A 71,783-nucleotide genomic window follows, 5' to 3' on the forward strand; every position below is an offset into this window, starting at 1 on the left:
TGTCTCAATCCACAGAATGTACGACACCAAGGGTGACCCTAACAGAAATCAGAAACTTTGGGTGATAATGATATGTCAGTGTAGGTTCATCAGTTGTAACAGATGTGCCCACTCTGGTGGGAGATGTTGATAACAGGACAAGTTGTGCAAGGGGGAGGGGGCAGAACTTAAATCTGCTCTAAAAAATCAAGTCTTTTTTTTTTAATTTAGAGATATAGACTCTACAATAAAACATGCCATAGAAAAACCAAATTGTGTCTTCCTATAGTAATGGGCCTTGTGAAAATAAGGGCATCACATCCCCAAGCTGCAGGTACTCAATGTGACCTATTTTGTTTCAGGCACTGAAACCAAAGCTCACCAGAGACCAGCAGCCCTCACTCCGAGGTTAGAAAGACGTATAGGCAAATAAATTAATTAGTGGCACAGAAATGTAGCAATTAAAAACATATTAATGAGAAGGATGTGAAATATTCACACCCATCATTTTCCTATACCAAGTTCCTGGATTTTTATATTTTATTTGCAGAGTAGTTTAGGAAGTGGGAACTGAGAAGTAGTGAAGCAAAATGATAATGAATCATTCTTTATGGTAGGTGGCCTAAGAGGCCTGTAAAACTTTCCTTCTAATCTTATATAAAAAGCATGCAATTATATTTTAATTATACACATAGAGAACGGATAGAGCCTTATTATACGGGCATTATCATAGGCTACTGCAGCTGAAGGAGCTATTACCATCTGGCCCAACTCTTTCATTTTGCAGATGAGGACCAGAGAGATTAAGTGATATATCCAAGGTCGCACAAGATCTTCCAACCAGTTAGTGACCCCAGGACTTGCGCCCAGGCCTCTGGACATACTGACCCATCCATTATGTGCTCAATGGTTAAAATAGACGAGAGCAAATAAATTATTTTATTATATTAACAGATAAAAATTTATCCTTGCATTGGAATTCACTATAAGGTAATTTTGTGCTTTTCAAATTTGGTGTTTAGAAACTTGCTGATCTTAAAAACAAGAGTTACAGAGGCTAAGGTGGAAATTCAAGATAGCATCAATAAAGATTTCAATCAAAGTCAAAATCAGCAAAAATCATCTCTTCAAAGTAGGAAGCTGGATCAGATGGAGCATGACAGTAGGAATCCAAGGACATTTGTTGAATGAGTGCTCTTGGCAACTTGAGCTCGCTGGAACACCACGAGGCTTAGAACCTCATGTTTCAATCTGTGTAAAGGAAGTTTTCCTACCACAGCGAGTAAGAGGCTCAGGGTGTGGTTCATTCCACATCTACAACACTCTTCTCTCCTGGCTGCTCTTCCCAGTATGATTCCCCTTTCAGTCTCATTAATCATGACCCCCTTAATATGTAATTAACCCAGATTTCACCCATATCATGAGCTTGACAGGAAATATGAAAGGAAGTCACGCATGACAATTTGCCCTTAGACACTGGACGCCACCTAAAGATTGTGAAATGACCACAGTGTTTCATTGTTATGGATATACGCTAGGCCACGGACATGATCACTGGAAGTGCTGCAGAATAAGCAAGAACCAAAGGAAGTTGCTAGCGCTTGGGTATTACCAGTTTCCAGGGTGGTGGTGTTTTTTTAGTCTTGGACCAAGGCAGCTGAAGCTTGATCATCGCCTTGAGTCCTCCGCCCTTCCTGCTGGGGTCAAGGACTCTCAATGTTAAAAGCACTTATAGAAAGCAGCACCGTTCAAGCCTCGAGCTACAGAAAGAATGCAATATAGATATCCACAATTATTTTCATTAAAATTTGCACGTGAATTTATTCCACACTTTACACAGATACAATCAGAGAAAGTGAGAGAGGATATGCTGTGATATTTCTCTTAGCTGGTTGCATTAGGCTCAAAATACAAATCTCAGGGATACATATTTGTCACCTGTCAACCCAAGCTAAAGGCCAAGGACATATTTTCATTATTCAGTGCACAGCCAGAATCTACTTCCACAAACTCATATACTGATAAGAACAAACATCCCCAGTACTATTGTCCATTTCTTCTTTTTAAACCACTTCTTCCTTTAAAGGCAGCCACACATGGGCCGGTATGACAGTAATGGAGAGCCCAGAAATCCACAGTGCCTCTTTCTGTAACTCTGGGCTTTATGAGGTTTCAGCAGGGCACTGCTTTCTGTGAGCCCTTTCAACATCTAGTCTTTGGCAAGAGCTGAAATTCACACGGGCTCAAGGCTACGCACATGTTTCTCCTGCCTTGAGCTAAAGACTAAAACATCACCAGCATGATCTTGATCTGCATTTTTTCTTCTCACAGAGGAGTTTCTGATTACAGTGGACATGGACTGGGCTTTGTGTCCTCTCAGCAGTAGTGCTGGTGGCTCTGCCCAGAGGTCCCACTTACTATGGAAAGCAAAACACCACGACCACCACAAGTAAATAAGAACATGAGCCAAGAGCCTCTTAAAGCAGCCATGGCAACAGGAACCTGGAATTCTAAAGTGTTACCTCATATCCAGGCCTTCATGAGAGAGCTCACGTGTCTCCCATAGTAATGTTGCTTTTACAAGACAAGGCCAGAGAAATGCGGGAACTTGGAAGTACTCCTGAATTTGACAAATGTATTGGGGAGTCCAGATTGTAAATATGGTATCTGGCTGGGGAGCCTTGATGAAACTTCCTTCCTTCCCATGAAAATACTGGGATAGTTCAGACATTCTATAAATCACTCACCTTCCTGACAGATAACTAGTTTATTTTCCAGCTGTTCACTTTCCTGAACAAGCCCAGGATGTGCATTTTTGAGTTTCCTTTAGGTAGCTTTTGGAATATTATATCAGGTACATTAGGAATGGCTCTTGGGCAGAAAACAGCTGGACTTGATGAAGGTGGGATTTAAAAAAGAATCTGAAAAGGCAAGAGTAAGGAGAAGGGGAAAAAAAACAGGGACAAAGAAGACAAGAGCAAGGAGAGACAATCTGAGAACTTTTTTTTTTTTTAGTTACTGAAATATGTATTTATTGGCCAAAATTTGGTTTTATTAAACTGATGGACGTATAAAGTAATTCTATTCAAAATTTATTTTCAAAATAAAAATTTCTATAATATTTTTAAATGACACATAACTATGAACATTAAAACAAATACTTTAAAAACCTCAATGATTATTTGAACATTTAACAATAGCACAAGTAAATAATTATTCTTGATATATATTCACATACTTTAATTGGTTACTTAGCCATTGCTGTCTCTAACATTGTGATATGGAAATTTTTCTGAAAAATGTGGGTTTTTTTCAATATGGTGGCATTATTTTCATAGAATTGAATTGCTGATGCTTTTAATTGATGCTTCTCTGTAGACGATTGTATGTATCATTTTTAATTGAGAAAATACTCCCTCTATAGCTACTGATGAACCTATAATTTCAGAGAAAATTCTGCTAAATGGAAGATATTCTCAATTCTATTTTTTATATTAAAATGTGTAAATATTTCAGGCCAATATTTTCACAGGTACTGTCTTTCTGCCTCCATTCAGAGCACCTTTCTTTAATAATATTACAAGACAAAATTTACAACTTGTCTCTATTTTTGATTCTTTTTAACATTTCACCAAATATAGACACTGCAAATCACAGACTTACATAATTTTATTACATTCTGGTGGAGAATATAAATTTATCCAATTAAAATTAGGAGTCAAAATCCATCTAAGTCAAGATTTTCCAAACCACGATTTTCAAGTTAGGTAATTAAATCATATGGGCTCTCATATTTTGATTTGTTCAATTTCTCTCCAGCTTTTGTAGGGAGAAATTTGAGCTTCTTCCTTTTTGCAAGCTTTATTTTTACATAATTGTAACTTGCTAAAAGCTTCAAAAGCCAAATTTTTCATGCTACATTCATTTAATAATTTGATTAAAGATTTCCAACTGATTTTGCACATAATGCAACCTAAATGTGGGTTGCTTTACAAAGTGGTTTTTCAGAAGCCCAGGAATTTTCAAAATTCAATTAATGATAGGCAACACAGAGACAAAATACATACAGCCATGCTGAAACCTTTCTTTGTATTGTACTGTTTTTTCCTACACATACATACCTATGAATAAATTTAATTTATAAATTAGACTCAGTAAGAGATTAACAATAACTAACAATAAAGTAAAACAATTATAACAACAACACTACTCTTGTGCTTTGGGGTCATTAAGTTAAAATAAGGGTTACGTGAATATAAGCACTGTGATACCATGACAGTCAATCTGATAACTGGGAAGGCTGCTAAGTGACTAACAGTTGGGTAGCATGCACAGTGTGGATACACTGGACAAAGGGATGATTCACATCCAAGGCAGCACAAAGCAGGATGGTGTGAGATTTCATCATGCCACTCAGAACAGCATGCAATTGAAAACTTATGAATTGTTTTTTTCTGGAATTTTTCATTTCATAGTTTCAGACCGCAGTTGACCACAGGTAACTGAAACCGTGAAAAGTGAAACCGCGGATAAAGGGAGACTACTGTTTTTGATATCATCTTCTGTCACAAAAGTTTTGTAGATCAGTTACTTATATACTCTGTGTATATATATATGGCATTTATAAATTTTGACAATTACAGTTTACTATGCCACCATGGAGCTCTTCCTGATTCTCATATCGAATGTGATCTCTCTGTGTATATATATAGTATTTATAAATTTTGACAATTACAGTTTACTGGGGTAAATTTTGACAATTACTGTTAGAAGCTGGGAACTTTTTAAATGGCATTAGTTGCTTTTACTTTACACTTAAGTGTGTAGAACTGGCGACAACCCATCCTTCGTAAAAGCCTCACCTCTTGGCTACCTCCATAATTCTCTGACCGCTCCAGTCTCTCCTGGTTCCTATTTCTCTCTTCACTACGAAATGTCCGCATTCCATAGGGTTCTTTCTCTCTTGGGACTCCCACCTGCGCCCATGGCTTTAGCCACCACACCCCTTCAGACAGCTGCCAAGTCCTTAGCTCCAGTTCCGGCCTCTCTCCTGAGCACCACATTGTATTTCCTTCAAGGGGTCTCCACCTGGATGTCCCACAGGTGTTTCAAACTCAACAGGACTTCAGATGTTTGCTAATTGCAATTACAATGACTGTTGCTCTTATGCAAAATGGAGGAAATATTGGGCTGGAGGGCTGTGGAGAAAACAAGAGTGAGGACAATGCAGTGTCTGTCCTCACCGGGCACACATTCTGGACAAAACGCAGAAAAATGCCAAATGAGGAGGGGGGGAGGCCAGCCTCAGCAGGAGACAGGCCAGGTACTGACAGAGGAGAGATCACATTCGACATGAGAATCAGGAAGAGCTCCATGGTGGCATAGTAAATGCCATCTTCGGGGCGGCCTTAAAGATAGGACTTTGATGGGCAGAGCAGGGAGGTGGGGAGGAGGAGGGAGAGGGAGGAAGACATTCCAGTGGGAGCAAAGGCCTGGAAAGAATGTGGCACTAGCCTGTTCGGGAGACTGAGACCTAAAGGTCCTATGCCTTCAACCTGCTGTCCTGTTCTGTTTCTCTCTATTCCCATACACATGAAGCCAAATTGGGCGCTACCTTTTATATAGGGGAGCCTATTCTTAAATCTAATAAGCAACGAGGAGTTCTTGCAGGTTCTGAGCAAGTGAGGAACATGCTAAGCCTCTGGCAGCAAGGAGGGGTAGTCTCTTGAGAGAGGATAAGTTGAAATTTGGGAGATCTCCTGCCGGACATCAAAATCTGGGGTTCAAGAGAAGCATTGAGGTGCTACAGCCCCACATCTGAGGATCGTCTTCCCAGAGGAGGACAGATCAGCACCAAGTGAATGTGGAGAGACAGGAGGCCCAGAAGCAGAACCTTTCCAAGCAGGCACATTTAGACAGCCTGGAAAGGAGCTGCAGCTGGGGGGCGGCGGGGGGAGGCAAAGAAGACAGTCATGAAGGTGGGTGACCTGGAAGAGGGAGAGAAATGGAAGCCAGGAGAGGGGAGCTCAAGAGGGAGCCATTGAGTGTTCTGCACAGCCAAGGAGGACTAGGGAGAGAGCTACAGATTTGGAGATAAGCATTTTCTCTGCCGACACCTGCTAGCCCTCTCAGCCAAATCTTCCCCCTTCTTTCAGCTTGCCCTACAGTCCTGTGCCCCCAGCCTCCAGTGACTCCGCTCCACACTCTTGTCAGTCCAGTGTTCATTATGTTCCAGTCTCTCTGGCCTTTATCTTAGTTATTGCTCTTCTGGACAATTCTACTATAACACCAGACCATCTCCTGGCCTCCTGTCTTCCTTCTCCACTTGGTCCTGTGCATTTCTGCCAGCTGACTTCCTAGATCCGAGCTCAGTCATTGCATCCCCTGCTCGAAGACCCTTGTTGACTCTCCATTACCTACTGATTCAAGGTCAAACTCCTTACTATGGCAGCCAAAGCTCTCCCTTGCAGTTTATCTCCTACAGAGTGCTTATGGCTACCATCCAAGCTCTGTCCTACCAAATTGCACTCATTATTCTTACGCCACTCCCTGCATTCTGCCTTAGACCAGAGACAAGGCTTTATTCCCCTGTAAGCAATAGAAACTCACCTCCTCTCCCTCCTGGTGCTGTGTCTCTCTCCAGAGCAACATTGGGATTATTGTACTATTCTCTGAGATGTTTGCCTCATTAAGGCCACTCCTGTGGGTGGGAGTGAAGTCTCTCCTAGGAGGGTGGCTGATCGACTAGAGGCAACACCTTCCTTTGATGGCCTTTCTGAGAATTCGAGGAATGTGGACATGCTGGAGAAAGCTCTCGAATATTGAAAGAAGATGGCTTCTGGCACAAGGAGACAGGCCAGGAACTGGGAGGGGCAGGACTAAAGAGACCCCAGGTTGAAGATGAGCTCTATCTACCATATTTTTACTCTCAACAAAACTTTACGGAGCACCTAGCACACACCAAGCATTGTGTTACAAGCCACCAGTGGTGTTCTGGTAAGCCAGCTCTTGGAAAAGCAAAAGCCCTGATTTGTAGCACTTGCCTATTTCTGTGGTGTAATTATTCTGTTACCGATTTCAAGCTACCAACATGCTATTACTGAATGTGAGGCTGGGGGAAAGTGCACATCATCTGCTCTAGGGAGCAGGTGCAGGGCTGGCTCCAGTGCACCACTGGCTGGGGATAAAGCAGTGAATCAGACAGACAAGGTGGCTGCCTCGTGGAGCTACTGGGCATGATGCTGCTGTTTCCTTCCCTGAAAGCCTTCACTGCCATCTTGGTGGGTCAAGATTGGATTGTATCAAGGAAGTCTGTCTCTCCTTGTATCCTGTTAGGCTGTAAGGCCTGCAAGGACAGGAACCACATCTTACACTTCAAGCCTCTTTGCCCCCCAGCACCAGCATGAGGCTCTGCAGATTCACTGGCTGACTGACTTCATGGGGCAGGGAGAGGAGAAATATCTGTTGAATGTACTGAAACAAGTCCTCCCTTAGCCGCCACTCACCAGATAAGTGGAAGAAAATGCAGGCCACAGGTGAATTTTCAGTAGCTCGGTGTTGGCAATTGGTAAAATGACAAAGCAGGAAGTTTCTCTCCAGTCCTCTCCACCCTCTAACCAGTGCTGCCTTCCCACCTCTCCTGGCACAGTTGCCCTTGGCCGGGTCTCAGACCTGACCTCAGTTCCAACTCTGCACCCTCGCTACAGGCTTCAATGGTCTTGCTGAAAGGCACTGTGACCTTCAACATTGTGGGAATCAAGCTGCCCTTAGCTTCTCAAAGGAGTCCAAGACCATCCCCCCTCCAGAAAAGGTTACGTTCTCTGGCTTAAGCTGTAACCTTCAGGGAGTGGAGACTCTGGTCACCCTCAGGAACTTCCACATACAGAGGGATCCAGACTAAACCTCCACAGAGGGATGTGAGAGAGAAAATAGGCAGCAGCACACCCTTTTCCAGGGCACCGCTGCAGCCCACCACACCCAGAAAGAAAGGCTGCCACCCTCCCTGGCATGGTAGACATCACCAGCAGGAGGCTCCCAGCCCCTGCCCTGGCAAGACCAGGCGAATGCCTCTGTGCTGAGCCAGGAACGATCTGCTTCCACTTTGGGAGGAGGGATGAGGGAGAGCAGGTGCTACCAAAGCTGTAGACCGTGGTCCTTAATGTGCAAAACTGGACTAGGAACAGGCTCTGTGAATGAGGTCTCTTGCCATCCGCTCTCCTCTCGTGCCAATACTCCCACCACAGAGCCCACAACACTTCAGAAATCAATGTTTTATTTTCTCTAGCTCCAGTGTTACAACTGTAGCAGCATATCAGAAATATTCCCACACGCAAACAAACATTTCTCCCCTTCTTCAAAGAGCTGGCAACAATTGAGAGGCGGAAACAATATTTACTACAGGCATTTAAGAAATGTAAGAAACAACACTTGCTCACCATTATACATTGTGCGTCTTGCAGGTGGGAAGCAGCAGTACATTTGTATTTCACAGACACAATCATCCTTAAATAAAGTTAAATAAAACCTTATAAGCATAACAATGTGTTGGAGATGTAGCCTTAGGGGGATTTTGGAGGCTGGCACTTAGCAAATAAGACATTAGCATTAAAAAACAAAAGAAAAGAAAGATAGAAAAGAGAAAAACACGAACTACACACAAGCCAATAAATTGCTAGATTCAATCCAGAGTTAAGAAAAAATAGTCATGAATTGAAGATGTATCCCATTTGAGAAAAATCTATTTTTTATTCTAAAATAAAAAAGTACAACAGATCTACAAGTGGTTGAACCTCAAATCAGTTTCAGCAGAAGAGCTCACACACACTCCATGTTAAAGTATGAGTACTGCGCTCAAGAGACATTGCCCTGGCTGTAGATGTCACTCCAAAGACACTAATGACCAAGATGTGCCATGGTTCATTAAGTCGGTCACTGGGGAGGAGGTGGGAAGACATTTTCCTATTCAGCACTTTGCAATGTCAGTCACAATCAAAAACCAGACTGCAGTTTGCATGGGCAACAATTCCCACAAAATTAACAAACACATCTGTTTACTGCTCCCCACTTTCAAAGCTTTTGCCCTACATCACTCACTCGACCTCCGGACTGCAGGATAGGCAGCTACCAGCCCCACCATCCATCACCACGCCAAGAGGGCTCCCACTCCACACCCACGGGGCTCTGAAATCCAGTACCTATTTCTCCTTCTTACAACCCCTTACCCAAAGGAGCTTTCCCAGCAACGTCAATAGTTTCTTTTCTAAATGCCACCAAAAAACAGAAATCTACAGAAAATTAGGAATATTTTGCAGCAGTCTGGCATAATCTTAAGTGGACAAAAGGGGCAGGGGTAGGGTAATGTTTTTAGAATTTGATTTAAATTCTACTTTAGCATTTAGAATTTGATATCTTTCCTCCGTTAGCAGAATTTGAAACTATCCAACACTAACCCAAGGCAGGTTTAGAGAGCAGATGTAAACATTTCCAGCAGCAGCATAGTCTCTGCGGACTTTCTGTACCCTCGTGTGGGCCAGAAGGTTACTATAACTGGTTTCCGTGGGGGGTGGGGTGGGGTGGTAAGGGGAGGGGGTGGGAGGTTTTAACTCTAAGGTGGGACAGGCCATCAGCAAGGCCCTGCTCATGGGGCCCACGTGGGAGGTACCCAACGTAGCTCTCTCCTATCCTTGATCTGAAAAAGGAAGTCAATTGTTTTATAAAACTGCTCATAGTTATTAAGACAAAAACTCAGGCGTAATAGCATCCAAAGGAGCCCAGGCCTGACTCTCGGGCTGAGATAGCTGAGAAGCACACATGGGCCATGGCCTGTGGCGGCAGGTTAGGACCAGGCCCACCAAAATGAAAACATACATGTTCTTTCTGCCCGTTTTCAAAGACAGGTTCAAGGGAGGGGCTCAAAAAAGGGAATGGTGAAGCCATTCAGCCTTCCCTTGGATAACGGTCTGGCAGCACATCAAATGGAGTAGCTACAGGAAACAGGCTTGTATTCTCTTTTAGCGATACTCTGACTCCGTAGGAACCACTGCAGAAAGCAAGAGGTCTCGTGTTCTCAGGTGGCTCCAGAGAGGCATCCTCTGGCTCAGTCAGGTATGAGGGTCCAGGTCAGGTTTCAGCAGTGGGGCCCTGGCTGGAGGGCCTAGCTTCTGATGCTATGCCGGGAGAGGCTGTGACAGGACAATGAATGGCCGGGACAGAACAGGGGGATAGACAAATGCTTGAGACATGCTTGCTGTGTTTTTAAAAATCCCTAGACTGCAGAGTGAAACAGGAGGAGATTAAGTCAAAACACACATAGACCAAGTTACCTGAAGTGCCTGAGTTAAAAGGTTGATGCAGAAATAGCTCCTAGGATAAAAGTAGCATTTATCCCAACTGCCTGCCAACAAGTAGCCAAATGTTGGCATGTTAAGGGCTTCTAAGTGCTGACCCAGGGAGGCAGATATTCACATCACTCACAAGGAGAGGAAACAGTCTCAGTAGGTTAAAGACTAGACATCCTCATTCTACTGGGGCCCACCTTCCCACAGTGTAAGAGACCCTGCCACCCCGCACGTGTGCATGTGTGTACACAGCAGGAGAAAAAGTGCCAGGGCCAGACCTTTGGTCCTGGAATTTTTAGGAAAGACACAGGGAAAAGGCACATGAAAGTGACTGAATTAGGAAAAAAAAAAAAAAAAAATGTAGCTGCAATTAATATATCATTATTTTGATTTTTCAAAAGTACCTTTTTCTCCCCCACAAAAAAAGAAATTCAAAATATAAACTTAATATTTATTACTTTACATTCAAGTGAAACTTCCATCTGGGTGTGCTAAACACAGTTTTAGGCCATATTCAGCAATTTATTACTTTGGTGCCATTTTACTTAACCGGATGGAAGAACTCAGCCCTCTTATTATTTAAAAAAAAAAAAACAGCTTGATATTCCCAGCTGTAATACTATGTGTAGACACACACAAGCACACACACAAATTCAAAAACTTCTACATAGAAAAATAAAGGATAAACATTATCCATCTATTTTATACTGTTAATGGAACTTTTATATACATAAAATGTTTTTTTCTTTAATGATCTCAGTCACTGCGTATTTTCTTCCTCACCGTGTGATCTAAGGATCAAGGCAGGAGACTGCCACAGTGAAGAAGGAAAGCTACATTCCTCCCAGGGGAAGAGTAATCGCTCACTCCCCTTGCAAAGTCTTTCTTGTCCACCACCACCTGGGATGTCCCCATGGACGGCCTTCTGGTAAGCGGCTGTCCCGCCCTGCTCTCTTTCTAAGGCCTCAGGGAGCAGATAGCCCACAGGAGCACCTGCAAGCAATCCTGTGGGTTTCAGAGTAAGGGGATGGAGGAAGCCTTCTGAAAATAAAAGATTCAGGAACCACTTCCCATGCCTGTTCCTTTAGTATAGAGTTCGGTTCTCCAGCTGGCGCTTGGTGAGGAAGTACTTGAAGAACTCATAGACAGACCAGGAGATGGCTGTGGAGGGCATCTGGTAGATGACTCTTGCCTGGATGCCTTTGAAGTAGCCGGACAGGCCATTGAGCTGGTACACCGTCCGGAAAGCATTGGCCATGCCTGACAGCCGGCCACTGATGTTGGCCAGGGAGAGAGCCATGTTCTCCTGAGTGTTGAGGAGGGTCTTGCAGACGTCCAGGGGGGTGGTGGCGGCCGCGGCGAGGGCCCCGGCCAGCCCACCTGAGATAATGTGGGACTGCGGGTTGTAGCCCCGGTGAGGGTTGACCTGCTCCTGCAGGAACTCGTAGGTGATGAAGTGGATGGACTGGAAGGGAATGTTCATGGTCAGCTGCGTGGTGTAACTCCGGTAGAAGGCCCCCAACCCCTCGGTCCTCCACACCGTCAGGATGCAGCTGAGGGCTGAGCGGTGCTGTGAGTTGTACATCTGCATGCGCTGCTTCACGACTGTGGCCAGACGGGCAGCCAGCGGGCAGTTGGTTGGGTTTGGCCCCACCCCAGGTTGGGAAGCCAAGCCATAAAGAGAAACAAGCAAGTTAGACACTCTGGCAGCAGGTCTCACAGGGCGAGCACACACACAGCCCCAGCCGGAGAGGCCCCGAGGGCCAGCTCCAGGCAGCCCCGGTTCAAAACTCCACTTTTAGCTCCAGGTCCCACTGCCAGGAAGGTGGGTGTTTCCTTACGGCTCTCTTGCCTGAACCTTGCTTAAGGCAGCCTCCAAACCACTTTGGAGCAGATCAGCTGACCTGATCTCACAGACCCTGGCAGTAATCTTCTGCCCCACTGCAAATCCGAACCCTGCCTCCCAGCCCCTCTGCCCTCCTCTGTCCCCAACCCTCCTATTGGAAGCATGTCCCCTCACTTATTCTCAGAGCTCTGTACTTCTGACAGTGATCTTAGCTTCAATGTCAGTGTGCTTGGAACAGACACTAGAATTATGTCTGCCCAAGTTCAAGGACAGCCTCCAGTGAAGACCCTGGCTTTGTTAATACAAAAGTAACTGGTAGTTACCAGGACAAAAAGCAAATGAGGCTAACTGGGGTGCCCAGGCTTAGAGTTTTAATGGTCCGCACGTATTGCCAAATAAATACACACAATGTGTTTTACTTTTAAGGAAATAAAGACTTTAAATCAATAGTAATGACAAGGATAACAGGAGGTAAGCTGAACCTCACTTTTTGCCTCCTTTAAAAAATATAAACAAAACCCTTGCTTGGTTAATGCAGTCTAACTAACCGGTCACTAACTACGTCCCTGTATGAATTGCCTTAAAAAAAAAAAAGAAGCCCAAGATATTAAACATGAAAGTCTGTCACTTTTTCACTGAACTACCTGCTACCTATAGGTAAACCTCCTCGTCACCCTGCCTACCTGAGAACATCTCTTTCCTGGCCCCAAAGCACCCTGTCTTGAACACATCATCATAGGACAAGCCATGAAGACAGGTTTATTCAAGGATGTCACATCTCTTAAGATAACGTGGTTAGATAAAACAGAACACAGGCTGTCTTTCTGAGTCTCTACTCTCTAAATAAAAAGGAGGGTGCGAGTCCCCCAGCGTGTCTCCCGCTGCACATGGAAGGAAACCAGAGTGAATGAAACAGAGCGTCTTTCTCCACCCGTCCATCTGGTAAATCTCAGCACCCAGGAGGTAAGACTCCTCCCCTTCTCACCTCCCAATCTGACCCATCCCGGCCCTGAAGGTCAGAACAAGTCCCTTGTCTGCTAGGACATGGGAGACAGCTGAGAGCAAATAAGAAATGTTAACTTTAAAAGGCAAAAAACAAACTTACAACCCAGGACTTTGAATGTTGAAATTTTTCTCTCCAATTCTCCCTTCTAGTCCCCCCCCCCTTTTCAGATGGGGGGAAAAGGTGGAGACATCCACATCTCATCTAAAGCCACGTCCAGATAGAGAATAACCCAGCTGAAGGCATGCTCAGCACCAGGTCCAAAAGTCCCTCACTGTTCAGACCCGAGTCAACCAAAGACTCTAGGATATATAAAAAGCAAACAGAACTCAAGTCTGCACAGCTGAGATTTGCTTTATAATACTCCCAAAATTCAAAAGAAAAAAAATGTGGGGACAGACAGCTAAAAGGAAATGGCCAAATGTGGATTTTTGAAGCAGAGTGATGGATGGCGGGGAGAGGAGGGGTTCATAAAACTATTCTGTCTACATTTTCTTATTTGCAATGTTCCGTAACACTTCAATTTTTTTTTTTTTTTAGAAAGCAAATTGAACACAAGCTCTAATAAATGGCCTCTGATGGTTCCTCTGAAGTTTGCCTAGGGTTGATAAAGATTAACAAGGCCAGAAGCACGTGTGTGAGGTCTTAGAAGTGGAAAGGCACACAAAAGAATCACCAGGAGAGTTTGTTACAACAGAGTCCTGGTCCCTATCCCCAGGGATCCTGATTCAGCAGGGCTGGGGTGGGGCCTGAGGACTGGCATTTTTAACACCTCCCAGGAGATGCTGATGCTACTGGTCTGTGGAACACACTTGAATGGATCTGTTTATAAGACCAGAATTACCATAAAGCTCAAATGCTCATGTGTCTTCTTAGACCTTTAATAAGGTAGTAAAGAATTCAATTCTCCTGCTTGCTCTCTCCAGGGGCAAGGAGTCCCCCTGGCCACCTTCCCTCCCCACCGCTCCCCACATCTCCTTTTCTTCTGCCCCTTTGCACACCCCCTACTGCCCTCCCTGGGACCATGAAACATTACCTTCTGCTGGATTCATTACCGCATCGTGGAGCAGGGTGGCCATACTCCCAGCTATCCCTGCAAAACAAACTCCAGAAAATTACCCTCTGGAACAGGGTGTTCTGAGGAAATTCCTGGAACCTAAAATTCAGAAGGAACTCTGGACTTAGCTTTCTAAGAAGCAAAATTTACTACCAGCTCCACACAGGTGAGCATTGACTCTTAAGACCCTAAAGTGATTGTGGAAATACTGGATGAAAATAGGGGAGGTTAACATAGGCACACTGACATTTTGATCTTGCAGAAATCTCATTTTCTTTCTTGTAGTCAACCCTGGGGAAAGGATAGATCTGATGACGTTGGATGGTATCCAGAAATCACCACACTCTGTGGCTTTTTTCACGGTCTAGATTTTAGTTCTCTCTTTGTCTACAGATTAACTCACTCTACCCATAAACTGGTGCAATCAAAGGAGATAATATCATGTATATGGCTGAAGTAGGGGAGGAGAGTCAAAAGATAAATCTTTTTTAAAATTCCTTAATTAAAACTCCAGCCACTTTTAAGAAAACGGGCAAGAGACAAGGAAGACAGAATCAATCATCTGCATCTGGTAGATTTCCAGGGCAAGTTTGTAAAGCCGTGACTGTCTTGGGGATGACCCAACCCATTAGAGGGTCTCCTCAGACCTGGCTTCACGAACCAGGACCTTCAAAAGCCTGAATTAGGTCTGGAATTTTGCTTTCAGCTTTGGGTTTCCTCCCTCTGTGGTGACACTGCCCAGTAATTAAAATTACCACCGGAAAGTGGGAGGAATGAGGGGGACCAGGATAACTCTCCAGAAAGGCACAGAATACCCGCCTCCCTCCTGCACACAAACTTATAATTATTCCCAGAAAGGTCAAAATACAACCGCAGCACACACCACAATGTTGCAGGAACAGCGCTGGGCAGAACTTGGCATAAAGTGGGTTCTGTCAAACCCCCTTCAGGGAGCTCAACTGTTACATAAGGCAGTTTCAGCAACCAGAGGGTCCCCAATGTCACGGGTTTGGGGGTAGCATCAGGGCATGATTCTTAGTGACCGTCTCAAAAAATGCAACTAACAGCCAATTTTTAAAAAGCAAAAACAAAGGTCTGCAAACCAGCTAGATGCACTTATTACCAAGGTCTGCTGATGAGAGGGGCACTTTTTGGTTTTCTCTGAGTAGAGCAAGAAGAGAAAGAAATAAAAAAGCCTGTTGCTGGTCACATCCACCTCTCCATTGTTGAAAAATTAATGTTGTGAGAATAAGTACACTTCATGGGGCCATCCATATTCCCATTCCATATCCAAACAAAAAAACAACAAAGGCTGACCTCCCCAAAGAGGAGAAAATAACCATGCAACCTGGCCTAGTAAAACATGCCTTATGTAAGAGCCGCCCGCCAACTCGCAACCCCACTCCGCTTCTCTCCCCCAAAACAACAAAACAAAATCATTTCAGCCCTTGCTCGCAGAGAGATGCAACTCAGGCAAACGGAAGAGAATGGGGGTAAAATTCCAAATCCCCAGAAGCTTAACGTGGGAAAGGCCATCTGCGCTGGTGCAAGTCTTTGTCAGCCATAAAACTTCTTGACCTTTTAAAGCTTAGTTAGATCTCGGCGTTGTAGAGACTTTTGGTACCAGTTTTTAAATAGTCTCAAAGAAGCTGTCCAGATAACTTTTTTTTTTTTTGAATCCAGCATTCAAAAGTTTTGTTTCTATTCGGGGTGCTTTTTCCTAGGTCTGATCATTAATTTCTTTTGAATGTTTAAAAAAAGAAAAAAAAGGAAAAAAACCCACACAACAATAAAAACTGAAACACCTCTGGGACCGATTTTCCCCAGGCTTCAGAAAGCTGAGAAGGGGCAAGAGAAAAGCGTGTGTGTGCGTGTGTGCGTGTGTCTGGGCGTGTGTGCACACACGACTCCAGAGTTCTTTATTCATGAGCACGGTGCCGAAGACGAGGCTCGCGGGCAAGAACACCCGGGGGGAGGATGTGCTGAAGAAGAGAACTTTCTAACTCCAGACAAACGCTTTCAAAGTACCGTTGGCTAGGTGGCTGTTTCCTTGGTGGTGGAAAACATCATTTAAAGTCCTTTTCATGTTTTCGTAGCAGGCAAAATACATGGCATGGGCCGGCCCCGCGCCCATGATCATCACGTTGAGGCCCCGCAAGGGCCTCCAGAAGCCTTCAGTCCGCATGATTTTCTTGAGGGCTCCATAGATACTTGTGTACTGGGCTTTGGGATCTGGATTCAAACTCTGCATTCGTGTCTAGGGGGGAGTGAGAAGATGAAAAAAACGGAAGTTAACGAGGATGGTAAGACACAGAGAGAGAGAAAGAGAGAGAGAGAGAGAGAACAGGCAATTTTTGAGTTTCACGAGATTTCTGGGTGAAGAACATATATTTATTCTCTCTGTCTTGGAATACTTCCCCCCCAGCCCGCCCTCCCCCCACATACACACATTCACATGGATTTCATTATGCCCAGTGAAGAGAGAAAAGGATGGGGACAGGAGGGTAGGAAGACCCTGCCCTGCCATTGGCAAGCTGTGTGACCTCTGATGAATCACTTAACCTCTCTGGGCCTCAGGACCATCAATTAAAAGAACAGGGTTGTTGCAAGCAGCAAACAAATCAACGTATGTAAAAACCCTTCATAAACTCGGAGTCCTAGACAAACTGAAGCATTATTATTAGGTATTATTATATATTATTATCCTGTGCTTCCCACTCTGGTTCTGAAGGCTTCTGTGTCCTCACTTACCTGAAAACTCCATGTTCTGAAAGCTCGTGTTCAATACCCACTATGAAATCTCCCCAAATCCTCCAGCCCTCATCCACCACATCACTTCTAAATACTTTTCACATTTCATTTTTACAAGTTAGCACTTAAATATAAATGGTCTTGCTCTTAATTTCTTCCTAGGCACAGTCCTGTCTCCTTGAGGCAGAGACCTGACTTTCCCTTCTGTTATCCCCATCACACCACCCAGGCATAAAAGGTGCTGGAGTAGGCTGGATGGTTTATTTCATGTCAACCTGGCTGGGCCACAGGACCCAGACATTTGACCAAACACCAGTCTAGATGTTTCTGTGAAGGTATTTTTAGGTGTGATTAACATTTAAATCAGTAGACTTTGAATAAGGCAGATTCCCCTCCATAGTGTGGGTGGGCTTCATCCAATCAGTTGAAAGCCTTAAGGGAAAAACACCTGAGGTCCCCAAGGAAGAAGAAATTCCGCCTCCAGACCGCCTTTGGACTCGAGCAGCAATATCAGTTCTTCCTGGGTGTCCAGCATGCAAGCCTGCCCGGCAAATTTTGAACATGCCAGCCCTCAAAATCAGGTGAGCCAATTCCTTGAACTAAATCTCTCAATCTCTTGCTCTCTAAATAGACAGATTTAGATATAGATCGCTCTCTGTATATAGATATAGACACACACATGCACACATACCTTACTGGCTCTGTTTCTCTGGAGAACCCCCGACTAGTACAGCAGGTGAGAAATACTTGCCAAGTGAAAGATGCACTTTAGCTCAGTCCTATCAAAGAAGCAGCCTCCTCCTACCCTCCCTCCTGTCCTCCCCCCACTCCTCCACCCCCACAACCTAGATGAGAGGCTCTCCAGCTTCTGGAGGGGATATCCTTCTCTCTAAACAGGACCATACAAAAACCCCAATACATAAAAAGGAAGACAGGCTTCTCTGACTGAAAATGGGGCCAAGAGCGCTGGGCCCCACCCATGAGCTCCCTGCCAATCCTCAAGGCAGAGACTCCCCAGGAACCCCACGGCTCAGAGCCACAGTGTGAAAACCAATCACCCAAATAATGGCCTTTTTCAGATTTCAGATTTCACCAGGTACTAAAACCACAAAGAAAACAGGCACACGGTTGCCAACCTTTTATTTTGCCAAAAAAGGACATAACAATGACACCGTAAGCAACAACCACCACCACCCTCTATTACAATCGTCATTTCCTAAAAGAAAAGGACTTTTTAATACTTAAAAGAAAGAACTGTTCTTTAAGTTAAATTTAGCTTTATTTGAAACTCACTATTTTCCCCTTTATTTCCTACCACAGAGTGGTGAAAACTTCATCTGGCCCATCGGGAGGCAGTCGCCGGACATCTGGGTCCCAGGGACCTGGGCAGGTGTCCTCTGGGAATGGATGGTGTCAGGTCCCTGCATCTCTTTGTTTTTTAATTGATTTCTATTTTAACCCATTTCAAATAGGATTCGAGGTGGTTTAGTAAGAGGATACATTATAAACTAACAAGACCAAGGGAAGGAGAAATAAGCCAAGGCACCTACCAGAGGGCACCTGAATCATGGTCACGAGCTCTGCACTTAGCGCCTGGGTGGGCTGCTGGTCGGGGGCAAGGTGAAGCATTCACTTTGGAAAGAAAGACCAGCAGAGGCTCTCCAGCACAAAATTCTAAAAGACATTTGAAACTGCTCAAGTTTTAGAGCAAATAAAGTTTCGTAATTCACCTGACTTTTTCTTACAATTGCCCCTGATGACAAACAAAGGTATACCACAGCAGGCAGGACAACGTGGCAATCGAGCCGGACTTTGAGACCAGAGAGAACTGGGACTGAATTCTGACGCCCTCACTCATGGTGCAGCCCTGGGCAAGTTAGTTACCCTCTCTGAGCTTGAGTTTTGTCATTGGAGGGAATGGATGAGAAAATTAAATAAGGGAGTATGTATCTATTACCATCATTATTGTGAGCAATAATGAAGGATTCGTCAAGAGGAGACCTGAAGGTGATTCATGGACAGCCTAAGTAATATGGTTCTAAAATATGACCTTCTAGTCAGGGTGGGGACTGTGTCTGACAGCAGACTTCCAGTGCCTAGCAAGATGTACTAATCCTGGGGCCCAGTCAATATTTGTTGAATGAATGAATGGATAATCAAACAAAGGCACCTAAGGATATAAACTATGGTAAAGGGACACTTCCCCTAAATAGAACCAGCTTCCTTGAACTTACCTGTCCTTGCTACCAACCCCTTCACTTAGATCTTCAATGCAAAGTCCACATGACACAGCATTTCTCAAACCTGGATGTGATCTGCTGAACCACAGGCAGAGCAGGGGTGGCCTGTCCCTAGGGGCCTCACTTGGGCCTGTGAATGAGGGGTGTCTCCTGCCTGTCGTATCCCAGGGAAGAGGTCCACACACCTCAGGATGGGGCTGCAGCAGCGCATCTACTTGAGGGATGAAGCCCTGGCTCAAGCCTGGGTCACCTCCTCCTGCTGTGGGATTTCTGGCCTGGGACAAGGTCCTGCCAGTTTGCAAGACCAGCCTACAGTCGAAGGCCATCTTTGGTGGGCAGAAACCAAAGATCCCGGGCAAGCAGGGTGGCAGGTAGTGTGAGGAAAAAATCAGAGCATCCAGGACTAGCTGTTGCAAGAACTCTGGACCTGATGCTGGCTCAGGCTAGGGCCCAGTAACCCTGGGCTATGACATCTCATCTCTCTGGTCCCCAGTGTCCTCAACTGGAAAATGAAGGTGTGGATCAGAGCAGCAGTGGATTATCAGAATTACCTGGGAAATGTTTTTTAAAAAATACTCATCCCTGGGCACCACCCCAACATGCATTGATTCAAAACTTTTTTTAATTCCCAAGATGACTCTGATCAGCACTCAGATTGGAGAACCATGGAGTGACCATTTAGGCTCCTCAAGCCTAGCACTTTCTAATAATGTCCTCCATCCAGCCTCAGTGGTAAGGGATTCACCCCTGGTTAAGTGAGGAGGTTGTGGCTGGGCGAGGGCAGTGGGTGAGGAATGGGGGGAGTGGGGCAGGACAGGAAGCAGCGTGGTCCTTGGGAGGTCAGCCCTGGGACCTTGGCAGCCTCCTTATCCTCGGGGCATGGCCGACCTCCTCTGTAATAATTCCCAAGAGAGCTGTTGGGAAACACCTGGCTCACCAGCAGGCAGTCAACAACTACTGTCCCCCCATATGTCAAGTCATTGGGGGGTCTCCCCCTTAGACACCACTCATGGCAGCCAGGAATTAGCATCACACCAAGACTTACAAGGGAAATTTAGGACTGATTTTTCACCCCCTCCCCTTTTTAAGTTAGGGCTGAGCCAGTTGGAGTAAATATTACTAGCCCAAAATGCACCATCCTCTTATGGAAAAGAAAAGGACAACTGGGTACCTGTGTACCCTCCATGGACTTCTCTGTCCCCAGGGGTGGTCTACTCAAAGGCAGGCCAATTTAATGACACTCACCCAGGATACAGGCAAGTGGCCCATGAGAATGGAGGGGGCCCAGTCAAGTCCTGGCTGGGCTCGTTGTGGCTGCGGGGGCCAAGGTTTGGGCCAGTGCCTCTTTACTCCTGTAGCACCTTCACTTCCTCCATCTGCCTACACGGAGCACCCGCTTGAGGGCAGGAAAAAACAAGGAGAGTGGGGGATACGAGGGGAATGGCTTGGACCTCCTGGGGTGCCAATAAGGTGCACAGAGACCAGGAGTGGCCAACCCCACACCAGACTCAGAAGAGAGTCCGAGAGAGGCTGAAAGCAGGCAGGTAAGGAGGGAGGCAGAGGTGGCCAGAGTAGGAGAGACAAATAATCAGTCTCTGCTTTAAATTTTTGGTAAAGTGTAAAAGCGAGCACTGGGTATTTTCTATTTACTTTGTGTACTGAAGAAGGGGAAAAAGTCAGGGGGTGAGTGAAAGCAGACCCAAGCATCCATCGTGGTTATCCATACAGTGGAATATTATTCAGCCCTAAAAAGGGAAGGACATTCTGACACATGCTGTGCAACACGAATGGACCTTGAGCACGTTATGCTAAGTGAATAAGCAAGCCGCAGAGGAAAAATATTGTAACATTTCACTTAAGTGAGGTAGCCAGAGGAGTCAAATTCAGAGACAGAAAGTAGAATGAGGGTGGCAAGGGGCTGGGGGAGGGGGAACAGACAGTGTTTCATGGGTATGGAATTTTGGTTTTGCAAGATGAGAAGAGTTCTGGGGACGGATAGTGGTGACGGTTGCACAACATCGGGAATGTACGCAATGCCGCTCAACTGTACACTTCAAAACGGTTAAGACCAAATTCTGTTACATATATTTTACTACAATTTTTAAAAATACTGAAAAAAGAGTGAGGGTAGAGAGGAGGAAAAAGGAAATGAATGAATCAGGATGAACAGAGAGGGAGCAGAGATTAAACAAAAACAATAACACCACTCCCCCCACGCACACGCGCACGCGCACGCGCGCACACAGGCACATATCCGGAGACAGAATTTCACAAATCACTTTTCCTGTTGGGTTTCAGTTCCTGTCCAAGACCTAGCGACATGGCTCTCCCCCTTTCTTTACAATTTAGCTTCCCATTCACAGTTTCACAGTTTGTCCTGCCCTCTTGGGAATTCATAATGCATATTAGCATATTAAAGGCTCTGGGAAGTCCTTCGGGAAAGAAACCTGTTTAGCTGGGTTTAACAAGGCACTTCCTAAACGTGAGTCTTTGGCAACGAACTGCCTTTCTCATTTCATAAGCAGTCACACCTTGCCCAGCACACTTGTGGAAACACAGCTGGAGCCAACGGGAGGGCGAACCGAACCCTCGTAGCCAAAGTGCAGAGAACATCCAGGCGCTGGAAAGACCTTCTAGCAAGCCATGCAGAGACGGTTGGGGTCAGCGGGGAGCAGCCCAGAGACAGGAGGCTGTGTCACTGGCGCCTAGAGGAGACAGGGAGTGTCGAAGAAACCGAGCCCGCTGCGTGTTGTGAAGCGTCCTGCATAATTGCAGCTCAGTCTCAAAGGGGAGGGAGGGGAGAGAGGGCTGGTCCAGAAACCGGGAGGCCTGGGGCTGCCATTCATTGTGTGATCTGAGCAAGCCCCTCCAGCTCCAGAACCAGGACTCTACAGGAGGGCTCCAGGACAGTGCTGCTCTCTCAAATTCTCCCCTAAAGGGACAAAACATCTCAGGCCTGCCTTGTCACCTGTCCTCCTATTGAGGGGAGGAGGGAGAGTGGAAAAAGTGTTCTGTCCCAGGGGAGCTCACGAGATCATGTAACAGCAGCTGCAAGGGCCCTGGGGACAGAATGCGTGTGGCCTAGCCCCTGCCTTTCAGATGGGAAACTAGGGCCCCAGAAGGAAAGCGACTTGCCCAAGATCCTGTGGACAAGAAGCCTCAGATCTGGGCCTAGGAGCAGAAAAGTGAAGGAGCCAGCTGAGCCTGGCAGGGGGCCCTCTCGCCTCCCTGTCCTGCAAAGGACATCGCAGCCCAGACCCAGGTCCCTACAGCATCCATCACTCAGCCACTGACTGCCTGTCTGATATGGGGATGCTGATGTCTCAACCCTCCCTTCTCAATTTCTCAAAAATAAAAAACTTCCCATGTTCAGAGTACATGTGGCACTTTTAAGATCAGGAGATGATAATGCAAAATCTACTCATTGGTCCATTCCAAAGTATGTGCTGAGCTCCTCCTTTGAGACAGGTGCAATGGGGTCACAGGCAGGGACATGCCAGCTTCACAACGCCATGAGCAGCACAACTTGGCATCAGGGAGCCTGGCAATCTCTGCGCAGGCTTCCTCTCAGAGAAAGGAAATAAGGTTCATGCACCTAGAAAGCACTACAAAAATGCCCCAAAATGTTAGCCTCTGTGGCCCAGTATCTGCTTTGGAATTAGAAATCAAAGTAGTAAGTTTAATTCTATCCTGTGTGCCAACTGTTCCTGAGTAACACTGACATTTACTAACTCCAACCACAGGAAAATGCCTACACTAGACTGCAGGCCCAGACCACAGCCCCTCCCTGTTTTTCAAGCCTCCTCTTCAGCCCATCCATAGTACCATGTTCCCGCAGGTCACGCACTTAAGACACCGACCGTGAGGCCTGCTCTCCTCAACAGCCACCCACGACAGAAAGGATCAGGCCCAGGAGCACGTTCCTACAGAGTCCACCCCTCACTGAAATACCACACCACAAATCAGTGCACTAGGCCAGGAGGAAGAGGCTTTTTTGGCACAGTGCTTTGTGGAAAGGATTGTCTTTGGAATAAAGCCACAGACCTCATCTAGGCCTTGGGAAGCCCTGTCTCACCCTCCAGAATCCAGAATAGGAGGCACGCACTACAAAAGCAGAAACCCAAACCACATCAAGGAGCACCAAGCGCAGTAAAACTTTCAGCACCCCGAGTTCAGAACTACCAGTGTTCCTAACTCATTCACAGAAGATGGATTCTTAATAGAGCTTTTGACAATCACACCCCGGCCCTTGGAAAGCCCATGTAAAAATCATCCAAAATGAAGCATGAGGATCAGCATCCTCCCCAAGCAGCCGTTAACCACAAGCAGAGCAATGCAAAAATCCTTTAGGGGGACCTCGACATTCACGGTATCAGAAGCACAGCCACGTTTATTCACAAGTTCAAAATTCCAAATCACATGCTTGTTTTCTTTATATCTCCCAAACTGGCAAACATAAATACACAAAGAGAATATACTTTTATATAGAGTTGTCCCTTGGTATCCACAGGGAGGATTGGTTCCAGGACCCCTATGGATACCCAAATCCACAAATGCTCAAGTTCCTGATATAAAATAACATAATCTAAGCACATGCTCCTGTATCCTTTAAATCATCTCTAGTTACTTACTTATCATACTTAATACAATGTAAATCCTATGTGGATGGATGTTATACTGTATTGGGGGGGGTTGTACTATTTTTATTGTTATATTGCTATTCTTTATTTTTACTTTTTTAATATTTTCGATCCATGGTTGGTTAAATCCACAGACACGGAACCCGCAGATATGGGGAGGTAGGTGACAATATATACATACAAAAAGAAAATTTGGTCCTCTTAAAATTTAGAAACTAGAAAAAGAAAAATGACTCCCCCAAAATAGTCATTGCCCCCCTTCCAAAAAGGGGGGGTGGGTGGGAGAATGATTCCATGTCAGGATCACATAGTGGGGTTGTGCAAGGGGAGTCCAGGTATATACTCTCGTACATTCTGAAAATGGCTCCCTAATGCATTCTGAAAAGCCCCTGCTGAGATCCACTATTTTGGAGCAAGCAGAAGGGCCGGCTCTCTGGGAGATCAGGCAGAAAAGGTAGACCAAGACAAAACAGAGATGAGACCTGGTGGAAAACACAGGTCCAGCAAAATCAGATCTAGTCAATTTCCCTTTCTCATCTACAGGAAGCCCCAGATTTCCTCTGGCACTCAGGTCACCGACGTTGAGGGTAGGCGGGAGGAAGTGGGTTCGTGCATATGAAGACAAACCATAAGGGCTCTTCTGCCTTTTCACTTATGCCTCATGGGAATCCCAGTCTTCAGAAGGGTCCCATTCATCCTTCTCAACAGACCAGACACAGTCTCGCCTTCCTGGTCACCTGCCACATCTAAAATGTGGGGCCAGGACCACCCAGGACTCATGCCTCCTCACATCCATGCCTCAGATACAATCCTAAAAGCTTCAGGGTCCACTGGGGCATGCTTCAGGGGGTACTGCTGTTTCTAGGGACAAAAAGATTAAGTGAAGAGATTCCAACACACATATGGCAGAAAATACAATTCTACCAAGACAGCAATAACCAAGTTCCTCAGCCTCCCGGGGAAGAAGCCACAGCACCAAATCCCATTTCTCCTTGGGTCAGGCCACAGCGGGAGTGCCACAGTGTAAAGATGAAGACCCCAGATCATGTCAACCCTGAGAGGGTAGCCAGAAGAGGAGCCATTTGCGCCGCACCTAGAAAGAGGGACGGTACATTAAACCTCAAGAGATGGAGATAGAGCTTCTACACTAGTTGATTTTTTGACTATGTTACTTTAGGAGAAAAAAAATGGGCAAAGTGGTCATTGAAAGGAGAACAGTTCTGGCTGCAGGGGCATGTGAGCAGGCTGGTGTCACTGGGAACCAGGATCTGTGGCAGAGGGTCTGGTGTGCAGGGGCTGCAGGCAACATAAGGCTCATGTGGAGAGGGAGCCCCGGACTCAGGAGAGGGGCCACAACATTAGACTATCAATAAGTGTTTGCCGGAAGAAAGGCAGGTTGGGGCTAGACTATGGGAGGCTCTGAATACCTTGCTAAAGAGTTTGGAATTTACTGTACAGTCAAGTGTTTTCCATGGTTACTTCCTGCACATGATGGCGAAATGACAGCAGCTATGGAAAGCCACACAGTAAGCAAGCAGGTCAGGTGGGCACTCCACATCTGGGAGGAGGCAGCAGGCCCAGGCAGTAGAAGCCCCCACTACTAGGCCACTGGACAGGCTGGCCGTGCTCTGAAGATGCAGCCACTTGCAAGGATGCTGTAACATCACACAGTACTTAGGATTCCCTCCCAACCCACGGTCAGCTGCTCGCCACCTTGCCTGTGGCTCAAAGGATACCATTCCAACATTCCTTGACCCTGGGAGACAAACCTGGCTTCCTCCCCTTCTCTAGAATATGCTATGGCAGAAGAAGGGAGGGGCAAAAGGATCCGTGCCTAGCCAAAGCCAATATACCCTGGAGATACTCAGAACATTCCATTTGTGGCCAGCCCTAAGGGATTAAAATATCTGCCATACAGGTAAGGTAAATTCCCAGATTCCAGATAACAGGGCTGAGATTCCATGGGTGCGACTGGTAACCTCACTAGGAGATGGAAAGGAAAAGAGCATTGGGCTGGAGGGGAAGCCTGAATAGCTGTCACTCCCACCCACCTGCCCTGCTCTGGCAAGAGGAGCAGGGGGCTAGGTCAAAGTTCTAGTCCCATATCTGTCACTAATAGACTGAATGGCCTCAGGTAAATCAACTTGCTTCTCTGAACCCTTATGCCTCTATTTACAGAATAATTATAATAGTAAAAACAGTAATATCAGCAGCTAGTTATCTCCATTTTACAAAGTTGCGTCACTACCAGGCATATGGTAGTGACACAGCTTCACTCTGTTCCATGACCCTGGCTATCAGCTTGGCCACTGGACTCAAACGGGGCTGGGCCATAGCAAGTCGTTCAATACAAACCCATCTTCCCTCCTTGAAAAGAGCCTGAACCATTCGCCTGCCAAGGTCATGGGCAGGAGGACATCTTGACAGACACCAGCCTGGCACTCCATCAGTATTCAAAGCCTTCCAATGTTCAGGCTGCTTGCAAGAAAGAATTCAATTCACTGCTAGTACACTGGACTGCTAAGGGCCTCCCACTGACTCAGCCAGCCTTGTCGATGTCACTGGCTCATAAACATCCCACTGACATGCAAGGACAAGATGTCAGAGGCAGACTGGAGAAACGCCTCATTCTCAAAAGTCTTTTATTTTCCTGGCATATAGGTAAACTTGCCGAAGCATCATAATGTTACATAAAAGAACAAATTGAATACAAGAGTCCACAGGGAAGTGCCACAGAAACACATCTACCCAGCCCAGAATGGGGTACCTACTGTGTGCAGGGAGAGAAGAGAATCCAGGCACCTCGAGGGTGTTCAAGATTCACCAGACAGAGGCTGTGCTCCTGGCTTTGCAGGACAGGGGTCCTGGGAGCTTTTGTTTGATTTCAGAGTTCTACCACCTTTCTGGCCCCCTCCCTTTGTTTCACTAATGAGGATACGGTTTAGTGACTTGCCCAGGCACCCAGAGCTGGACGGTACTGCACCAGGACTGGCCACGCCAAGGCCCCACCCCTCTGACCATCCTCCCACCATATTTTGCGTAAAATCCCAGCCAGAAATTCTCAAAGAAAATTTGTTCAGCCTCCAACCCAGTGCTCAGAGACAGCCTGCCCTCAAGGAGCTTATATCCTGGTTGGAGAACTAAACAAATGAAAGGCTCAAGGGCCATAGAGATGGGGGTGGATAGGGATCAATGGGGTGGGGAGGGGGGCAGGGAGGGAATCAAATAGTCAGGGCAGACCTCGCTGTAAGGAAGGCAGTGTCCCTTCTGGGCAGAACTGGATGAATGGGCTCAAAGTTCCTCTATTCACTCAGCAATAACACAGTGAGCTTCTACGCTGCTGCTATCATCAAGACCTGAGGACACACAGATGGCCTCTCTCCACAACCACCTCACAATCGAAATCCTATTCTACGTTTCAGCTGTGTGAAGTTGGGTAGGTTATTTAACTTTTCTGAACTTCAGTACCCTCATCTATAAAAACCCCTATCTCGCATGCTTCCTGAGACAAATAAATGAGAAAACTTAAGGGCACTGATCACCTAGCACAGAACAGTCGGTGCTCAAGTCTATCTTCATTGTGATTATTTTTAGAAAGGCTCCAGCATGTTCCCTACCTGGTCAGGAGAAAATCACCCCCTATGTTAATATAAATAGCTTGAATTCTCATTAACAACCACCCCCAAAACTATCCTAATTTTGCTAGTGTGTTTTTCTCTGCTTGCCGATAAATGGCATTCTGGCATAAAGGACAAGTTTGAATTGAATCCCATTAGACTACAGAATAGGATGACCAGCAACCACACACATGACTCCAGGGTCCCAAAACGAAGCTACCAGCCACAGGGCTCTGGTATTGGGAACTCCAGGCCATAGCCCCTGCACCCTCATAACAAAGGCACAAGAATGAAACCCTACCCCAATCCCTCTGACCAGCAAAGCTTGACATAGGTAACGTGGCCTTTAAGTTTCTAATGGAATAGAGCCCCAGGAAGGTCCAAGGCTAGCAGAACAGGCTCTGGAGCCCCACCTGTGCCTGAATCCCAGTTCTGCAGCTTCCTGGTAGATGTGTGGCCTTAGGCAAGTTATTTCATCTCTCTGAGCCTGTTTCCTTATCTGCAAGTGGGGCTCATACCAGCTCCTACATTCTACAGTCTCTGTGATGATGAAAGGAAATAAAGAATAAAAAGCCCCCTGCATTCGGTCTGGCATAACTGCTGCTTTTATTTCTGCTTTTTTGGATAAACAGAAAATTCCTAGAAAGATGTGCTTTTTACTAATTCCTTCCTAAGACTCTTCATTGCTTAGGGGGACGGTGGCCTGGTTGGGAACAAACCCACCTGTAATCCCTGCACACTGGCACTGGAATGTGTCACAAGACCTGAGCAGCCCCTCCTTCTGCTGTCCCTGCTGACGGAAGAGAAACCAAGGGCCATAAGAGCGAGGGGACTTGCCCAGGGCAGCCCCATAAGGGACTCTGACCCTCTCGCATATTCACCTTTCTTTCTAACCATGTCTAAATGAATGAACCAGCCTGCTTAAATTAATCCTGATTATGTAACAAAGGAAACTTGGACAGCTAGCTAGTGAGGTGGAGGGGGGAAATCACTAGTGTTAGTTTACACAGGCGCAGAGTCCCAAATAAAGTGCTACAGGAATCTCGCTCACCTGGCCTGGCTGCTCTGGCTGGGCAGTTCTGGGAACCTTTGACCGGTGCTAAAGTCCAGGCTCAGGGCTGGGAAGGAAACTTCAGTACCAAGATTCCCTGACACTACTGATTGGTCTGGTGTGGCCAAGTTCAACACTGTGGAAAAGGCCCTCTCCACAGCTTATTGGCTCTCTACACTCTGAACAATAGAGAAACAGCCTCAGGACAACAGCCAGAAGCAGGCCAAGTTCAGCTACAGGACTGGGCACAGGGGCCCCCTTTGTGGGTTCTGCCCCCTCTCCCATGCTACGAAGTAGCCCTGCCTGTGGGTGTCGGAAGGCTCTCTGGTCCCTCAGACGCTGGGTGCACAGGGCACAGATGTTTACACTGAGTGTGTCTCAGTTTACCAAACATGGGCAATTCCTCCAAAATGTACACCTAAATGTGAGCATCATAAAATGGAGAGAGCCCTCAAAAAATTAAAAATAAGAATTACCATATGATCCAGCAATTCCGCTTGTGAGGATATACCCAAAGAATTGAAAGCAGGGTCTCGAACAGATATTTGCATATCCATGTTTATAGCAGCACTATTCACTATAGCCAAAAGGTGGAAGCAACTCACGTGTCCACCAAAGAATGGATGAACAAAATGTGGTCAATCCATACAATGGAATAAATAGTATTCAGCCTTAAAAAGGAAAGACATTCTGACACATGCTACAATGTGGAAGAACCTTAAAGACATCATGCTAAGTGAAATAAGCCAGTCACAAAAAGACAAATACTTATGATTCCACTTATATAAACTACGTGGAGTAGTCCACTTCATAGAGACAGACAGTAGAATGCGGGTTGCCAGGGGCTGGGAGGAGGGGGAGTATGGAGCTGTTATTTAATGGACAAAGTTTTAGTTTTGCAAGATAAAGCGTTCTGAGATCGGCTGCATAATAAAGTGAAGGTACTTGACACTGCTGAACTATACACTTGAAAAAGAGAGTAAATTTTATGTTTTGCATATGTTATCACAATTAAAATCCTAAGTCTAATCAACAGCTCACTCCAGATGTATTTCAGAGCCTGAAATCCAGGCAACATCAAAGAATTCCCTGAGGTTTCCTGTAACACTTGGGATAGCAGGTTGTTTTGTTTGTTTTGGGTAAAGGCAGGTAGGGGTCTCAAACGCACAGTGTAATCCTCTGTACACAGCAACATCCCTGGCTCGGGGGCCTGCGTTGGAAGGAAGCACCTAGAAGGTCAGTGCAGGGGCTCTTGGAGGGAAAGCAGAGCTTACCACTCATGACCCAGAGCTCGAATCCCCCACCTTCCCCACATGCAGACCTCCGATCCCGAAAATGCAGCACCTTCCTCGCCAGGTTGTGCTGGCCTGGGCCAGCCCGAAAGATATTATCCCAGGAACCAGCACCCCAAGCATGGAGGTAGCTCATGAAAACCAGTCAAGTATTTGTGTGTGAGACTAGGGTGTGATGATGCCCGCAGCTTTCAGACACTGCCCTTGGCATCAGAGCCAGGGGCACAGAGGGGCCCCAAGTGCTGACAGTGCTGGCTCCCACCAGCACCTCACATGGCCCATGCATGTCCCAAGCCAGGTGTGGTGCTGCCGGCTTCTACAAGACCAGCTTCGATGACCTGCACAGAGGCCACACCTTCTAAAGCATGCCCCACGATTATCCCCAGAAAAAAGGATTTTTCAAAGCAGCCTGTCGCCAGCCTTCTCTTGCTCACTGTCCTTATGTCAGGAGATGCGTCTGCACATCTGCCTCCCATGAAAGTTGGACAGAAGGTGAAAAGAGGGCAGCAGGTCCCTGTGCCTCGCTGAAACACACAATAAATGATTGACGAGAAGTCAGAGATGGACAAATTTTCACCCACAGGCATGTGCAAAGCAGGGACTTTGAACCCTCCCCAAACTCTTCTCTACCTGCTGCAGATCTGTGTCCCCAGCAAGGTGCACCTGGCCAGATCGGGGTCCACCGTGTGGGGTAACAGCTGGGAATGTGAGCCCCATCAAAGCCAGCTCTAGAGTTCAGGGGATGCTAGAAGCCTAACTAGGGGTCTAGATGTCACTGAAGCCAGATTTCCTGTAAACACTACTACCAGATTATCTCCATAATGCAGGAAGATTTATGTACAGTCGGCACCAGGTCATGGCATGGGAATGGCTCCTTCCTTCCTTACATACCTTTCACACCAGACAACAATAACAAAGAAAGGTAACAGAATACCAGAAACACCAGGATTGACATTCTGAGGGTCTTGGGGAAAGACACAAAAGGAAACAACCAGAAGACCCAACTTTCAGCCTCTGGGACTCACTTGCTAAATTTAAGCTAGACAATATGTACAAATTATTTCCTATGCTTTGGGGAGGGTCATTTTTAAGTTTTACTGGACACCAAAGGGAATGGCAGGAACCTTCAATCATGAGATTTTATGCTGACTAAAACCCTCTCCTTGGAAACAGAGTTCGGGTGTACAATTTAAACTGAAGCGGCCTGACAGGAAGGGTTTCCAGAAGGGCGAGAAGGAGATTGGTACCAGGGGTGACAGCAGGTCCCCAGCCTACAGTGGTCTCAGCTTGTAAAACAACAGGGCCATTGTACCAAAGAGTTCCACCCACTATCTAAACATCAGTGCACAGTTGGGGAGGTGGGAGATCAGCAGAGCAGGCAGAGCCCTCACCTTCAAGGAGTTTACAGTGCAGTAGGGGAGGAAAAAAATAAACTAAAAATCATAAAAATAAAAAATTCGAAACTCTGAATGTCATACAGCAAAAGTAGATGCTACGAGGGCAAACACAGGGGACCTAATTTAGATTTGGGAGGGGTCCTGAAGTATTGGAGAAAGGGGCTTGGGGCACAGGAAGCAGCAGGTATGGACAGAGGCCCTGGGAAGGCAGGTGTCACCTGAAGCCTGCTGAGTACCAGGAGAAGAGCCTGGGAGCAGGCATAAGGACTTAGAGTCCACACTAAGCCCCAACACTGGGGCATAAGGAAGGTCATTTTACCTTGACACTACGATTCCATCTGCTTGGTCGATTAGGAAATGGAGGAGGGAAGAAATGAAGTGAATGAAACAGAAGAACGTTCCTCACTGTGAAATCTATGGGAGGGCAAACCACGGTGCAGGAGAGATGTCACAGGGAACCCCCCCGAGCTCCCCATCGATGCTTCCCCCCAAGTGCATGGGCCATCTGGGATAACCCCATCTGTGCTGCTGGCAATGCTGGGTGACCTTGGCCAAGCCAGCTGACCCCTGGATGACTCAGCTTTCTGGTAGTGAACTTGTGAAAGGTCCCGGCAGGAAGGAGTCAGAGAGCTATAAACAGGGCCTTCCAGAAGCACTGACCACACTTCTCCCCTTGATTCCAGGGTGGGGCTGTGGCCACTCAGCATTTCTGGAATCGCCTGGATGAACGGTTTGCAGTCTAGAAGCATTGTCATTGGAGGTCTCAAGTACATTACATAAGCTATAATTTCTGGGCAGGCACTTTGGAATGCAGGCACAAGCACGGGCCCCAAGTGGTATATGGGCGGCTGGCCACTCCCACGGCTGCCCAGTCCCCCAGTAGAATTCCACTGCAGGGTTTCTTCCTAGATTCCTCTTCACGCAGAAGTGCTTGTGACTCTATACTTTGTATCCAAAGTCGAAACAGGGAGCCAAAGTTACACTGCCACGTGGGAATAAGGAGTAAAAATTTTAGAACTGGAAACTTCCCAAGAGACTATTTAGTTCAGTCTTGCCATTTTACAGAGAAAGAAACTGAGACTCAGACAAGAGTTTTTCCTAGGGTCACTCAGTTGGTGGGCCCCGGTCACCTCAGGCTAATTACAATTCACCCTAAAATGCAAATATGGACATCACATGTGTGTGTATTCAGAAAGATCTGCTTTAGCCTGCTTCTCCTCGTTCCCTTCTCTACCCTCCACCAACAAGCAGCAGTGCCAGCCACTGGTTTGGGGTGGACAAAGGCTCCTGATGGCTCCCCAGGTCCCTAAAATCAGCTGCTCGGAAGAGATCAGGAATCTGTTTTCCACTTAAAGCAGTTTCTGGTAAAAGCCCAGCTTTGTAGTAACTTTCGGTTTTTAGGTTCTGAAAGAGAATTTGAGACATTTTCTGATGATTGGATTGTCAGAAAAAAAGAAAAGATCCTTGGAAGAAATACTCAAGAGAAGTTGAAAGCAAGAATTCTTACCCAAGGTCAGGCAAAGCATCACCAGCCAGCCCGTTGTCAGGAGGCAACAGCACTAATTCCAAGGACAAATGGAAACTGCTCCCACCTAAAGTTGTACGGTCAGGCACCCCATAATGGCCAATTGCACTTTCAAGTCCTTCTCTACCTCGTTCTGAACCTTGAAATATTTTTTTGGAAACAAAGAAGTAGCCAAGAGTCATTCCAACTTGTAAATATACTCTTAATTGTTATTATATCATTTTTACAAGGAAAAGTCATTTCTGAGCTGATTTCTTGACGCTCTAAGGGCTACAGATAAATCTTCAGTAATTATCTAAGTAAGTGAATTTAACACCCTTCCTGGCCTGCATAAATACATGTATGTTAAAATTCAGTTATTGCTCAAGAAGCCAAGATTCAAGGAAAAAAATTTTAAGCACAGTTCCACTGAAAGAGAGCTCTCCAGTCTCTCATATACTTTAGGTTTTTAACCCTCTCACAGACAACTCTTCTTCCCCAACAGGGCATTTACTACAGTTCCGCTGCAACCAGATCAAATCCTTGCTTCTATCCTCACCGTTTCTTCTGGGTAACAGCTCAGCATTGTCTGATGACACTGAGAAAGGCCCACACGTGTCCTCCTTAAAAACACCCACAGCACACAGATCTAGCAAGAAAGACTTCCAGTGCCAGGGGATCTGCAGACACAGACATAGAGAGGTGTCACTGGGGTTAGTGGGTTCATGCTTGTGTCACTGGACTGGCCTCTTGGGAGGAGAGACATGATTCAGTTTCCAGAAGCAGTGAGACCCAGGAGCCTCTGTCTAAACCCTGGACTTAATACAAATGCCAGGAGGAAAGTCCTCAGCATTGCATCTTGGGCCCTTCATCAGGCCCAACTAACAGGGAAATAAAATTTCAGAACAGGAGGAAAGGTCCTGCCAAGAGGCCCCCTGGTCTGGTGACCCCAAACCATAAAAACTTTCTCAGCTGATTCTGTGCTCAGAAGACTCACAGCAGAACCCCCAAATCAGAGTGTTGGCAGGGTACAGGCATCCTAGGGATGGCCAGGCACCTTGGAAACAGGCCACAACATTTTGGGGGACAGAGACAATCGTACAGCTTTGTTGTCTCCTTCTAGTCCAGACACAGACACTGAGATAGTACTTCTGCAGGGGGCCCTTTCTGACCCCTCCCAATGAGGTTCAGGATCCCTGAGGACAGTCTGTCACCCCCTAGAGGAGTGATTCATTGGTACATCTGTCCTCCCTGCCATACAGGGACCCATGCGGGGACAGACCTGGGCTGTGTCCAGCCTCCCACCTCCCTAGTGCCCAACACTCATGGTCGTAACCCCTGTGCCCCGCCCCTCCTTAATTAATTTAGTTATTCAGTGAAGGCCCGGGGATGAAGTTACATTTTTGCAAATGCCTTTCAAATTTTCCTAGGTAGAGACATTACTATGAATCAGTCTAATGCAAACCAACATTTAGCAAGCAAACCACAAAGACAGCAACTATGGAAGCAACTTTCTTGATCATTTGGCTAAAGACACCGTTAAAGCCTGCATTAGGGCAGAGAGAGCAGAGGAGTGGTGTTCCGGGGACCAGAACATGGATGAGTCAGGGTCGGTGGCCCGGCCGGCCAGCTTCCTGCAGGCACAAACTTCTCCTGAAGCCAGGCCTCCGAGAGGCAAGGTGCCAGCCAAACCCTCCACATGGGCACTGTGGGGACCCCAAGACAAAGGCACCTGTGTTCTGGAGAACCTCTTAAGCAAGCCAGGAAAAGAGAGGGGAAAGACCAAGGTGGGAAAGTGCCCAAGTACCAGCAAACAGAGACATGCTTCAGGACGATTAGTCACCTTCCTGCTCCTGGGGGACTCCCACCCCACAACGTCCCCAGAGTCATCTGCCTGACACTCAAAAGGACAGACTCTTGAAAAATAAGAGTGAGCATATAAAATGATAACCCCACAGAGGCCCTCGCCCTAATAGCCCTGGGCTCACTGCACCTCTCCCTCCCCCAGGGGGGGTCTCATCCTTCCTGAACCTGCCAGTTACTGCTCTACACAGCTGTGTTGTCACCCATCCTACATAACCAACTTAAAATGCATATCTGAGCACCCTCTGAGCATAACTGGCTCTTCTTCATCACCCAGCTGAAGAGGCAGCAGCAGGTGGCCACCTCATCTGTACTCAACAGATGGGAGACACTGTGTAAGGAGAGAGCCCAAGCGCCCAAGACCACACAGGGCAGGGAATCCTACAGCCTGCTGGAATGAGAGCCTGGATTTTCCATTCCAGTGAGTTCAGCTCATCCCTTCAACAAGATCCCAGTTTGATAACATGACCTATCACCTGCACAGGCCTCTATACTTTTTAAAATGTCTTCCCTACATACCTGCTGTATTTTCCTACTAGATGCAGTAAGTGGACCTGAAAGGTAGGCAGGACAGGCACTTACGCTTCAGATGAGAACTTTTTATTTAAGATGAGAAAACTGCAGCCCTAGCAGACCAAGGAACTATGGTGTACTGATCTTCTCAGCAGGGCACTTTTATACTGTGATCTGCAAAGGAATCCTCAGACCAATCCGAATTCAAATCACTATACTGAGTGCAACTCCGACTCCCTGCTGAAATGAGAAGGTGCCACAGCAGCTGCAATTTGTTCCGGAGAAAGAAGCCAGGCAGAGCCAAAAATATCCTGCAGCAATAACCATCTGTCATCATCCCCTTGCCCTCCTTACCAGAGTATTTGCCCGAAGAACTCCTAACTATGCGTTAGAGCCCTGCATTCTGGGCCACACTTTCAGGGTGCTATGATTTTCTGCTGGGGCTCCCTCAACCCTGGTTCCTCCCCCTACAAGAAGGCAGCTGGACCCCATCAATCCCAGCCCTTTCCTTCTCATCTCCCAGGCCCCAGCTCAAGGGCTGCACTGTCATGAACATGAGTCTGTGACCCAGCAACCCACATACTTGCTCCTGCCCAATTCCCTTCCTCACCTCCCCCATTCTGGCTCCGTTGCAGCAGAAAAGGGCCCGAGTACTAGGGCATGTTATTTTTCCGAAGCTCAGTTTTATCATCTGTGAATGAGAACTGGCACATGCCTTTTCTCACATTCAAAGGAGAGCTAAGAGGATCAACTGAGTGAGTGGAAATTAAAACAACTCAAAAATACTGCAATATACAATTGCAACAGCAATGTATAGACATGTTCAGGCATTCAAGTAATAATACTTGTAGAAATAATAATAGCAGCTAATGTTAACTGAGTGCTTACCATGCTCCTGGCACTAGTCTTAACACTAAGTATATCATCTCAATTAATCCTAATAGCAACATTTGAGGTGGGTGCTGTTATTATTTTACAGATGAGAAGAAAAGGCACAGAGAAGTTTCAGTAACTCAACCAAACGCCACCCCCCAAGGCAGTCTGGCCCCAGAACCTGTGCTGTTAACCTGAATGGCTCTAATCTTTAAGTATTTTACCTGATACAATCTGTCATTAGTTTAGCAAGTTTAGCAAGTTAAAAGCCATTCCCAAATATGATCTCACATAAGCTTCCCAATAGCCCTGTCAAAAGGTAAAGCAGATGATATTAGTCTAGTTTCATGAGGGGAAACCAGCTCAGAGAAATGATTCGCCCAAGGTTTCCTGGCTGGTTAATGGCAGGACATGGACTTAAATTCATGGGACCTGCCCCCTAGTTTGATGGTCTTTCCAGAGGCCTCAACAGCAGCATCATTCTGACATGCACACACCTCTCCTGAGCCCCTGTCCACAGCAGCATCTCAAATGTACCCTTTCTGGTTGTGCTAGGGAACAAAGGCTGTCGGCACAATAAGAGATGGAGTTGGGGGTTTTCTCCAGAAGCAGGCACCGCAGACCACACAGCCAGCCAGACCTCAGGGCCCCGGGGCTTTCTGAGTCTCCTGCTGGACATGTCTGATGGATCCAGAAGTTCAGTGGACCCAGAGGAAGTCCTCTCAGTGACACAAAGCTGCAGTCCCTTGATTTGACCCACAATGGCCAGACGTTTCCTAAACCTGTTATGCAACTCTTGCTTCAAACCAAGCTGCTTCTGGGTTTTCTCCCCATTTCAACATGTTTTGTTTTCTCCTCAGAAAGAAAGCACGAATGGGAAACCATAACATCTCTTAGTGACCAGACAACGGCCCTCCTGGACTGTCTGGGATTATGAGTAGGGTGGGGGATGTTTTCAAAAGCATCTACTGTGAGCCAACTTGAGGTTCCAGAATGACTCACCACCACAGGAGTGAGGAAGAGGATGCGGGGTGGGGGTGAAGAGAAGGTATTACAACTGAGGACCACTGTCTCCTATGGGAAGGAACCACCCCAAGAGCGCCAGGCAGAGAAACCAGAATGGTGCTGCCCTGCAGGCCCAGATCTTCGAGATGGTGGCAGCTGGAGCACTCCAGCGTCCAGAGAGCCCAGACCTTGTTCTTTTAGCCCATTTGAAAGTTCATATCAAGACAGGTGATTCCTCTTTTCAAAGGGAGCAGTCCTACTGCCTAAGCTCAGGGTCTAATTATAGGGAGCATGCTTACTTGGGGAACTAGGGCCAGGCAATGTTATTTTTGCAGCTCAGTGTGTAGCGCAGTGCCTGGCAAAGAGGGTACTTGGTAAATGCAGAGTGAAATGAGCGGCCAAATGAGGAAACAGCCTCATCATGTGGAGCTGCAGCTGGCTGGCTTCTACTGCAAAAAAAGGGATGAACTGAAGAGCCAGGAAAGTCTTTTTTGGAGGCAAGATACATTATGAATCCAGAAACAGCTCAAAACAAAATAAAAACTAGCATTTGTTGAATAGGAGGTTTTAAAGCTTTTTTATTATTATTAATCTCTTTAAAACAGCAATGCATTCATTCCTTCAACCAATATTCACAGAATACCTTTATGTGTCTCTAGTAGACAAGCGCTGTGGATGGAATGTCTCCCCTAAACTCACTGAAGCTTAAATTGTGTCCCCCAAAGTTACAGGTATTGGAAACTTGGCCCGCGCAGTAAGTGTTGAGAGGGTGGGAAATCCTATTACGGTAATTGAAAGGTGGGGCCTTGAAGAGGTGATTAGATTGTAGGAACGTGCAGTAGTGAATGGTTTAATGACAGTGGTCAGGAGTGTGGTGCTGAGGGCTTTAAGAGAAGAGCACATGAGAGGTTACTCACTCTCCTCCACCACTTTCTGCCATGTAAGACCGCTGCACTGCTGTAAAGCCGTCACCAAAGACGACCCTCACCTGGACTTTGGACTTCTCAGCCTCTGAAACTGTAAGCAATAAATTATGTTTTCTTACAAATTACCCAATTCCATGTATTTTGTTATAAGCAACAGAAGCTGACTAATACAAGAAGTCAGAGGAAAACTAGAGAGGAAAGAGTTTCAGTTTCTGTACACGCCACATGAAGAAGTTCACGCTTGATCCGGAAGGCAGTCAGAACAGCTAAAGGATTATCAGGTGAAGACAGACTGCCAGGTGTAAACTGCAGAAAGATGTGACTGTCCCCTGCCCCCTGCCCCGAAACTTTTGCTGCACCATGGAGAATGGCTGGACCTTCCATTACAATGAGCTAACCTTACTTCTACAACAGGATCCCAGTTTGATAATAAATACCATGACCTAGCACTTGCATAGAGCTTTATACTTTTAAAACTGTATTCCCTGCAAACTTGGCTACATTTTCTAAATTAGATGCAATAAGTAGACATGTAAGGGAGACAGGATGGGCACTGTTTATCTTCCATATTTCAGATGAGAAAACTGCAACCAACCAGGAGCAGGACCAGCTGTGAATGATTTGCAGAATGAACTGCAGTATTTCATTCAACGAAATACTTTTATGTGCTGGGTATGGTTTCCAGCAATGGGAATACACCAAAGACCAAAAGAGCAAGAATCCCCTGCCCACTTGGAGCTTACATTCTAACGAGGGGTGAGAGACCATAAACAACATAAATAATATTATAGATATAAACAAAATATATAAACAATATAAATAAGTGAATACCATGTGTTAGAAGGTAATAAACTCTATGGAGAAAAACAAAGTGGGACAGGCAATAGGGAAGTGTGGGGAAGGGGAGGGTACATTCACTTTTAACTCAAGTGGTCAGAGAAGTCCTCAAGGAAAAGGACACATCCAAGTCCCTCAACCCAAAGCAGTAAGTAGCAGTGGGGAGGGAGAGAAGGAAACAAATTCAAGAGCTATCACAGATGCAAAAATGGAGAGGCCAAAGGTGCCACCCCAAGTTCTAAGGGAAGGACCCAGGCACAAGGGCTGGCCCAAGGGGAGGGCCAGGACGTCCATCCCAGACACACTGAGTCCAACCCATAAGGCAGCCAAGTGGACAGGTCTGCGCAGCAACTGGAGATTCAGCTCCCAAGAGAGTCTGGACCCCAGATACAGATCTGGAAGTTGGCAGGTCCCAGGTGGAAACTTGAGATGTGTGTGGGGCAGAACAGAGGTTAGGGCAAGATCCTGCGGCACAGGAAAGGAGGAGGAATCAGACCAAAGAGAGACCAGAGAACAGCAAAGTGTACAAGCCCCTCTCAAAGGTGCCTTCACAGCAAGGTTTGAGGTAGCAGATGGGCTGGAAAAACAATAGCCAAGTTTAGCAAAAGGAGATCACTAGCAGCCTCAGGGAAGCTTCAACAGAGCAGTGGGTGCGAGAGCCAGGGACCTGGGGGTGACAGGTAGAGACTCAGGGTCAACAGTACTTTCATAACATTTGTTATTTTAAGGAAGAAAAAAAAGGGCAGCAAGAGTTTGTTTACAGGAGGAAAGGGTCAGGGTGGTACTCAGAGTATATGAGGTCAAGGTGAGAAGTCTGGGTTCTGGTTGTTTACTTAAGATGAGACAGGCTTGGACCTGCATAAATGCTTTTGGAAAGGGGCCAACGGAGAGGAAGGCTAAAGATCCTGGAATTGGTCACCCGAGAGAGATAACAAAAATATAACTACCACCATCACCATTGACTGAGAATGTACATGCCAGGCACTGTGGCCAGAGCTTCACACACGCTGCCTCTTTTAATTCTTTCCACCACCCACAAGGTAGGTCTTGGTATTAATATCCCCACTTTGCAGAGAAGGAACCTGAGCTTCCAGAGGTCAAGTAATGTGCCCAGGTGTGGAGTCAGGATTCAAATCCAGGTGTGTCTGGTGGTTCATACACATCACCTTCCCTGCCCCCATTGATTCACCTTACAGGAGGGAAGGAAACCTGTTACTTTATCATGGGAAGGCAGAAGGCAAGACAGTTTGGAAGGACAGTGGCATGAAGATGTGTTGAATTGGGTCCTGGTTTCTCTGTGAGCTAGGACAAGACACCATGCTGTGGCCAGACACACCAGAGGGTGGGAGGGCTAGGGAGCAAGTGGACAGGCTGCAGCAGCATTGTGGAGGACACAAGCTGCTGGCTGGGACACATAAGGACAGGCAGCAGCCCTGAGGGTGCGCAAGGCCAGGAGCTTGGAGCGCAAGACCCCGCAGAGGCAGTGTGTGAGTTTCTCCAGCAGGGCTCAGCTGCGCCATGGACAGACGGGCTGTCCAGGATCAGGGTGGGGCAGGCCAAAGGCAGAGGAGCTGAGGCCAAGAGAGGCTGCGGTGATGGGTCAAGCTACGAGACATGAGAATTTAGGATTTCGGAGGCGGGAAGGCTCTGGGCTTAGACGAGATCCAGTGGAGGTAAAGGCCATTGATCTCAGGGGTGCAAAGAATGGAGAAATGTGGATGTGAGTCGAGGGGTGACCTAGAGGGGCCATCCTCAGGGTGAGGACAGGATCTGTGTTGGGGAAGCAGCCTGTGCTTCAGCTGCCAAAGTCCTCAGAGAACACGGGAAAGTGACCCATCATGTTGATGATGATGACAATAATGATCATCAGGAAAGGTGAGGGCTGACGCCTAGAAAACATTCACTATGTATCAGGGACTGTTCTCAGTCCCTTAGGTCCTTAACCCTCCAACCACCCAGGGAGATAAGTGTCATCTTTTCCCCTTCACAGATGGGGAAACTAGGCACAGAGAGGTTAAGAGACCTGCCCAAGGTCACACCGGAGCGGGGACTGGGACCCAAACCCAGGCAATCAGGCTCAAGGGTCCATGCTCCCTACTGTTGGGAAAAGCAGCTGGGATTTCTATCAGGACGGGGAAGTAGAAGGAAGAAAGGAAGAGGTAAGGGGCTTGTTAACAAGGAACTTCCACGGGGTCCGGTGGAAAAATAAGGAAAGGAAAGAAGCAATGGAAAGCTGGGTCAGGAAAGAGAAAGCGAGAAGAAAATAAGCGTCCGCATTTTACAGAGAAGGAAATTAAAACTCAGAAAAGCTAAGTGTCCTGCCTGACCAGTAAGTCAAAGACTGGCATTTGAATCTCTCCAACACAGTCCTCTGCAGGTGAGAAAGTAGGAGCTTGAGAGAAGGCTCAAAGTTCAACAGAGGAAGTGATTGGACACATCCCTCCTATAAAAAAGTCAGCTGTGGACACTCAAGGTGGGTAGAGGGTGGGGGAGTGGGAGTGGGCAGGCTTTGGGCAAGCCGTGCCTTCTGGAGTGGTCCAGCAAGTGCCATGACTGTAGGGGTGTGTTGCAGCCAGCACTGATGGGGCTGGACAGCTTGCTTTAGATTAAAAACAAACAACAGAAACTCTTTGAGAAGGAAAGGTTCAGTACTAGGGGAGATAAGAAAAGGGCCAGAAAGCTCTGGGGTTCAAGAGAGACTGCCAAAGGCGTCAACCCAAGCAAGTGAGGTCACCCGATGGGTCAGGGAAGGGCAACTGCCCTGAAGTCAGAAGGGGGACAGAAGCCCAAGACTATAAAACAGGGAACATGGGACGGAAGCCCTGAGATCAGTCTCTGCTCCTAAGAACAGATGGGACGAAGCCTTCTTTGCCGAGATGGCCACAGGAAGCTAAACCATGCCCAAATAAAAACAAGGAAAAGGTGTGGGAAGCAGACTCCTCCCTTCCATGTGACACAGACCTCCCAACCCCCCCACCCATGTGGTTTAAGCAATGCAGTCCATTAAATCCCCCCATTAAACCCCATATGCCTCTCCCTACTAAAAAGCTGAGACCCCCTTTGCTGGGCTCCACCCTCCAACCCTGTGTCCCAGCCTACCTCTCCCCACTTTCAGGGCAGAAGGAGAGGGACATGTGGAGCCAAGTTCCGACACTGAGATTGGGAAAGGTCCCCACCCCCCTCCTCCCACGGGTGGCAGGTCCGAGGGTGGCAGATCCTGGCTATGGATATCAGCATGCAGCCTGGGAGTTCCTGAAAGATGGAACAGGACTGCAGTTAATAATACCCTTTTTTGACTCCAGGCTTCACCCCCCTCAAATCCACCTTTTTAAAAAGCACCTCCCATTGGAGAAGGACAGAGAGGAAGGGAGGGGAGGATTTGAAAAAGAGAAGATGGGAAGGGAGAGAAAAATCACTATAATTTTGTTCCAGGAACTAGAGCAATTTGGGATTTCACGCCCTTTTGAAACTGAATGGCATCTACTGTACTGTACTTTGTTTCGAAAGTGCTAGGTGGGCGGAAGGGGACTCTGGCAGCTGTCTGCACCCCCTGAGCACCCTTCCTACCAGTCAGCCTGCGAGGAGGAGGCCAGGAGAGAGAAGGCGGGAGTTGAGGAGCACAGAGCCACCTGGCCCTGGCACCTGCCTCGCTCCACAGGTCTGTGGCCACAAGGTCAAACCCAAGGGGACAGTGGCTGGGCACCCCCAGCTCCTAGAGCCTCCAGGCTCGCTGGGCTGGCAGCTGGGTGGTGCGTGGGCCTCTGGGCAGGTGGGAAGGAGGGTTCCTCCTAAAGGCAGGGTTGCCCTGACACGCCAAGCAAGAGAAGGGCTGGGGAAGGGTCAGCGGAAGTTCCCCCCTTCAAATCTTTCCTGTTTCCTTCTGCCCCTGCTCGCACCGCGGCGGCCTCGGTATGGTCTACAAGTGGTGTGCCTAATCCAGATGGAATTTCCTCCTCCACCCACCTGGCATGCTCCCCACAGACTTGAGAACTCCCAACCAGACCCGGGTTCTCACATCCACCCCGAGGGCTGGTCTAGGCCCCCAGGCAACTTGTCACTTTAGAACACCAGGAAGAGGCTCACGGAAAACCTGCTGCCCAGCCTCAGATTGAAAGGAGAGGGTCATGGCTACCGTTTGTGGGAGCTCTGCACAGACCCTGTGCTCCCTTCCCTAGTACCCACTTACTGCTCACTAGAATTCTGGGGACAGCCAAAGGTCCCAGTAACCAGGCCTTTTCAGATGAATGAGCGCTCACCCCCCACCATAGTGGGACTAAGTGAGGGGAGAGACACAGGAAGGATTAGAAAAATTGCCCAAGGTTTTCCAAATGACCATTTAAGAATCTCAGGCTGTTGACTGCTGGGGCTCCACAGACATTCAGTGGTGCTCCTACTTTGTTGACAACAACCCCCCGCCAGAAGCCCATTTTACACTGCCACCCGGAGAACACATATACGACTCCAGCAGGCTTTCAACAAGCAACATATCACTTTCCTGCATGCCCAGCACGCCTCCTTGTTGTAATCTCAACAATCTTTTTTTTTTTTTTTAACATACTGAACCCACAGTTTGGAAATCACCAGTCCTTAAAGTGACTTTGGGGGGGTAGGGTAGGGCTTTATGAACAAGCAAATTTAATATTATAATCGTAAGCATTCACGAGGCTGGCTTTCTGCACTTAGGTCCACAAAACAAACAGCAGCAGGCTGGGCGCTGAAAGTGAGCAGTACTGGGTTCTACTGCCCACATGACCAAGGATAGAAAAACTGGAAAAAGCAGGCCGACTCAACACTCTTACTTAAAACACATGCCTTTCAAAAATCAGAGAAAACCTTTGTTCTTCCAAGATATGGTTTACATTCATTTGGTTTCAGCTGTAATAATTATTTTGAAATTTCAAGTAACATCAAAGAGGACAATGGGTGTTTTGTGTTCACAGAAAAGGGACATGGGTTAAAAATGTGGAAAAACGTTGAACAGGATCCACTGCCCCTATTTTACCAGTAACAAAATTAAGGCACAGAACAGTGCCTAAGGCATGAAGCAAGTTAGGAGCAGGGCTTGAAACCCAACCCAGGTCTCCTGACTCAATTACTCATGGCCTCTGACATCCAAAATATTTAAGAGAGCAGTAGTGGTCTCCCCCAGTGAAACATTTCCCTAACTGCGGCACGGATGGATCTCTGACGCCTCATGCTGGGCACAGACAACTGTGCTGATCTTGGTAGACCTTGGCACTCTGCTGCAGCCTTCCTGGGGTCATGAGACCTGGGCCCTCTTGTGCCTTTTGTCTCAGTGGAAAGTTGAAATGAACAATCGTTGCTACCCCTTCCAAGAAAGTTGTAGGGAAAAAGCAGGAGGTGCTTCATGACCAATCCTGCATGTTTAAGAACAGAAGAGGCCCTAAGGGTCATTATTTGGGGTCAGAGTTAGAATCCAGGAGACCTTACAGATTAGCTAATCCAAGCCCTCATTTTACAGACAAGCCCCATAAAGTGAGTGACTTGTTTGGGTCAGCCAGACCAGCTCCTACAACCACACACAAACCCCGTCAACCTGTTCACAGGTGAAAACTGCCACAGAAAGTAATACTAAGTACACAGGTGACGTCTGAATCAAAATGTACCAATGTCTCACGGGCAGGAGGAGGGGCACAGATCACACAGTTTAAACATGTGAGACAAATGCCTCTTGAGAAAGTCAAAGAGAGATCAAAAGGCATGACTAACGATTTCTACAATCCTAAAAATAAACTAAAATAATGCTCTGAACCAAACTTACAGCAAAGAGGCCTAGGGCCTCAGAGGTGGCAGCATTCCATCTCCGAGACACCAGTGGGTTTGGAGACTGATCAAATAACATCCCCCTGCTCCTAACTTTCCCCAGACTCTGCCCAAGGCACTTGAGACAACAGCTTCTAATATGGGGAATTTTATTACATTTGAGGGATCTTTCCTATAAAAATGCTACCAGGTATCTGTCCAGGGTCTTTCCTGGAGGAGCTCTGAAACCATAAAAGACAAGATATCCCCATTCCCCTCAGGAACAGTGGCACGCAAAGACCATTCCTCTATTTCCCCACTGGGACAATGGAGGGACAGACGAGTGATGGATCAGGTGATCAGGTCCAGGAGTAGCTGGAAGACAGGTCTCGCCTTCCCATGAATGCCCACGCCTTTTCTCACTGGACTTGTGCCTGTCCGACCATGGACTGCCAGGTCTGAGAGAGATGCCCAGAGCCGGGAAAGCCCTCTGCATTGGCCATTCTGGCCCCCACACCTGCTCCCGTGGGACAAGCATCAGGAACAAGAGACGGCTGCTGCTGGGGGAGCTCTGTGGGCCTGCCTTGCAAGATAACCGACACCTCCAGAGGCCTCTGGATCCCCAAAAGCACACTGGAGCTGCAGCCAGAGGATTCAGGTGGCAGGTGAACCTGAGCAATTTAATAGCTCGCCTGTGTGTGCCTCAGTTTCTTCATCTGTTAACTCCCAGGGTTGCTGTATAAATTAGATGAGTTACACCTATAAAAGTGCACCGTGTAACAGTCAATACTACTTCCTGCACCACTCTACCCCCTGGCCATTCGGTGTCTGGACAGGTTGACAAGCAAGCGGCAGTTCTCAATCTAACAGGCAAAATCCGCCTGCTTAAGCTGCCTCCTTCCAGAAATGCATGAAATGCATTTAAAACTTCCTGGGGGAAGTGACCTGGGCGGGTTTATCATACAAACCGAATGCCTAAGAAGAGGCACTCCCTATAGTAAGGGCTAGTAAGGGCTGTCTAGGACAACTCTCCCTGCCTGCCCACCTCCCCCGAGAGCAAAAGAAGGCAAACGTCACTTGCAGGTCTGACTGCCTCCCAGCTGCTAGGCTTCCCCACCTACAGGGAAGAGGTGTAGGAAGCCTGAGAAAAGGGGCTCGCTGAACCGGAACCCCCAGAAGAGCTGCCAAGAGTCGAGAGAGCCCCCAAACCACCCAGGGAGCAGCAGCCACTCGCCAGGACCGGAGGGCGCGTGGCCGGCCCGGGGCCACGTTTCTGGGCGCCAGCGTGGTTGGCGCTTGCCGGCAGCGGGCTCCCCGGGAGACGGCGCACGTGTGGGCAGCCGCGGCCACCGCGCACGGCCGGCGCGCTCACCCCGGGCAACGCTGCAGCGAAGCCTGCCCCGGGAGCCCCGCGCCGCCGCCGAGACTAGCGGGCTCGTCACCTCTCCTCCCCCGCCGCAGCGCCGCCAGCAGCCGGGCCGGGCACGCGGCAGGCGGGAGCAGAGGTGCGGGGCGCCGGCGGCGGCGGCACAGTGGTGTGGTCGGGGGCGCCCCCGGGGCCCGGACGCGCGGCGCGCTCCCGGAGAGACCCCGGCCCGCCGCAGCCCCGGGGACAGCGTGGCTGCGGGGCGCTGCCCCAGGCTGCCCGGGCGCGGGATGCAAACGCGCAAGGACTCCTGCGGCGCCCGTCCCTGCAAGGTCCCGCGCCCCACCTTCACTGAGTCCACCGGGTACATGACCGAGTGCTCCAGGATCCCGGCCATCGCTCCGGCTGTCATGTGCGTGGATACAGAGGCGCTGGTGGGCAGGTTCTCATAGTCCTCCGACCCGGCGGCGTCCTTGCCGCCGCCGCCATCTCGGCTGTCCCCATCCATCCTCCGCCCCACCGCCTGGCTCCCCACGCCGCCTCTGCGCAGCTCCATCCGCCAGCTCTGCGGGGCGCGGGAGGCTGCAGGAGGTGGGCAGGGAGGGGGAGGGGGCGACAAACTTCACTTCTTAAAGTGGGCACCACCTCCCCGGGGCTGCGGCGCCTGACGCCATGGCGGGCAGGGGTGGAGCAGAGGGCCCCGAGACACCAATGGCTGGAAAAGAAAGGACCAGCCGCGGCCGCGCCATTGGTGCTCTGGGCGGTGGGGACCCGCCTCCCAGTGTGACGTCACTGTCCAGTGTAAATTTCCAAGCAACCGGATGGGGGCGAGAGGCGACGTTGGGGTGTCCCGGGAAGTTGTGGTAACTACCTAGAGGATGGTGCTGGTCAGCCATGGTCAGACGGCAGCGGCCACTGAGAAGGGGCAGCCGGGCTGTAGGGGAAATATACCCAGAGCTGGGGGAGATCTATTTGGAACAGTGGCTCAGAGAAAATGCTCCCCCAGAGCCCAGGATTGCTCAACAAGCTTTGGCATTCCTGAGGCCTGAAGTTAAAACTCAAGGTCCCTTTCTAGGCTGCTTTGTTGGGGAGAACACCCATTTATGCGAAACTGTTTGTCACAGAAAACAGTCTACATAGCTAAATTTGTTCCTCCTCTTGTTCTCACAAAGAGGCCAAATCCACCTGCCCTGGGTTGATCAAGACAGTCAGTAGTAACCAGGATGAAGCCCTTCTGAGGAGGCACCTCCAGCCAGTTTTCTTTGGGTTTGATATGCCCGGAAGGTCTTCAGAGGCCTAGTCTCGCAGCAGGAGTGCAGCCTTGCATCTGCTGTCTTTTAAGACTCTGATCTCCTAGTTCTTAAAGTCATTCCGAGCTGGCTTCTTCAAGAAATTGTAACCCAGGCTGCTTTATTTTAGCTTTTATAACATTGTTTTGCTATACCTAGGGGAAGGGGAAGAAGTAAAAAAAAAAATAGGGGAGGGATCTGTCTGCTTATGGAAGTCTCCATCTAAATGTGTATGTTCCAGGGCTCGAAGCCTCGGGTTGATCACCTTCTACAGCACTAGGGCCTCCCTGCCTTATCTAGACAAGCTTCTGGTCAGGAAGGCTGGGACTTGAGATAGCAAAGGGTGGAGGAGACACTGAAGATGCTGAGCCTGCTCGTTGCCTTTACCCCGGTCCCAGGGTTCAGGTCACAGCATCCCATGCAGCTCTTAGGGATTTGAGATACAGTTATGTATCGAGGGAGGTCAAGGCCAAGGGCACCGTTTCCCCATTTTTGTTAGCTGCAGAGACTATCTCCCAAGGTGTGTGCTAAAGATTTGATAGGTAGAAACAAGCTCTGTGTTTAGTGATGGCTAGAGAAAAATTCCTCTACTTTTACCAAAGGCGATTTTTAAGAAATGTTGATCAGAAGCTGTGGATACGTATTTAAAAATATATGCCCTTTAACCAGTGCATATGAACCTGTTGTCCTACCTCTGGCAATGTGACCCAAAAACCTAAATATGCATGAAGTTCTTCTTTAAAGCATTATTTCTAGTAGTGAATAATTGGAAACAACCTAAATATTCAACCAGAGGGGAATGACTAAGTAAATTATGATAAACATATTAAGGAAATATTATGCAGCCATTAAAATTGGTGGCCTTCCGATTCCTCCCCTTTGAGTATGTGGCATAGGTAGCCATTCCCTTGGGAAGACAGTTTGGCAGTGTGGGTCTGAGGTTATCCCCAAAGGACCAGCCTAGAGTCCACTCCTTTACGCCTTCTACCCATCTTGCACATTGCAGCAAAAGGGCAGAGTGATAGAGGAGGCACTCCTGGATGTTAGAAGGCAGCAGTCAGCCCTGCTCCTAGGCCTCTGCGGAAGGCGTGTTAGGAGAGCGGTGGTACCCCAGACACCACAACCCAGTGCTTTGGCTACACTGCCAGCAAGGAGAGATAAGCTCTTGCTTGGAAGGGCAGGAATATGGAGACCCAGGAGCAGAGGAGTGGCAGTGAATTTGATCCTTTTTTGTGGGGCAGGCCAGGAGACGCAGAATGACTTGTTGGTTCTACTGGAGTCTTACATAAAGTTCCTGAATGTTGACTTTCCAAAGATGTCACCGTGTTGCCATAGCCCAACTGGGAGCGCAGCTCTCCTTAGAAAGGTGAAGCTCCAGAGCGTGTAGGGTGAAGAGCCCCCGACTTGGAGTCCTGGGCCCGTGTAAGCCCTGGTTCTACCTTTCACGAGCTGCGGGGCTCTGGCTATTTGGCCTCCTCCTCTGCAGACCGTGATCACTGATAGTTACCACGTGGCAAATGAAACAGAGGAAAGACAGAATAAAAGCTCACGGTGAAGTACATATAATTTGGGGGTGTTGGGAGGAAAGAGGACAGAAAGTCGGGTGCAGAGGAAAGAGATCCAGGCTTCTTCCAAAGTCCTGCTTTTTTTTTTTTTTTTTACAATAATTACTCTAGCCTTGATATCTGCCCACCTACACTGCACAGATACATTACCACCCCACCTGGAATTTAGCCAGTGCTGGGTCTCCCACTGGATCCTCCACTGCCAGACAGAAGGCCCTTTTCCGTGGAACAACTGCCACTGACATGTCTTCTTGGGCACTGGGTGGCATGATGCCAGGGTTGTGGGTTGTGCTTCCTGTTTTTGTATGTTACAATGTATTCTTATCCATATCCCAGTTGATTTTAAGTCAAGTGTATAAGAGTATATGTTGGGAGGGCCATGAGAGCTTCTCGACACACATGGCCCCTCACTCCTATACATGTCTGGTCCTGTAATTCCAGAATCGCTTGCTTTCCCAAGGACAGAACTGTGTTTCCAGAAGCTCTACCTGGGATTCATGCTCAGGGATGAGTTTCCCATGAGATGGAAGAGGAAATGAAGCCCCAAGTCAAATGAAGAGAAGGGAGAAAGCCATCAGGTGCAAAGAGCACAGAGCTGCCCCACTTTACCTGACTTCCTTTTACAAGGGATGGGGACAGCAAGGGTCAGAGTTGGGGGCTTAATCAGTGCGTTGAGAGGGAAGTGTTGACCTGCTCTATCTGCCAAGAGCCTGCCTGTGTTCCTGCAACCTCAGACTCTACTGCTCAAATCCACTAGTAACTGTGCCACGTGATGTCGGGTGGCCCCCCCATGTGAGACAGCCCCCTTACTCCTCTCTTGGAGATGCCTATGCCATCCTCCATGATTCAATGGTGACAGCCTCCCACTTCATCCCATCTTCACTGCTGGGATTCTCACTCTCACTCCAGACTCCACTAGGATGGCTCAAGGCCCAGAGGTGGATGGAGGGGGTGGCAGAGGAGGGCTGAGCCCCAGGGAAAGCAAAGCACTGGGCAAATTCCAGGTGAGGTGGGCCTTGGGCCATCTGTTAGCTGTGCACCACAGCCACTGACCATGACTGTTCCCTCTCTTCACCTATTACCACAAATACACTTGGTGCCTCCATGGTCTAATAAAATCTCCTCTCTCTGCTCCATCCTAAGCTATCACCCTGTTTCTCTCCTCTATCCTGAAGTCCTTGAAAGAGTCATCTCTCCTTACTCACAGTGCACTCCCTCCTGAAATTATTGTGTGGTGGTTTCTAGCCCCTGCAATTTTCTACAGGAGTTCTGCAGAGGTCACTGACATCCTTGCTGCCACATGGGCTGCCCCTCCCAGCTGACCCTCTCCCCTCCACCTCCTCTGGAATTCCTCCCTGGCTCCGTGCTCTTTCTTCCTGCCCTTCCGCCTTTGCTGCCTCTCCTTCCTCTCCACACTGTCCTCAGAGGTCCCTTCCTCTTCCCTTTGGGCATCTCTCCCATTCCCAAGTCCCAGATCCCAAACCCGGCTCCTCCCCACTCAATGGTGTGCACGGCTCTCTCCAGCTGTCTTTCTGATCTAAAACTAAATTCATCATCTTAACTCACAATCACCAACTCCTTCTAAAGCCTGTTTTTTTCCCCTGCATTTTGCCTCCTTCTTACCAGCCAGCCAGCTGACAAACTTAGTCATTCCTGTCTCTCTTTTTCTACCTTTCAGGCCCTATTAGCTGTGTGTGGATTCAGCCTGTGAGACAGCCTCACATATGGCTAAGGTGACTATAGAATTTATGGCTTAAATTGGGACTTTTTTTTTTTTTTTTTTTTGAGAATGAAAAGAAGCATTGTTAATAATTCCATCAGGGCAGGAGATATAAACTGAGACTGTCCTGGGAAAACCAGGACATACTGTTCCCCTAATTATAGCCAACACTTGCTCGTCATCCTCAAAACCATCTCCCTAAATCTGCGGCCCTTTTCTCTGCTTACATCTTCTTCAATGGGAAGTCTCTTCATGTCTCCACCTGTTGAAACGATGTTCCATGTGGATTTCTCAGTTCAGATGTCTGGCCTTCCAGGGGGCCTGCTCTAACCTCTGAGAATAGGTGCGCACTAGAGCTCTTCCCTGCCTCTTTCACGGCTTCCACAGCCTTCTGCTTTATACTCCCGTACCAGTAACCATGTCGTATTGCTCCCTTTGCACTCAGAGTTCCTTGAGGACTTATATTGAGTAAACAGTTTTATTAAATGAGTAAGAGTTTCTTGGAAAAGAGCTCCATGTTCCTGTGTAACAGCCTTAAAGTACTGCAGACATCCATGCTTTCCAGGGAATCAGAAAATATGTTGCACCTCATATCCACAGTTTATGGAGAAGAGAGAAAAGAGTGACATTTTCTTCCCAAGTATCTATCAGAAGTGTTAAATGAGGGTGCTGCCTTTCGTAGGATAACACAGAGTTACAAGCCTGAGGACCTGGAAGAGACCTAGAATACAAGATAGTCTATAAGTCCATCTTACAGGTGAGCAAAAGAGATTCAAGGTAAAATAACTTGTCCAAAGACCCAAAAGTTGTTGGTGGCAACGTTGGGATATGCCCCCAGGCATGTCAGTCAGTTCCCTTTCACTCACTCACCTTTGAAATAAACTCTGAGGCTGATAAGACTCCTTTATTGCTGTCATTAGCCATATCTCAGATGCCTGCTCTGTAAAAATCAATAGTCATCAATTCTCTGCTCTGGCCAGTCTCACCTGACACAGCACCTTAGCACACAGCCACATCTGCCAAGTTCCCCGGGTGTGTTTTACACTGAGCTCTGCACATCATCAAGAAAGTTCATTGATCACAATCCTTCAAGCAGTATGGTCGCCCTATTTCCAATGCCTCAAATAGACTACTAGCCATAGAATTGGCAGTCTTTAGGAGAATGGAGATAATCTAACATAAAAATAAGAGACATGCTTTGGAGACAGACCAGGATTAAGTGAATACATACCTGTTGCTTCCAAGAGTTGCCTTTGTGAATAGCAGCTCATTTGTGATTTGGAACACCAACCATTGTGATTTTCAATTTGGGTTTCATGTTTGTTTTCTCTGTACATAGCATTCAGTTATGCATGGCATATCTCTCCTGACTTCCAGTCACACATGTCTCTATCTGAGCCTCAGTTGCAGCTGCTGTTGGAGAGCAACTACAGAGCAATTATGAAAGACACACAAATTGTGAAAGACACACAAAGGCTCCCCAGGTCGCCTGCCACCTAACAAAGCAGGGGCTGAGTTGGCACCAGGAGTCTGTCACATGAGGCAGAAGAAGGGTTAACCAAGGGTAAACATTTGGTTGCCCATCTCCACAGTCTCCTCTGGAAACATAGAAATATTTCTATATTTTGCAAAAAAATGTAATAAACATTTGTTTAATCAGTTAAGGAGGATGCAGAGCATGGTAGAAAAGGTAAACTTTGAGGTCAGAACTTCCGACTTAACACTTACTACCTAGTTGTATGTCCTTGGAAAAATTGCTTACCATCTTTGGGTCTAGTTTCTCAATTATGAAATGGGCACAGGAATTTCTACATTACAGAATAAAAAGAGAAGTCATATAAAGCACCTAATATATATTAGTGCTATGATACATATATATAAGTGATGCATATATTATATATAATACATGTATTAGTGATATGTGTATATATTTTAAAATGTCAATTCCTTTTCAGTGTTTGGCAAATATTTATCAGCCCTTATCTTAACCATGGACATTTTATGCTCATAGCATGCTTATGTTCACCAAAAGATCTGTCTCTTAATCAGCAGATAATTCTGCTTTTTAAATGTCCCCTTTCGTGCTCGCTTCAGCAGCACATGTACTAAAATTGGAACGATACAGAGAAGATTAGCATGGCCCCTGCGCAAGGATGACACGCAAGTTCGTTAAGCGTTCCGTATTTTTTGAAGTTGATACGACAAGCAAACAGAAAGGACATTGTTGGGGGGCAGGGAGGAGAGGGAGGAGGGAGGGAGGTTTTGGCAAGGGGCAACAATAATCAACCACAATGTATATCGACAAAATAAAATTTAAAAAAATAAAAATAAAAAAATAAATGTCCCATTTCTTTCTTTTTTCTTTTTCTTTTTTTTTTTTTTTTCCTGAAATCAAAATGTTTTTGACAAATCCAAGTATATAAAATCAGGGCATGAACATGACTTGCTAAATTTAATAGACTTAATTTCAATATATGGACCAATTCAAATTCCTACCATTTGTGTCTCATCCATAAAAGTTACTTCAAGGACATTAGCAGTCTTTAAAACTGATCAGTTTGGTGCCGGGAAACCATGTTTCTCTTAAAAGGCTTGTGGGCTTGCCCAGGCACAAGGATATTACAATATAGCACATTTATACAGGTAGAAATGCAGAGAGTCTTCATTCAGCATTACTGTCTTTTGCTCTGTCTTCAGACATTTGTTCTAGGACAGCAGTGTGTTCAGTCCCCGAGTCTCTTCATTCCAAGAAGTTGGTAGCCAAGTCATACTGAAAAATGCCAACTTATATAACACCTGATAACTTTCAAGCTCTTTCACGTATCTTATCTCATTTGCTTCTTAGGGCAATTACTAAGGAGTAAGAGAAATGCAGGCCTTGTAATATTACATAATTATATAACGGTTGGGTCTGTTTGTAGCTATACCCCAAGAAGGTTGATTAATGGTGACGATAATAGCAGGAAGGGAGGTGTGACACAGGACTCTGTCCTTGACCAGGTTCAATTCAACTATTTTTTTTTAATCAACTATTAGAAAAAGTCATGGAATATAGACTTATTAACCTCTTAGAAGACAGAATGCTAGGAGGAAGAGCTTCTTGGAATGCTAAAAGCCAAAGTTATTTTCTAAATCTTTAACAGTATAAAATTTTATCCTTAAATCCTAAACATTAGAGATACACAAGATGGGATAGAGCACTCCTGTACCAGTAAGACTTCACATGACACTGTGGTTGCCTGCAAGCTTACTACAAGCTCCAGCTCCTCGAACGTTTTTCCCGGCTCACTTCAGCTAGATAGCTGCTACTTCTCCTCCCAGTCTCCTTTTAGATGTCACCTCAGGAAGCCATCCTGACCTCACAGGTTTGCTTCTAGTTAACTCAAGCAAAAACCCTGCATACCTAAGTCCTCACTGTCATTCACACAGACCATTCCATCTATCAAGAATCATGCTGGCTCTACCTCCAAAATATCACCTTCCAGTATACAACATAGCTGTATTTTTTCTTGATTCATGTACAATCTAATTTGATTGTTTATTATGCTTATTTGTTTATGTTTGTTGTTTTTTGTTTATCTCCCCACCACCAATAAAATGTAAGCTTCTCAGGAGAGAGATCTTTGTTGTGTCCACTGGTACATTCCAGAATCTGCAACAGTGCCTAATGCATGGTAGAAACCTAGTTGATACATATTTATTTTTAATAAGTGGATGAGTGAATAAATAAGGGTGAGGTAGGTGCCCCACTTTTGTGTTCCAATATCACCCTGTAATTCTCTCGTCGTAAGACTTTATAAAATGCAATGTAATTGAGGTTGGCTTCTACATAAAACATATCTTTTAATTATACTTTTGCCCATGAATAAATTCTAGTTGTCATGTAATGGTTTATTGGTCCAACCATTTCACTGGACTGCAAACCACAGACAGCCCATAGCTGGTCAGCCTGGCTGACTGCTGTAGCCCCAGCACCATGGGTCAGCGTCCTGCACAGACAGCACATTTATTGAGTGCTAGGTACTCTTCTTATGTTTTACATGCATTAATTCATTTAATTCTCACAAAACCCCAAGAGGTAGGGACTATTATTACCTCTGTTTTATAGATAAGAAAACTGAGAAGTTAAGAAACATGCACTGTAGCACATAGCAAGAGGTGGATCTTGGATTCCGACCTAGGAAGTCTGGCTCCAGAGCTCAAGTTCTAAACTACTACACTGAATGACCTCACCTTCACAAGGCACCCAATTAAAATTGTTTGACAAATGAATCAGTGAAACACAGCTGCATGTATTCTTAAGCTGCATTAATGAAGTGTGAAGAAAGGTTGTAGTCTCAGAGTAGGGGGTTCAGGAGAGCTCAGTTTAGGAGATTCCTTTTCCAACAGAGATTAATCAATCAAAGTGGATCTATAGACCTAAGCCACAATGGCAAAGGGTCTGGAAATTATGAAATAATCAATGAAACTTCTTAATCTTTGAAGAGTCGATATGGGAATTCAGGACCTCTCTTCAAATCCAGGGATTCCTGCAGGAAGGGGACTTGTCTGATGCTGTGGGGCCCCAATGGCAGAGCTGAGGGATGGGTGTAGGTTACTGGAAGGCAGATTTCAGCTCACTGTGTGAAGGAACTAATGATTAGCAACTTTCAAAAACCAAGGGTCCATCAACAGATGAACAGATAAACAAAATATGCTGCATATATGCAACGAACGGGACATCATTAAGCCTTAAAAAAGAAGGAAATTCTGACACATGCTACAGCATGGATGAACTTCGAAGACATATGTTAAATGAAATCAGGCAGTCTCAAAAGGACAAATACTGTATGATTCCACTTACATGAGATACCTAGAGTAGTCAAATTCACAGAGACAAAGTAGAATGGGGGTGGCCAGGGGCTGGGAGAAAGGGGAGTGGGGAGTCATTGCTTCATGGATAGAGTTTTAGTTTGGGAAGATAAAAAAATTCTGGAGATGGATGCTGGTGATGGTTGCACAACAGTGTGAGTGTACTTCATGCCACTGAATTGTACACTTAAAAAATGGTTAAAATGGCAAATTTCATCTTATGTGTATGTTACAAAATAAATCATAAAAAAATTTTTTAATTAAAATATTTTAGAAAACTAAAACAAACAAACAAGGGTATGTGCTGTGAGACACTGAGCTTCCCACCCTTAGCAGCAAGCAAGCAGGAGCTGGGCGTCAGGGAAAATGCAGAGGCATTCTTGAATTGGGGTGGGAGTTAGACTAGATGACCCTTAAGGGCGCCTTCAATTCTTAGGTTTATATTTGTCTGTTTTCCACTTTTACTGAGCACTCACTATGTCAATAACTATGTTAAGCATGGATTATCTCACTGACTGTCCACTACTCTATAAGACATCACCATTACGGTCCACATTTTGCAAATGAGGAAACTGAGGCTTAGAGATCTCAAGTAATTTGCTCAAGGCCTCCCAGGTTCTAAGCATTAAGAAGGAAGGATGAAAACTTTGGAGACAGCACTATGCAACAGGGCACAGAGTTCCTCCATGAGGAAATCTAGAATGTTCCATGGCTTACACGAGGTCATGTAGAGCCAGTGTCAGGGCCCACATCTTCCAATGCTGTCTGGTCTCCTTCAGTGACTCCTTGCCATCTCCCCACTGCCTCGTCATCAAATGCTCCTGTTCAGTCACAGAAGGCTCTCATCTGTCCTCAGGAAGGCACATACCCAGCTTCTGAGGACATTGCTATGGCCAGTGTGTGTTGTGAGAAACACAAAACCTGGACCAACTTGGCCATACCATTACTGTCCTTCAAGGGTCAATTTTCCTGGTTAACAATCAAGCCACTTTGTTATTTCCACAACAGTTTTCCATGTCAAAACCTCTGTGTTCTCTCTTTTTAAAGGCGGTTGTAAATGATGGTTTGAGAACACAAGCTCTTCCGTAAACTCAGTGCGCATTTTAATTTTATGAGCACAGTGCTTTGTGTTTGATATGGTCTGTAAACGCTTTAAAGTGAGATCTAAACAGTAGAAATAGAATGCAGACCACACATGCAATTTTTAATTTTCTAGTAGCTACGTTAAAAATGTAGAAACAAGTGAAATTAATTTAATGATATATCTTATTTATCCCAATTTATCCAAAATAACTACTGATGAGAAATTTTGCATTCTTTTTTTTATATGTCTTTGAAATCAGTATATATTTTATACTTAGGTTACATCTCAATTCAGACTAGCCACATTTCAAGTGCTTAATAGCCACATGGAGCCAGTAGCTACCGTGTTGAATAGGGCAGGTCTAGACTCATTTTTTTCTAGGAGTTCCATACTGAAGGATAAAAGAAAAATCAGGTCGTGTTTTGAAGAGAGAACTGGTGAAAGTTTAACTTAGTATGAGATGCTGATGATAGATGTCACCTATGGTGGCTAATGAGGGGAGGGACTAGAGATGGAAGAGAAAGGAAATAAATAATTGTGCCTCATCCAGAAAGAAGCTTGATGGGGGTGAGTGGGAGACAGGAAGAATGCCAGGGTGGGGGGGTATCAAGGACACAAGACAAGGGCAGGTTTTGAGGCCAATGCTGGTTGAGTTCTTCTATAATTACTAAAAATCATTTTACTCTTTTTATGATTCCTAATTTTCACCCTTATTTCCTTCTCTCCGCCTCTACTCTCCTCCATTTATTCAGTCGCTATCATTGTGATATCACAACCAAAGAGCTGGGATGATGTCACCGACAAGCCAATCGCAGGTGCCACTGACCAACTGTGGGATTTAGAACAAATCAGCTCCCCCCCATGGCTTCAGCTTTCTCCTTTGTAAAATGAGGGGGTCAGACTACTCAGGTGTTCATTTCTTCACCCAGACAATCAGTCACTCAATAAATGTCAAGTTCCTATCCTGATTAGAGCATCACATACTGCACACAGGTATTGATATTCAACACTGTACCCCACAGATATGTAAAATCATGTTTCAATTAAAAGAAAAGAAAAAAAAAAAAACCCAGGGGAAAAAAGTGCCTAATAAGCACTGAACACTGTCCTAGGTGCTATCTGATTGTCACTTCCTTCTGATTCTAATGTTTTGTGTTCCCCGTGACTTCCAGCTGGTGCTTTCTCTGCCGCCATGTGTGTCGGATCTCACAGGCTGAAATTTTCTGCTCCCAAACAGAACCAGAGGCACCGCAGACAGACCTGATAGTCCCTGCAAGTGACAAAGAAAGGGAGGGTAGTGAATGATCCATTAACAGGATGGGCCAAAGCAGTGCTCCCCACACTTCTCCACTCGGGAATTTCCTCAGTGACAGTGTCCTCCTTAGCTGACATGCAGAGGTTCTGACCAACACATGCAAGGTTCTGAACTCTTTGTACTACATACCACAGCATTGAGAGTGAATGGGAGAAAAAGAAAAACATGACAAAAATCCCTAAACGGATCTTCATATCTGCAGGAAAGGACCTGCAGGAGACAGGTGGGGGCAATCACGTGCACAGGCGCCCAAGAGACAAATCCTCCCTAAGGTTACAGTCATGACAGAGTAACAGGAATCCAGCTGGGTTCAGAGGCTGTATTTTTCAGTTGACTTCTGTTTGGAAGTATCTGGCACAGCTGACAGGTTATGACAATGGCCCTTAGTGGGCATTAGGAGGAAGCTTCTGACTGTCCATCACTTGTTCCCATACTGTACTAAACCTCCCCAGAGGCTCCTCCAGGGAGATTTCAGCAATATTTATCTCCCATGGTCTTGCCAGATCCTTTCTTGTTGATTAGGGAGAGGGTGGATTCAGTCCTGTATCAGAAACCATCTGCTCTCAGGCCAAAGACAGGTGTATGAGGCGAGATGTCTGTGAGAGGTGGTGGGTAGGGTAGGATAAGCTGGGAGGGACCTGTCACAGGGCACACCCATCCTAGACCCAAGGGGAAGAAAGGCTGTTAAAGGGGAAATGTGAGGTATGTTTTATTGCTCGGGCATGCTTTGATTGTTCAAAACATTTAATTGTTTGATTTTGGCTTAAAGGACATTGAGCTAATTGTCATGTACCATAGCTAACTGAGGGCATGGCATTATCCAGTGGCAACTAATAGGATATGTTCTTTTTCTGTTCTTTAGGAGACATGTTATTAATTAATAGCAGCTACTCTACATAAATCATTTACAAGGAAACACTTCAAGGTGTTGTTGAAATAAAGCAGGGCTACAGAAGGCTCACTTGGTGCTAAAATGCAGATTCCCTGGTACCACTCCCAGAGATTCTGATTCAGTAGGTCTGAAGTAGGTCTGAAGTAGGACCCAGGAATCTGCATTTTAGCACCAGTCCTCACTGCTACCACCATCTCTCCTGTACCACCTGCCCCTCCCCGCCTCCCACGGGGTGATTCTGAAGTGCAATATCAGAAGACGCCACTAACAGAAAGTGCTTGGAGAGGACCCTAGGCTTACCATCTGAAGGCCTGGATTTGGTAGTAGCAGCTGTGTGACCCTGAGCAAATTCCTCCACCTCTCTGGGCCTCCACTTCTGTGTCTATAAAATGAGGACTTTGATTTATAACACCCTTTCTGAAACCATTATCCCAGGAGTTCAGGCACATTCACCATGCCCTCCCAAAGCTATGGGTGTTCCAAATCTCCTATTATGGCAGCCAACCCCCAGATTGCACTGCACCCTAGAGAGGATCAGTTGCGTCCATCTCCTGATTTCCTTATTCACAATTAGGCCTTTTAGGAGAGACGATATTGTCCTCCAAACTAACACAATTCCCCACCTCTCCAAATACCTGTAAGAACTTCCTCAGCCGTACTGTATTTTCACCTTTTGCAAGGCTACCCTTCAGAGAGGGCAAAGGGTGACACTCCCCATTTATTGAAGGGACACTAAGGCACAGAGAGATGGAAAGGCTCAGAGACAGCCCACCTCTCCCTGACTCCTGTGCTTTGTCCCGGACTCTCCTTCCTCACCAGATCTTCAATGCAAAAAAGTTGACTCACTGGGAGCCATCTTCTGCTGAGATGGATGGTGAAGCCCCTGCAATACTTATATACAACTGTCTTTCATTCACATTTTTCTATGAGTTTTTCTTGCACCTACACATCATAGGAGCAATTTGCATAAGTCCTTTCTTGCCTTGTGTTCTTTGGAGAGAGAGCACTCCTTCCAGAAGGAATTTGGAACTTTGATCCTATGTGTTTTTATAAAAGCTGGTCACCATCAGCCCAGCTAACTGATAACATCTGATGAACCGCAACTTCCTGGACTCAGGCCTGGAATTCAGCTGTGAATCACCACCCCTTTGAATTACTCCCTAGTTATTGCAGTATAAAGAAGAGTGAAGAATGGTAACATACAAGTAAGAAAAGTCCTTATTTGTGAGACTTGACCCTCACTGCTTGGTTTTCCACTCTCCCTTACCTTCCCCTTCTGATCTTGCACAGAGTAGGCTGAAGATTACAGCCCGGTTCTATACAAACCTCCTTGGGCTCCCACTTTCTTAGCTGTAGGAGGGTGGTGACTTGCAGAGGCTACTAATAATCACTTGCTGTATCTTGGAAAATTCTTGTATAAAACCACAAAACCTTGTAGCAGATACTGTACAACTCCAGTTTCTGTCTCAATTTGGGGTTATTCATACCTTTCATTTATTGGCAACTCATTTCTGTGGCAAGAGCTCTGTGCCAACGGCAAAAGCTTTGACCTTGTAGAGGTCACAGTTTAGCGAGAAATGTAGCTGTTCTTCCTCTCTACCTTATACCACCTCCCAGACTTGAAGCCAGCACCTCAGAACACCAGCACCACCGAAAACCAGAACTCAGTAGTGAAACAAACAAAAAGAAACCACACTGTAAAACAGCCAAAACAGATGCTAGAAAGTTTGTGTGTTCTTATGGAAAGCTCCCTTAGGAAATCTTAAAGAATCCTCTTGGTGTGAGCCCTCACACTGATTATTTCATAAACCATTCCAAAAAGTTCATTTCTAAACCCATGGTGGTTTAGAACTTGTGGTTCTAATCACGTGTGGATTAGAAAGAAAGAGGGGGACACGTGGCAGTTTTAGAAATGTCAAGGCTGGGAAAGCTGGAACTAGCTCCTTTGTGTTCTGTTTAAGAAGGCAGGAAAGCAAGCAAAATATTCTGGAAATATTTCCACTCCAAATCATTACTGTGTCAAAATGTTTCAGAGATTAAAAAGATAAACCCTCAGCTATCTGAGAAGACTCATTCCCAGAAAGTAGCTATGTTTAACTCTTTTTTTTTTTTTTTTTTTTTTTTGGCATTTGGCCAGTACAGGGATCCAAACTCTTGACCTTTGTGTTATCAACACCATAGAGTTAAGATACTGACTGTCAGTTAAGTCTGTAAGTCGAATCTAGGAGTGTGCTTGGTTGATAGAACAGATGAATAGAGAGGAAGAACCAGGTACCTAGAATCCCCTGACCAGTCTTGGCTAAATAAATCTTAGAACCTATTTTCTGTACTTCCAAATTTGGGGGAATTATGTACTTTTGTTATAAAATCTGCCACCCCTCCCAAACACAGTGCTGTATATCCAAGTGGTGTGGGAGGGAGTGTTAGTATATTTAAGGTGACCTAAAACTAACTTTTTGAGGATGTTTGAAACTTTCAACAATCCTTTAAAATAACTTTTCTTATTACAAATGTAATGAATGAACATTGGGGAAATTTTAGAAAACGCAAATAAGAAAAAAAACAACAAAGTAAAATCACCAATAATTTCATTCCCAAAAGATAGGACTGTAAACATGCATCCTTCCAATTTTTTGTATTTTAAGTTATTTTTAATTGAGCCAGGGATACATAAATACATGCACCTTTTAAACAAAACTAGATATATTATAGACACAATTGACCACCTCTAATAATCCCAAGCCCTCCACCCTATCTAGGTAACCAACCAGTCTTGGGAATTTGGTCTGTTCCCTTTCAGAATTTTATGTATTTATAACACATATAATTTTATATACAAATAACTATATATAATGTATTTTGTGGGTTGAGTAATATTCCATTGCAGGGATGTACTCGACCTCTCCCCTGTTAGTGGACACTCAGGATCATTGACAATTTTTCACTGCCATAAACAGTGCTACAATAAACACTTCATACGTATTTTCCCATGTCTCTCTATTCTAAATTCCTACAAGAGAAAACTGTAGTTCAGAGGTATGCCCAAATTACCCATGTCACTTTAAATATGAAAGCGGAATGTGAAAGTTCCCGCTTCCCAGCGGATCTTGACAGCCCTTCACCTACCAGACCTTTCAATGTGGCCAGTGTAGCAAGTGCAGAAACAGCATCTCTCCATTGTTTTAATTAGTGTTTGCATGATAAAAAATGTGTTTGACTATCTTATATGTTTGTGGCCTTTGTAGTTCCCCTTTCATGAATCGCCTGTTCATATCCTTAGCTCATTTTTCTAAAGGGTGTTTTTGGTTTTTGGTGGGGTTTTTTTTTTTTTTTTTTTCTTGTATATCTGTTGTACTGTTTCTTTGTTACATATGTTGCAAAATTTTCTCTGTCTTTAACATTGTTGGGGTATCTTGTTATACGGTTCTTTTTTTATGATTTAGAAGACATTTTAGTCACTAACTTAGTTTAAATTTTTCAGACTTCTACTGTATGAATTTTGCTTTCCATGGTTTATTTAAGGTCTCCCTTCCCTGGGATGATAATATTTTCTTATACATTGTTTTTCTAATAATTAATTTTTTTTAATTTTGAGGGGTTAGGCTTTTAATTCATCTAGAGTATAATTTTATGTATTATGTAGAGGGACTTAGTTTTATTTATTTTGTCTACATAATATCAATATCATTTATTAAGTAATCTGTTTTTCCTCACTGATGTGAAAGGTTGCCTATGTCATATACAAATCTCCTAGTACTCTTTCAGGATTTTTTTTTAAATCATGTTTTATTTACCTAGTTCTATTCTAGTCTTACAACAAAATGAGATTGATTTCATTGCTGTGCAGTAGGGGTGTGTGTGTGTGTGCAAGTATGTGTGTGTATACATGTATGTTTACAACCTGCTTTTGTTTTATAACCTACTGCTTTTATTACAAAACTGTAACAGGAGAATAAATTCTGGTAGTCACTCAGTGGGATACTAGACAGCTACTAAAAGACACTAACTCTATGTATATCAGTATGGATAAATTTCCCAAATCAAATGTTGAATGAAAAAAACAAGTTACATAAAAGTGTCATAGAGAGTACCATTTATTTAAAGCTTAAAAATATGTAAGACAATATTTAATATATTTAGGAATATATGCGTGTAAGAAAAACTGAAAGGAAACTCGTATAAGTGATAAAAACCAAATTCAGGATTAAAGGTGGATTTACTATGAAGTTTTAAAGCTTAAGCTCAGGCCCCTCACTTACATGACCTCTTTCAAGGTTCTGTACTTAAGTTTGGTGTCTTAATTTTGTACTTTTTTTTTTTTCTTAAAAGAGGCTCTCCTCTCAAATTGTATTGGCTTTAGGCCTGTTTACAGGAGGGGAGGGGAGGAAGAGGGAAGGGGAGGAGAAAGGAGGGGAGGGGACAGAAAGCAGGAAAGGGAGGAGAGAAGAAGACAAAAAGACTGCCAGCTTCTTGGTGCCTGATGGCCGGCCCATGGGCACTTGGGCCTGCACATATGTTTACTGTAAACTGGAGGCTGGGACAGCAACAGTATTTGACTTGATGCACAGTTCAGTACCTTGCACAGCGCCAAGCCTGGAGGAGAAGCCACCAGATGTTCTCAGTTCCCAGAAGTGCTGCCAACTGCTCCACTGCACACCTCAGCCAGTTCTTCCAGCTCTGGTGGACTATTCACACTAGGGCAGAGCTGGCAAAGCCCAAAGCTCGTCCCAGAGAAGTCCTCTAGGCAAGAGGCTGAGTGCTTTGGGGTTAAGCCAAGGAGGATGGTTTGAGACACCAATGCACCCTGGAGCCAAATTCTGCTCCAGTTCTTTAAACTTCCAGACTAAGTCTCATTCTTTCACTCAAAGCTTATACCATTTAAAAACAAAAAACAAAAATGGACAAACCATGTAGAACAAATAAATAAATGACAATTATTCCAGCAATGGCAACAGAAATATATACCATGAACATTTTTCCGTGCTGTTGAATGTCTTCCCACAACATTGTTAATGGCTGCATAGTACAATGTTCTGTGAATGTGTCAAAACTGATTTAACTCATCACCATGGTTATACTTTTAGGCTGGTTCCAGTTTCTACTCATTATAAGCAACGATGGAGCAAATATTCATACAGCTAAGCCCTGACACACAACTCTAATTATTTCTTTAGAAAAAAAATTCGCATAAGTGGCCTTCCATTCTCAGAGTCTGAATATTTTCAAGGTTTCTGAGATATACTGCCAAATAGACCTCCCAAAAGGTTGTGTCAATTCACCCACACACACATCAGTACACTAGAGTTTCTGTTTTCTCTAAATGTTTACATTAAACAAAAATATATGGTCCATTGGATAGGACAAAAATGATATACCATAGCTTTGACTGGCCAGCAGTCATCAGGCTGAATTAGGATATGTTGACTGAACACTTGTATTTCTTTTTGGATGATTTACCATTTATCAACTTTGCTCTGTTTTCTATTGTGGCATCCCTCTTTTTCTTATCAACAGTAAGAGCTGCTCCTATATTAGCTGTTCTTCATGTTTCTTGTTAATATTTTCCTTTTTATTTTGCCAGTTGCCTTTTTATTTATTTATTGAGTTTTGGACATACAAACATTTTTTGGTTAAATATATCAATTTTTTTCATTTCAGATTTGTGTTCAGTGGTTTATTTTTTTAGAAAGCCTTTTCCTCAAAGATTACATAGATGTTCATCTATATTTTTCCCCAATATGTCCATGGTTATATTTTTGGAATTTATTCTAGGCTGATGGCTGTAGTATAGCTCTTGGAAAAAGAGTTCACCATTTCATGAATAAGCCATCTTTTTTTTTTAAACTGATTTTAAATGGGACTTTAATTATATACTGAATTGAGTCTGTTTCTGGGCTGTCCTCTCCTGTTTTAATTGATGTATATTCTTTTGTCAGCATTATGTTGATTATTGTAATTATGGTATATGTCATTTCAAGCATTGCAGAAAGTCCTCATTATTTCCTCTCTTTCTTCTGTTTTTGGTTTCAACATTAGTTTGGTGGCACTCACATATTCATTCCTCGAGAATAACTCTGGAAATTCTGCTTCTTTTTTCTTTTCTTGTAATTTATGAGCATTTTCCAAATCATTAAAATTTTTTCTTAAACACAAGTGTGGTCAAGCCAAACTTGACCAGAAGATGATGGCTGGAGAAGAAGAAAAAAAAAAAAAAAGTATAAGGAAACACATACCAGACTAGTAAGATATTATGGACTCTTTAAGCCATTTCACAAATATCAGACCTTAAATTCCTTCAATACATTCCAAAGCCCTACCACCCAAGGCACAAATGAAAACCCTCTGTGTGAAAGAACAGAGAGAGAGAGAGAGAGAGAGAGAGAGAGAATATATATAGTGACATATGGATAGCGGTAAAAGAAAGAACCTAGGATCTGAAATCAACAGGAACACCAAGACACATGAAAACAGAATGCTGAAAGTAACCTATAAAAATTATCCAGGTTCTTATTTATTCTCTTTGATTCATTTTTTACTTTTGTAAACAGACAAAAGGTGGAAATGTTTTTAAGAAGCTACTGAAAATGTTTAGTATATCTCCTTGTCTAATTTATTGTATATAGAACTTGCATTTCACAGAATTACAGAATAACAGAATCTTCAAGTTCATCTCCTACCCAGTGCAGGAATCCCCTTGCAGCATTCCTCCAGGAGGTGAATGTCCAGCCTCTGCTTGGCCCTGAGGAGGCTCTTACTTACTATCTTACTGAATTCTTCCCATGCTTAATTGGCTCTCATTATTTGAAATTTCTTGCTACTTTAAAGTCAAAATGTGTCTCCCGTTATTTCCCCTGCTTTAGCCCTGGTTCTGCCTTTTAGAATCAACATGGGCTCTTATATCCCCCTTCAGTTTTATCTTTAACAGGCTTAGTCCTCCTGATTCCTTAAACTATTCTTTTTAGGACATAGTTCTAGACCTCTCAGCAACCTGGTCCCTCTTCTGAAAATTTTGGAAAATAGCCAGTATTTATTTTAAAGGTGAAACCTAGGAGTTAACATAGTTCTCCAGAGTTCATCCAGCCTGTGCAGTAAATTCATCCCTTTGAATGAGTGTATCTCAGGTTACATTCCTTTTTGAGATAACAGATAGTTTATGCCCTTTTCACAGTAACTAGAGAACAAAGTTCACAGGTGAAGATGAACTCCTAACCTGCTTTGGTGAAGAAGCCTTTGAGAGAAGTCTTCAAAGCCAAGACTAAGGAAAGAAAAGGCCCTTCCATGTAAAATGGCAGAATCTGGGTTGTGAGATATGGGTGCCAGGGAAGGCGGGCACCTGCCCGTCAATGAAGAAAGCCGTAGATGCGTCACTTTAGGGTGCTTTGTTCCAGGCATGGGCAGAAAGCATTGGCTCTTTGGGTTTCTGCCACTTCGCAATCTTGCTTCCTCTTTCTCAGGATTCTTGGGAGAGAGCTTAAATTGCTAAAATTTCTGCCTGCCAGTGAGTGTGCCAGCTGTGCCAACTGGAAGTGAATACTCAGGACCCCAGTTACTCTGTGTCTAGCTAGTACCCTTGGGTCCTAGAGAGCTTCAGTCGGGCCTCCTGACAGCTTCTCTCTAATCCCACAGAACAGAGAGTTAACTCCAAAGATGCCCACCTCCCACTCATGTTTCCCTCTCTAGGGAGGAAATGCTGCCCTCAGGCCGGCTGGGCACATGTGAGTCCACTGTTAGAGCTGTGGCCCTGGGGTGGACCCCAGTCTCAGGGGCAGATCCAGAAACTGGAGGCCCCTGGCTGAGTCTGATCGGCCCTCTCCTGCTGCTTCCAGACTGGAAAGATCAGGAATATTATCAAATGGGCCGTGCTTGAAATCCAGAAGGAGGATTAATTCCAGGGCTACCTAGCTCAGTTTTTTCTGTCAACCTAAATCCTGGCATAGATCACTGCAAGTTAAGTTAGGAACTAAACACTGGCTTTAAAGGCAGAGAGGAGGCAGGGCAAGGGCAGAGTGGGCTGCGGTGGGCGTGGAACCTCTCCCAGCTGCTATTGGCAGGAGAGGAGTGTGTGATTCTAATGACACTGGGTCTTCCCTAGCAACATAGAAGTTCCTTCCACTGGTTGCCATGGGGCCCAGCCCCTCTCACCTTTTTTGGGCCTTGTTTTCTATTAATCACTTAGAATGTGAAGACCAGTTTGGAGTGGATTACATGTATCCCCTTACACTGCTAGCCTTCCCGGAAAATTCAGTCACAAAAGAAATAACAAACAGCCTGGTTTGTCTTAACTTTTGCACCCACATAAGTCAGAGAAAAGGTGTTAATGGAGAGAGAGGTGCTTCTCTCTCTTTGGTTCAGCCAGCTGGAAAGTAGGTCTCTCTTTGTAATGGGTATAGCTGAACACGAGGCCCCTGGTTATAAAAATAGATGGGGGTGGGGGGTGGGGCAGCATCCTGCGTCACCCCTGACTCCCCGGGTCAAAGGATGGGACTGGGAAAAGAACCCCGCGCTGTGCACCTGCCCCTCTGTCCTCCCTCCCTTTGGAACTCTGCTAAGCACTGGGCAGGGGTCTGAGCGGTGAACCAGACACTGCCCTTCCCCCCTTAGTTTCCTCTAAGACTTGGGACAGCTGCTGAACTGTTACTGTATTGTCATTTAATTTTTCATTTGTGTATCTCCTCTCCCCAAACTCAGCTGCATCTCTCCCAGCTCATGCCTAGGCTCAAAATGAAAAATAACCATTCTTGAATGAACAGACAAACCTAGACCACTCATTCCGCAGGTTCATTGTGAGGAGCCAAGCCCTTAAGGGATGTTTCCCCAGAATAACTGAAACTAGCAAAGCTGTTTAGAAAGCTGCAATAGAGCTGAATTTATTTTTATGGTCTATGCAGAGCCTTTACATGCCTGGTTAGAGTATCCCCACAAAAGACAATGATTTGAAATACTCCCCCCCACACTTTTCTTTTTATTTATTTTTTCTTTTTTTCCCTAACATATTACTATGGAAAATTTCAAGCAAACAGAAGTGTCCTTCACAAAGTTCATGGAAAAATGGAATTGAAAGATAATACAAATCTTTCTATGAACTTTTTGAAGTACCCACGTACAAGAGAAGAGAGAACCTCCATATTTACATCACCCAGATTCAAGAAATTCCACTCATGGCTAGTTTTGTTTCATTTGTCTACCATGCATTCATTACTGCTCTCCCACCAAGTATTATTATTTTATTTTTTTAAATTTTATTTTCTTGATATACATTGTGGCTGATTATTGCTCCCCATCACCAAAACCTCCCTCCCTTCTCCCTCCCCCCCTCCCCCCACCATTGTCCTTTCTGTTTGCTTGTCGTATCAACTTCAAGTAATTGTGGTTGTTATATCTTCTCCCCCCCCCCCGGTTTTGTGTGTGTGTGTGTGTGTGTGTGTGTGTGTGTGTGTGTGTGAATTTATATATTAATTTTTAGCTCCCACCAATAAGTGAGAACATGTGGTATTTCTCTTTCTGTGCCTGACTTGTTTCACTTAGTATAATTCTCTCGAGGTCCATCCATGTTGTTGCAAATGGCAGTATTTCCTTCGTTTTTATAGCTGAGTAGTATTCCATTGTGTAGATGTACCACATTTTCCGTATCCACTCATCTGATGATGGACATTTGGGCTGGTTCCAACTCTTGGCTATTGTAAAGAGTGCTGCGATGAACATTGGGGAACAGGTATACCTTCGACTTGATGATTTCCATTCCTCTGGGTATATTCCCAACAGTGGGATAGCTGGGTCGTATGGAACTCAAACAACTTTACAAGAAGAAAACAAGCAACCCAATTAAAAAATGGGCAAAAGAGCTAAGTAGGCATTTCTCTAAGGAAGATATACAAATGGCCAACAGACATATGAAAAAATGCTCAACATCACTCAGCATCCGGGAAATGCAAATCAAAACCACACTGAGATACCACCTAACCCCAGTTAGGATGGCTAAAATCCAAAAGACTCTGAACGATAAATGCTGGCGAGGTTGCAGAGAAAAAGGAACTCTCATACATTGTTGGTGGGACTGCAAAATGGTGCAGCCTCTATGGAAAATGGTATGGAGGTTCCTCAAACAACTGCAGATAGATCCACCAAGTATTATTTTGAAGCAAACAAAACACATCAAGTCATTTTATCCCTAAATATACAGTGTGTGTCTCTAGAAGACAATGACTCACATGTTAAATAATTACCTCCATGCTATTATCAAGGTGCTCTGATCTTTGAGGCTGCTGATCTCCTTTAGGATATGTCTGCCAGTCCCCTGTTACTACATCACTCCCCTGGTGCCCCTAAATCTTGCATCACACCCATGCTACTGCCCCCCCCATTTCCCGGTAGCCCACCCTCAAGGGCACTGGCTTCTTAAGAGAGACATAAATAAACTCTGAAGTTTAGAATTTGAGCTACACCACTTCTTGCTCTGTGACCTGGAACAAGATGCTTAACCTCTCTGTGCTTCAGTGTCCTCATCTAAAAGCTAAGGTAATTAATAGTACCTACCTCACTGGGTTGTAGTAGGATTAAAATATGTTAAAATAATATGAAGCACTGGCATATTATTCGGTGCTAGAAAGAAATGAGCCATCAAGCCGTGAAAAGGGAGGGAATTTAAATGCACGTTACTAAATGAAAGGAGCCAGTCCAAACAGGCTGCATACTGTATAATTCCAGCTATACAACATTCAGGAACAGGCGAAGCTATAGAGAGAGTAAAAAGATCCAGTGGTTGCCAGAGGTTGGGGGGAGGTAGAGATTAATATGTGGAGCACAGCGGCTTTTTAGGGCGGTAAAACTACTCTGTATGCTACTCTAATATGGATACATGTCATGATACATTTGTCCAAACCCGTAAAACATACAACACAAGAGTGAGTCCTAACATGAACTGTGGACTTGGGTGACTATAATGTATCAATGCAGCTTCATTGATTATAACAAATGCACCACTCCCGTGGGGGATGTTGATAGTGGGGAAGACTGTGCTTGGATGGAGTGGGGGCCAAGCGGTAGATCAGAAATCTCTGTACCTTCTCCTCAATTTGCTGTGAATCTAACTAAAACCGCTCTAAAAAATAAAATCTATTAAAAAAGTAATAACAACGGGAAGCACTTGGAGCAGTATCTGGCAATAGGAAGTGTGATGTTAGCGTTTGCTTTTACTACTGTTGTTTGCGTAGTACATACACCATTTCTACCAGTACCACCAAGTCCCTGAATTAGCTGACAGTGATAACCCCTCCCATAGGCACAGCAATGTATTTTTCAAAGCATTTTTATGGACACTGTCAGGCAAAATCTTGCCATAATCTACAAGGGCTCTAGCACTGGCAGTTTTCAAGGTGTTAAAGCAGAACAGGAAAAATTAAAAGATTAAGTTCCAATTAGCCTTGCTTAAGATGGGAAGAAATTAGAACCAAACCAAAGGTCTAACAATAGGAGATTAGTTACATAAGATATAGCACATCTGTATGTTACTGTCATCATAAATGCGGCAAAAGAACATTTAATGATATAAAAGTTACTCATGCTGAGTTGCGTGAAAAATGATAGTTACATAAAATTATGTAAAGTATGAATCTACTGTGCTTTTTTTTCTTTTGGTATGTTATGTTTGTTAAAAACACAAGAAAGATGTGCATCAAAACAGTAATATTTGCTATTTTTCAATGGCCCAATGAAAAGTCATATTTCTCATCTCTCCCGTGTTTGAATTTTCTAAATGTTACATAACGAATGTGTATTACTGTTACAATAAAGAAAGGTTATTGTTTAAAAACAGGATACATAATTGTACATGTAGTGTGATTTGGTTATGTAAAAGACATGTGAAAATAGCAAAAAGTTAGCGAGAAAATGTAGATGATTTTTTTTCTTCATATTTTTCAGGTTTTTCCAAATTTTCCATTTTGAGAGCAGTAAGTTGTTTTTGTGAAGATGGTTCAGATAGGGAAACTGAGGCATGATAGGCAGGCAGAAAGGCCTTCTCGTAACAGACACACACCTCTGCCAACCCTGTGCTGGAAGAATCAGAGCAGTCTGGTCAGTTGTCCCCAGAGATGCCTACCTTTGGGTTCATCCCTGACCCATGACTTAAGGCTCGAGGCTATGACTGGCACATAACAGCAGGTGCAGTCTCTGAACCTCTCCTCTCCTTCTTGACTAAAGAGCAGTGAGAAGATGCCACAGAGGAGAGAAGGAATGAACTGCAGGGCCCCATGTGTATGGGGGTAAGGGTGGGGCTGTTCAGAACCTCAGAGGCATCCCCTGGAGATCTGTAGGTGCCGCACAGATGGCTTTGCCTCTCCAGATTGTGACACAGCAGTCATCTCCCTGTTCCAGAGGCCAGCTGTTAGGGAGGAGTGAACTCTGGAGGCAGATGTATCTGCCATGATAGCAGCCCACCCAGTCCAAATTTCTTGGGCCTCCCTGATCCTTGACAAATGTATCTGGAACAGAAACAAAAACAAATAGAAGTAGGGAAAGAAAAGGAAAAAGGGAGAATGAGAGAAAAGCATTTTCTAGATAACACAGTTGGAGTTGAAGAGGAGCTAGCCCTCAGGGAGGGTGGGGTGCTTCAATGGGCAAAGCTCTGGCTTGGAAGTCACAGGCCGAGAGCCCCTGTTTCACCCACTGCCTATGACTGTATGATCCAAGGCATGGCCCTGTCCCAGGCCAGTGCCTCTCTGTGCCCCCAAAGGGTTCCTTGCTCCTAGAACGGGAACTACCAGCATCTCTGCCCAACAACCACAGGAAAAAAGTCTTCGCTTAGGCCTTCCTGTTAATGCCCATTTGGATCTGTTGTCAGTGCAGATTAGTGCCAATATCAGGCTCACTGCTTCCAGATCTGCAGGTGAAGAAGTACCTCCCAGCTCAGCGATGTCACACAGCAAAGTTCAGGGATGGAACAGAACCAGACCTGGACTTGTGGGTGCAGTTGGCTCTGAGCACAGTCACCCATGGCTAGCCCTTCCTCAGGTCCAAGCTGCCCAGGAGATCATTTTCTTTCTTAGGTGAAAGGAAATAAAAAAAAATATCAGTGGCTTATTGCTATTAAAATTTTACATATAGCCCTAGCAATTCTACAGATTTCTCAAGTCTGTTTGAAGGTAGTTACTTACCTGTCTTTGGACAAGGGGAGTCTCTAGCACTGATTCTAAGGCAAGTTTGCCTTTGT

General features: G+C 45.6%; 1 protein-coding gene and 1 non-coding gene across 6 annotated transcripts; one reads left to right on the forward strand and one right to left on the reverse strand.

The window, feature by feature from the left end:
* Positions 1 to 8,257: 8,257 nt before the first annotated feature.
* Positions 8,258 to 46,533, reverse strand: SLC25A37 (solute carrier family 25 member 37). Of its 5 annotated transcripts, XM_063086052.1 has the most exons (4): positions 46,207 to 46,533; positions 16,251 to 16,479; positions 14,202 to 14,258; positions 8,258 to 11,921 (listed from the first exon to the last, which is right to left on the reverse strand). In XM_063086052.1, exons 1-4 carry the CDS (start codon positions 46,414 to 46,416, stop codon positions 11,401 to 11,403), a joined length of 1,017 nt encoding a protein of 338 aa, XP_062942122.1. In that variant the 5' UTR covers positions 46,417 to 46,533; the 3' UTR covers positions 8,258 to 11,400. The 5 variants fall into 5 exon arrangements, with proteins under 5 accessions (XP_062942122.1, XP_062942126.1, XP_062942125.1 ...); XM_063086056.1 differs by lacking the exons at positions 16,251 to 16,479; positions 46,207 to 46,533 and adding an exon at positions 15,801 to 16,220; XM_063086055.1 differs by lacking the exons at positions 16,251 to 16,479; positions 46,207 to 46,533 and adding an exon at positions 15,590 to 16,220.
* Positions 46,534 to 52,515: 5,982 nt separating this feature from the next.
* LOC134371288 (U6 spliceosomal RNA) lies at positions 52,516 to 52,622 on the forward strand. The gene has a single exon (XR_010022729.1). It is a non-coding gene; the product is annotated as a U6 spliceosomal RNA (small nuclear RNA).
* Positions 52,623 to 71,783: the final 19,161 nt, after the last annotated feature.

The sequence above is a fragment of the Cynocephalus volans genome, chromosome 2 (genome assembly GCF_027409185.1).
Source record: "Cynocephalus volans isolate mCynVol1 chromosome 2, mCynVol1.pri, whole genome shotgun sequence".
Taxonomy (NCBI): Eukaryota; Metazoa; Chordata; class Mammalia; order Dermoptera; family Cynocephalidae; genus Cynocephalus; species Cynocephalus volans.

Excerpts from the sequence above, each read along its gene's own strand:
- SLC25A37 (XM_063086052.1), bottom strand. The coding sequence starts at position 46,416 with ATGGAGCTGCGCAGAGGCGGCGTGGGGAGCCAGGCGGTGGGGCGGAGG. Across the intron at positions 16,480-46,206 it reads ACCCGGTGGACTCAGTGAAG|ACACGAATGCAGAGTTTGAA; the intron begins GTGGGGCGCGGG and ends ACTCCCCCCTAG. Across the intron at positions 14,259-16,250 it reads AAACAGCCACCTAGCCAACG|GGATAGCTGGGAGTATGGCC; the intron begins GTACTTTGAAAG and ends TTTGTTTTGCAG.